The sequence below is a fragment of the Zalophus californianus genome, chromosome 1, assembly GCF_009762305.2.
Source record: "Zalophus californianus isolate mZalCal1 chromosome 1, mZalCal1.pri.v2, whole genome shotgun sequence".
NCBI classification, from domain to species: domain Eukaryota; kingdom Metazoa; phylum Chordata; class Mammalia; order Carnivora; family Otariidae; genus Zalophus; species Zalophus californianus.
In genome coordinates this window covers 94,090,528-94,150,219 of record NC_045595.1, presented here as the reverse complement: position 1 = coordinate 94,150,219, position 59,692 = coordinate 94,090,528, and the positions used below count along the sequence as shown (strand labels likewise).

Below are 59,692 nucleotides of genomic sequence, written 5' to 3'. Positions count from 1 at the left end.
CTGTCAGCCCAGTGGGGGCTGTGGAGCGCAGAGTCCCCCCACTGGGGAGAAAGGGCCCGGCTGTGGTGCCCCCACCCGGTCAGCCTACTTCATTCATCAGAGTTGAACAGCAGTTTCTTGCCTGAAAGGAGGCCCAGGCTTGTGCCTTCAAGCTTCACACATAGAGGAACCCAGGTCCATCTGCCCGTTCGTTGTGCAGCAAAGACAATGACTGAGATTTCGAGGATGCAGCAAGGACAGGGCTTAACCAGGGAGACAGGAGGGCAAGCCTCAAAGCCCTCTTCGCAGGAGGAGGGTCAGGGAAATGTAAAGGCAAACTGAAAGAGGGCAGGTAAGAAGTTGCCACTGTACTTACTAGTCTGCTGCTGCGATGGGTCCCCTCTGGTCACAGGTTTCAGGAATAGTGTGGTAAGTGCACATCCCCAACACCCAGCCTCAGCCATCAGGAGCTCAGCTAACCCCCTGTCTTGCTCCATCTCTCTCCCCGCCAACCTGGGGTCTCTTACCTTCCCCAGCCCTCCATCCAGGCTTCTTTTGACCTCTGGGTCCTGACACCTTGCCGGGCCCAGAAGTTCTGGTGGGAGGAACCAGGGGAAGCAAGGGAGGAAAGGCACTTCAGAGGGCAAAGGGTATCTGGGGGTAGGGTGAGGGGGGGCAGAGGCTTGGGGGACCGTGGTACCAGGCTGTTCAGTGAGGCCAGAGCACAGCTTATGAAGAGCATGATGTGGAACTTGGGGCTGGTGCAGCCCTGGCTGGCTGGGGGGTAAATTCCCTTTGTGTTTCTCACACCTTTGAACAGCTGAGGACCTGTGCATTGATGATCCCAGTGAGTGTGTGAGAAGGGGAAGGAGCAGTGAGTGGGAAGTGTGGTGGGTTCATCCCCCTCCCAGGATTCTCCCAACAAAGTCCTGGTTTCCTGTTTGCTGGGTTTGGGCAAGGGAGCTATAAAAGACTGTGGCACCACATGTGGGTCTCCCCCCCACCCCATCCGGGTCTCCTGCAGCCCTGAGCACATGTTGGATACCGGTCCCCCCACATCACACGTGCACCCTGGGGTCTCTGCTTTTTGGCCCCAGGGTTGTCTCTGATGCTGTGGGAGGCTGCACAGTCTATTTGCAGGTACAACCCCGAGGTGCGGGGGAGCTAACGCTACCAGGGCAGCCGGCAACCCAGGTGGGAGGGGAGTTGTTGAGCAATTGCTCCAGCCTGCCTGTGCATTGGTGGGACAGTTCTGAGGTTTATCCCACAGTTTCTCAGAGAGTCCCCAGTGGGAGTGAATCCCAGTTGCTTGAAGCAGTTACTCCCTATTAGTGCGCCTTTTATTGGCTTTTCTCCCCGCTGTTTCATTTTTTTCACTCTCACTTCCGCTTCTTGGGAGCAACTCTGAAATAAATGAACCTGTTTCCAAATCCTTGCCTCAGGCTTTGCTCTCGGGGAAACCCAAATGAAATAGATGTGTGTGCACATGTGTTTGTATGTGCACACACACACACACGTGATAATTACCAACGAGAATGACTCTGTACCTGAATGTTCACTATGAAGTTACATGTTTCTGAATGTGTTTTTCTATCTACTTTGGAGACTAACATTAGTTTTATATTTCTATGCTGCTTATCCCTCCCCACTTTCAAATACATTTTAGAATGTTTGGTAAAATTTATAAGAACTTTGGAACATATGTGTATTAATCAGGGTTTCTCCAGAGAAACAGAAGCAGTAGGATATAGGTATGGGGATAAGAGGGGATTTATGGTAGGAATTAGCTGATATGGTTATGGAGGCAGAGAAGTCCCAGGATCTGCCATCTATAGGCTGGAGAACAAGGAAAGCTCCTGGTGTCCAAAGGCCCCCCAAACCAGAAGCTCCGATGTCCGAGGGCAGGAGAAGATAAATGTCTCAGCTCAAGGAGAGAGAGCTAACTCATCCTTCTTCTGCCTTTTGGTTCTATTCTGGTCCCCGATGGATTGGATGATGCCCACCCACATTGGGGAGGATGGATCTTCTTCATTAAGTCTACTGATTCAAACGCTCATCTCTTCCAGAGACATCTTGAGAGACACATCCACAAAGAATGTTTTACCAGCTATTTGAGCATCCCTTAGCTCAAATTGACTGAGATTAACCATCACAATATGTAACATATTAAATTATTTAAAAATTATACAAACAATGAGATTGATGTAGAAAAATTGGAAGACACATATAATCAAAAAAGAAAAATAAATTTGAGTAACCCCCAAATCCAGAGGCAACCACCATTAATATCTAGCCATACATGCTCTGATTAAAAAAAACACATATGTCTCCTTCCTAGGGTTCCACTATATTTATTCTTCTGTAGCTTGATTTGTCTTCTCGAAAACAGAATATAAATGTGCTCACATCAGTACATATGTATCAACATAATTATATTTAATGGGCCCGTAGGTATTATAAGGTAAAGATCGCAAAAATTTATTTAACCAGCCATTTCCACTTTTGGCCTTTGCTAAATCATGAAATGATAAACAAATGCATAAATACATCTTTATGCACTTAATTAAGATTTCCTTAGGATAAATACTTAGAAGTGAGGTTGCTGAACCAACATAATAATGAAAGCCATGTTATGTGCCAGGCACTGGTCCAAGGTGCTCATGAATATTCACTGGTTGAGCCTCACAGCAGTGAAAAGTGCAACTCTTACAGTCATTGTACAACTAGTCACTGAGACGTAGAGCAGTTCTCAATAGAAACTTGCTTCAAGTCCTGGCGCCAGCAAGTAGTACAACCGGGATCTGCCCTGGGTCGGCTGGCCCTGGAGCCCTGGTTCCTAACCATGTACTTTTGGGGATTTTTGTTACCAGTGGCCAAATGCTCTCCAGAAAACCTGAACCAGTTTAGCTTAATGCTTGCAGTGCTCGCTCATTTTCGTGTCCCCTTGCCACCAGGGGGTATCATTCATTTTTAAATGTTGTGATATGACAATGTGATGAGTGAAAAAGGAAAGTTCACTTTTAAAAAAAAATGTCAATTTTTTTTTGTGTGTTCTTCTATGCCAAAAAAAATTGACATTTTTTTTGTGTTCTTCTATTAGGATTCCCTTTTTCATTTTCATATCAATTATTTATATTTCTCCTCGTACAAATTGCCTGATAATACTCATTCTTAGTATTTTTTTTTCCTGTTGATGTGATTAACTTTTCCTTTTTGTTGTATACCACAGAAATTATTTGGGCCATATTGGGGGTATCTTTTGAATACTTCTAGGTAGAATGTCCCATTCCTCACAACCCTGAGATCAAACCCTCAGTTGAAATCAAGAGTTGGACGCTTAACTGACTGAGACGCCCAGGCGCTCCATAATTAGTTGTATCTTCTGAAGTAACTTCAAAAGTGTGTTTAACTTAGAGGCACCTGGCTGGCTCAGTGGGAAGAGCATGTGATTCTTGATCTCAGGGTCATGAGTTTGAGCCCATAGAGCTTACTTAAAAAAATGGGCTTAGAGTTTACTTAAAAAAAAAAAAGAGTTTAACTTAGACACATAGGGATGATGTTGATTGGAAGTTAGTAATAAGTTTATGGTTACAACCTGAAACCAACTAAAAATATAAACCCACAATTTAGGGAGCAGAAAATGCTTTGGGCTCATGGCTGGTACTTGGTAGTAGCATATAACTGAGATGAAGATTAAGACCATTTTCAGCTTTGGAAAGTCTAACGTGAAATAACCTAAGTTGATTTACATACTATTTGCATAATCAAACTAAGTTTATAGGGAATTCAAATAAAGCAACCTCTAAAGTCGACAGAACCTCAAGTGGGATTCTGTACTTTTTTCTCTTCCCTTTGCCCCCTCGCCTGCTACCAGTTTCTGAGGGGAGTTATAAAGATCCATCAAGTCCTTTCTAGATTTAGGAGGAAAGGACTGGAAGGAATCATTGTATACCTGCATGGCCTGCTCTATGTCTGTTTTCATGCCTGTTACAAATGGCTACAAGCCTGTCTTCTTGCTGGAGATAATGCTGCAGGCTCCACCTTTAGAATAACAGGCAGAAGATGGAGCTGCTAGGCACTAACACTTGCTAAGTTCTATAGGGAGGAAGATGCGTTGCTGACCCTTGGATCACTTGAATGTGCAGGGAGCAGACACTTGCCGTCTGATATGCTGAGCTGGCCCAGTTCCAAGTCCGTTCCTGTGCCAGGAGTATCTTCATACGTTGTTCTACCTAATGACAAAACAAGACAGTGGAAGTAACCTCAGCAAGGAACCAGAGAGAAAAATATTTCCAAGGGGCACAGGGGGCTTAAAATAAAGGTGAGAGGGTGGTGGGTAGAAGGACCCAATCCAGGGCGAGATAATGATCTGAATTGTCCTGTCACTGCCAATAGCTGGTTGTTGGTAGACTCTTGTAGAAGCTGAAGCTGCATTTCATACTCCACAGAGTCCATCAGCAGACTGGATCACATGGGTGGTCTCAAGAACAGAGAGCCACCTGTTGCTCACTGATTCCACGATTCTGACCACAGCTGACCTTACAGGGGAGATCGGTGAGAACTCGAGCCTGAGACCTGGTCACTAAGGTCTCTTAGCTTCCCTAAGGCTCAACAGCCTTTTCTCTGCATTGGTTCAGCAGAGTAGCCACACAAAAAAAGTGCTTAGTGTTCCCTGACCCAAAGTGATATGTTGATTTAAAGCTTCAGTTATATTTTGTGCAGGATCAGCCAACTGGTGCCTACCACACAGTGGCACTGTGGGCCACAAAGCTATGGCTACACACAGACTAAATGGTATGGGGACTTCTCTGCAAGAGATAACCAGGGTTCTTCCAGCCTGCACCACCTCTCCGGGACAGGTGGGTAGGACTTGGCAAACTGTCTCATTCAGCCAGGCAACTCCCCTGTGATTAAAAAAAACCAAAACCAAAAAGCAAAACCTTAGAGGATTGGGTAGAGAACAGGGACTTGTTTTGCTTTCCTGCTTACCTTGGTGTTGGCAAGGCTTACCTGAGAGTCTTGCGTGGAAAGAGCAATCAGCAGGGCTCTCAAGGAGTCTCACCGTTAGGAGGTGTTCCCCATCCTGGGAATAGCCAACCTGCATGGCAATCCCGCACTGAAAAATCCTTCTGATCTTGTTGCTTCCTCAGGTGCTGTACTATTTCTCTCATTTTGTTTATAGATACATCTAATTGATTTGTCTATACCTGCTGTATCCTGTTCCTTGGTCCATCAGTTTCTTAGATGTACCCCGTTATAACTGAATCTCAGCTTTGGCTGACATGCCCTTGAGTTGCTCTTGAACTGTCCCATCCGCACAGATATATACCAGCAGCACCAGCTCCACAATGACCACTTCCGTCTACAACCACCACCACCATGCATCTGTCCATGTAATTCTGGGGGTCCTTGCCCATTTGGGAACGCAGCTTCTCTTGTAGACTGAGCGGGAAGAACCTGAAGAAGGGAGCCTGGAGCCCTGATTCGAATCCTGACAGCCACAAACTGGTTTGGTGGCCTTGGGAAAGTCATGTCTCCTTTTGACTTCTCACCTGGGGAGCGAGGAGATTGGCAGAGGCCATCTCCTAGACGTATGGTGTTCTAGAATCCCACGAATGCCTTAGGCTTTAGACATTCTCTTTTACCTTTAAAAAGGTTAGTCAATTTACTAATTATAACCTGAAAGTCCTTTTGATATTTAAAAAATCCTCTTGCTTTCTCTTTGTTCTTTGAAAATTTAGAGCTGCCTCATTTCATAATGCCTTAAGCCTATATTTATAATCAGCCTCTATTTCATGGTTCTGAGCTGTTTTTCACATAATTGTCTTTTTTTTTTTTTTTTTTTTTGCTTTAGAATTAGTTCTTTTGTGGTTAATGTATAGCAGAAACAAAATGACTTTTGAAAAACCCTTTAGGGATTACGGGTTCAGGGCTGTATCACTTAGGGGCCCACATGGCTGTGGGAGAGAACTGGGTCTCAGGAGGGGAAGGAGGCCCATTCTGGGCAGAGAGGCAGTTAGTTCTGCTGTGGTGAGACAGTCATTTCAGGGTGGCCCGGAGGAAGTCAGAAAATGTAGTCTGGACTTCATAGAGGAGGGGATGAAGCGCATCTGTGAGACGAGTGGGGCAGCAGGGCACAGGGAGGGGGAAGCTGAGGGAGGGTGCAGGCAAAGTTTCTGTTTTTATGTGGAGTCTCCTGGGCGCTCCAGGAAGGAGCATGACCCTATTTAAGACCCCCAGATAAACAGATTGAAGTACATTTGTGTTTCACATGTGAATTCTGAGAGATCTGAAAAGGTTAGGGAGGGTAATGTGGCAAAAGATGGAATTTCCTATTGTTCAAAGGTAGAGGAGCTTGGAGCCCCAATATTGGAATGTGACTCTGTAAATGATCACAGAATTTTTACTCATCAGCAGCTGTGGCCTAGGTGGCAAATATACTTGGATTTAATAGCCCATAAACTTGTATGTTGTTCTCGTTCCAGAATATGGATTCAGGCATTCTCAATACATTCTTTAGTCATATAGGGGGCTGCCAGTTTCCATAATGACGGGGGTTAGGGGTGACAGTCTGATGGGGCGATAAGGCATGAGAAGACCTGTCTTGAAGTTGCATGGGTTTAGGGACGCACTATGCTTTTATGCTGTGTGCCATTAGAGTAAGTGAAAATGGAAAATAAAAAGATTTCACTCTCATTCTTAAAAGATAGACTATTTAGGTATAGAACACTAGGACGATACTTGCTTTCCGTCACTACACTAAAGACACGATTCTACTGGGTTCTGGAAAAGTCTGTCATCACTCCAAATGCTGTTGCTTTGTAGTCAATCTGTCTTTTTCTTGATTTAAGTTTAAGTTGTTCTTTTAATCTCTGCAATTCTGTAAAAATAACAGTGTTTGTAGGTATTGATTGGTTAGTTTTTGTCTATCCTTACTGGGATACAGGGTGATTTTAAATTGGAAGACTCATATCCTTTTAAAAACATTTCTAAAAATGGAAGTATGCTAAATATAAAGATAAATGAGATAATTAACTGGATTTTATAGAAGCAGATCTGGGATTTTTTTTCTGTATATGGTTGGCCTATTCCCTCTACAAACAAATAATAGTTTACACTAATTGAGCATTTATTGTACAAATAGTATGTCAATGAGAGGTACTTACACAAATAGCATGTCAATGAGGGGAACTATTATTCCCCCATTTTACAGAGCAGAGTACTGAGGGTTCAGACAGGTTCAAGGTCACATGACTATAAATGATAGAGGTGGGGTTTGAGCCCAGGCTAATTGGCTTTAGAAACTACTGTTCTTAATTACTTAATTACTTACTTAATTTCACTTCCTCCTGACATTAGCCTAAAGTGTTCAAACCTTTAATTTTGTTCCATTTTCTATTTTACAATTTATTTTTTCTTATATTTGGGGAGGCTTTTGGGGGGCTAATATTATTTGAAGGGGACAAAAGCCTCCACTCATCCCCAGGTTCTCCTGTTTTCAGGTTTGAATGCACTTTCCCAAGCAGGCTTCTGCCCAGCTCTTCCCCACAAACCCCATTCCCCTGCTCTAAAAGACACATCCCTGACTAGGCAACCTCCAGGGGGTTCATGGCCTTGGGCAAATATTTTTCATGGGGCTATCTGTATAAACAATTTGATTAAAACAAAGAATTACAAAACTCAGGGGCTCATGTGTGATACAGTGATTTATTGAGGGCAGCATAGACAAATCAGTGGAGAAGAGGTACTTACAGATTTGTTTCTTGTCCAGTCAGTGCGTGTGAAGACCCTTGGTAGTGTCCTGGCACCAACTCTTCCTGTTCTTTCTTGTCAAATGCACCGTTCCTGGCTAATTTCATATCCCTCACCATGAGGAAAGGGTAGCAACACCGTTATTACTCCCAAATTTGTGGCTGTGTGTATTCAAACAATACAGATCTACTGGTCTCTGCAATTCCCTGATACCTGTTATTTAATGCTGGTCCCACCATTACTTACAATCACGCCACCTGTGAATACTGCCTTCCAATGACTGTCTCAAATGTCGTTGCAGTGCTTCGTTGTTGATGAGCGCAAATATAAATCTTGCCCAGTGTATATAGGAAAATCAGAATGGTAATTTTCTGGTCTTATTAAATTTACTGTTTAGAATTTTGTAACACAAATGTAGAATAACACATCTTCTGACCATGTCTTCTCTTGAAGTTGTTAGACCTTAATCACTGCCTTTCTAGAATGTGATCCCTTTCAACGTTGACCTTTCCACAGACAGCTGCCTGCAGTGAGGATAGGCAAGGGGCCCGTGGTGGAGGGAGAAGAGCAAGGTGTATCCGTTATGTAAGGCATGTCCCTGTGTTCTCTACCACAGTGTAAGACTGACCCAGGAGAGCAGGATGTCACCACATCAACTGGAGGTAAGGGAGGACATCAACTGGAAGAGCCCATTTGTGTTGCTGAGCAACACTCTTGAAACACCTCAGAGGGTACAGGCGGGACCACACCCAGAGGACTGCCGGAACCAGGGCATGGAGCCTGTGAGCATTTGGAGGACTGTCCTGGGTACCAGCAGTGAGGGACACACAGGGTAAATGACAGTTGCTGCTCTCTGAAGTTGTCAGCTTGCGGCGGTGCAGAGCTAGAATGTGGAAGGGTGAGAGTTGACATCTGGGCGGGTTCATGTGGCAATGGACTTTTGGTAGCTCAGAACCCTGAACTTCCTCTGTGAAAAATGTGTCACCCCAAATTAACATGTTAGTAGCATTTTTGGAGCCCGATTTTGCATGCTCCCACAGGGAAACACTGCACCAGCAAGTAAGAGCGTGTGACTCCCTGGCTGCCACAAGTCCCAGAGCTCCTTTGGACATCTGATTGACTCCTCATTCAGGGCAGAGAGTCAGTGAGCACTGAGAAGGGGAGAAACAGGGACTGAGTTCTCTGCACCCTCATATGGGCTTGAGGAACCCTTTCAGATGGCACCACTGCCGCAGCCATCTGGGCCCTGGGGGGGACTGAAAATTCCAAGGAGGACATGTAAAAGAGTAGAGCCCCTTGAGGCCTGGGCTGCTTGCCTGCCTGTGTCCAAGTGATGTAACTGCTCCTGCCCTTCTCCTCGTTAGATGACCACACTTTTATTCAGAGAGGCAGATGAGAGCCCTAGCCCCTGCACGCTGGGCCCAGGAAGTGAGGCTGCGTGCGATGAGCTCAGGCTTGATGGGTGATGATGGGTGGGAGTCCTCCAAGTTCCGTCTCCTGTTTTGATATGATCACCTCTTTTACCAGTTGATCCATTAAAGTAAGTACTGTTCTGAAGACATTTTGTTCTTGACCCTATAGTCTGAACCCATAACGAAGGAAAGGCATTTCTTCCATCTGCAGAAGTCTGTCCTAACTTTGGCCTTAATGGGTCTCTATGACTGGGTGGAGAAACTTTTCTTTCTTGCTTCACCTTGGAAATCTTTCGTTCCATGTTTGTTCTTTTTTGTTTGTTTGTTTGTTCTTTCCTTACCTCAGTTCTCCTGCCTTGGGTAAGCTTTTTCAAATCTGGAGATACCCTCTAGTGAGTGTGAAGTCTGTATATGTGGTGTTTTGGGGGCTGCTATAGTTGTTGTTCTGTTTTTTGCCAATTAGTCCTGTGACATAAAACGTATTTTTGTTTGGGTGTGTTTCATGTTATAGTAGGTACTAGATTCCTGATTTAACAGAGGATGAAATGGATGTTCTCAGGGACCCGAACATACCAGGGTCCCACAGCAAGGATTCCCACCCTGGCACTTACAGCCTGGGGTCCACACACCGGGATTACGCCCTGGGATCGCAACACTGAATCCACACCCTAGGATCTCATACTGAGGCCACACCTTGGGACTCACACCTTGGGATTATACTGAAGGGGTGCAGGATGAGATACCCCAAAATGTGCTACTTTGACATAAAGATTATTTTGAGTTAAAAGTAATAAAAACCCAGCAGATGCCAGAAATGTGCTCTGCCTCCCTCATAACTGACTAAACTTAATACATTGGAAGGAGAGCCTGCTACCAAGGCCCTCTTTACAGAAGGAACTCATCTACATGATAGAATAATCCTGTTTTTTCCAAACATCTTCTTTCACCTTCTTGCTAATGAGTTTTTTCCCCTTTGTGTCCTTAGGCCTCTCCTTAGCTCATATAAGCTTCATGTTCTCTCATTGTCTCGAGAACTTCATGTCTGTGTGGATTTTTCCATATGTGTGCTATTAAATTTGACTTTCTGCTGCCAATATATCTCATGTCAATTTGATTCTAAGTCCAGCTAGAAGGAGCATAGGGCAGAGGAAGGTCTTCCTCCCTGACAATGCTATGGTATCACACCAGGGCTTTCACACCCTGGGATCACATCCTGGAATCACACCCTGGGATCTACACCCTGGTGTCATACCCTGGGATCATACCTTGGGATCACACACTAGAATCCACACCTGGGATCATATCCTGGGATCACACCCAGGGATTACAACCTAGGATCACACCCTGGGATCATGTCCTGGGATCACACTTTGGGATCCACACCCTGGGATCACACCCAGGGTCCACACCCTGAGATCCATACCCTGAGATCATACCCTGGGATCACATCCTGGGATCACATCCTGGGATCACATCCTGGTAAGTCTGGTTCTCCTCACATGCTTCTCTAGCCCGTAAGTGAGTGGTGCTGCCACAAGGTTCTGAACCCTCCAGGAAACTAAGGTACATCTTCCTGGGGTTTCAATTTTATTTGAAAATGAGGGGCTAAAGGTTGAGCATTTTAACTGGTAAATAACTTTAACCCTCGTTAAAACGATAAAAAACAAGCCCAAATTGAAATCATTTGCCCCCCACAACAGCAAACCAAGACTTACAGTTTTGACCTATCCCAGGAATGTGACATACATTTATTTATTTATTTATTTATTTATTTAGCACATGAGAGAGTTGGAGTGGGGTTGTGGGATAGGGGCAGAGGGAGAAGGAGAGAGAGAATCTTACGCCGACTCCACGGCCAGCGCAGAGCCTGACACAGGGCTAGATTTCATGACCCTGAGATCATGATATGAGCCGAAATCAAGAGTCATACACTTAACCAACCGACTGAACCACCTAGGTGCCCCGAGTACTGTGACCTATTAAAAGTCAACCTGAAATGTCCTGATCAGCACTAGTGAGATAATCTATATGATAAAAACCCTGCAGTTCCACACCCCCAACCCCAAACCACCCCTCCCAAAAAAAGGTCTGGCCTAAAACAATCCTTTCTTTTCTTTTGCTAATAATTTCTTGCCCCACCCTCCTTCCTATAAAAACCTTCCATTTTGTACAGCTCCTAGGAGCATCTCTCTACTTGCTAGATGGGATGCTGCCCGATTCATAAATTGCTTAATAAAACCAATTAGATGACAAACTTACTTGGTCGGATTTTGTTTTTTAACCCCCTTCAAAAGCCCCAGCAAGCAGAGGTATTCTGTGGAGTGGAAGGCAACAAGCACGAGAGAGTCCCTACTTAGAGCCATGGCACTTGAGTCCAGGCCCTTCAGGCCTCCCAGGGTCAAGTTTCCCAAGGCTGTTTCCCTTGCTTTTGTTTTAATGTGTTTTTTATTATTATGGAGATTTAATTTATATAACATAAACGTCATCACTTTAAAATGCACAATTCTGTAGTTTATGGTATATTCACAGTGTTGTGCAGCTACCCCCACCATTACTCTATTTTTAAGGGGTTCTTTGCTGAAAAAGTTTGGGAAGTGCCGCCTGCCTATGCCACTGCCTCCAAAGTAGAATTTGCAGCATCGGTGACAGGAGATAAGAAAACAATTTTATTGGAGGGGGGTGCTTGGGGTGTCATGGGGATGAGTCTTCAATTTCTCTGAAGTCCTTCTCAGGCAACGATCCTTCGCTACTTGGGAAGGCAGCCTGTTCCTTGAGGGTTCATGCTGCACCATGGATGGATTATCTCTAGAAGAAACAAGGATGGAGCCTTCCTGCCATAGAAATTACTGAATCACAAAGGACTAAGCAGCTTAGAAGCTGTGGGGACTCCTGAGAGAATAGAAGGGGGTGGACTTGCTTTCGATCAGGTTTCAATGTAGAGACAGGTGTCCTGTCAGTTCCCTCATTCAAGGACACATTTGTCGTGGCATTAACAAACAAAGTCAGCTCCCCCGCAGAGACCATCAAAAGCCTGATCGGGTGTGCATTTGTGCCTTTCTGTAAAGTTGGGCTGTGGGATTCCGGGTGGTTTAGATAATGGCCTTTCTCTCACCGCGCAGATGCTGTGGCGACTCCAGGGAGACAGACCTGGTGGCTCTGTTGCTTATCACTTTTCATGCAAAATCACGAGCAGGCTCAACAATGGTGAGTCCTCTTGTCATTCCTGGTCAAGGAGGACTTGGGAGGAGGAAAGCAAGTCTTCAAACTTGCCTCTGACTTGGGATTTTCTCTTCTTGCAGACTCTCCTGAGATTCTTGAGATAACCGTATACTTTCTCAAAGCCATATAACAAAATCTTGTTAACTTTGATCCTAGATTTCATAATTTGGACCCAACCTAAGCTCTGAGAGTTCAGTGTGTTGGAAAATGGCTCCTGCCTCTTTAAGAAATGGTAATTTACATGGATGTGAATAACAGTAGCTATTCTTTATAGACTGCTAGGCACAAGGTGCTTTACACATATCATCTTTAATCCTTGCAACAATCCTGTGAGGTAAGTATTAGCCCCTGTTGACTGGGCTGCTGAGGCTAAGAGTGGTTAATAACTGGCCCACTTTCACACAGCTTGCTAGGAAGTACTCTGACTCCAAATTTCCCACAACCCCACCTCCTGCTTTCCTATGAACCATACTTCTAATCTGGTCTTATGTCATGGTGCATTGAAACACCATGTGCTTTGAGTCAGACAGACAGGATTCAAATCTCAGCTCCAGTAATCATCAGCTGAGTGAGTCTGCAAATCATGTAACCTCCCTGAGCCTCAGTTTCCTTGGCCGTGTTTGTGATAATGATGCTTTGGGAGGTTGTTATGGAAATGAAATGAGCTGAAACACTTCAACATCTCTGACAAGGTATTGGCACAATGCATAGCACAGCAGGATCTCAACAAATGATTCTTTCTCTTTCTTCTTTATTCATCTCTGTACCTGCCATGGCCCCTAGTACAAAGTAGGTACTCAAGAAATATTTGTGGAAGTAAATTCAAAGGATTCTGCATGGCCTTGCTTCCCAGGGACATTATGAAGTTGGACCCTCTCCAAAAGCTCCCTGAAAGAACAAAAGAAGTTTTGAAGCATGTCAAATCTACGCATGGTTAAAATCTTTAGCACGAAGCAGGAAGACAAGAATAATCCTAAAAACAACAATAGTACTAAGATTCTGAAGTGAAATTCACTAGGTGGAGTGCTGTTGCTTTTCAAGAAATAGCAATAGTTGAGGATTGTTAAGTGGTCTGAAGCATAAGGGACAATAAATGTGATGAGCATGGCTCTTGGGTTTGGTGGATTGTTCAACAAGGACTGGATTGGCTGGAGACAGTGCACTTTTATAAGTATACCTTTGCTTAAGAGGAGATGAAAAAATAAATACAAGATTTTTGAATGCATGACACAGGATGTTGAAAGAAGCACATCCTCACTGTGATGCAGGGAACAGTTGGCTGAGTTCCACCTCAGAGGGATTCAGGAGGGTGCGTGTGTGGCATGTGTGCTGCCATTCCCCAGCCACTTCCATGACAGACATTGCTCATTGATCATGACATTCTCTCATGCCTGAGTCCTTCTAACCACAGTTCATTGGAATCAGTTTGAGTTGGCATTTAAGATCCGACCATTTATTGTCCTTGGCTCCAAAAAGGAGACTTAAGGCCAGCTCAGTACCCAAGATTCAGAGACCACTCCTCCTTCCCAGGAAACTTCAGTCCTGTCTCCTGATATAGCCAGGTCATGGTACCAAAGCTACTAGTATCTCTCAAAGTATGTCATGGAGATTTAGTGAAGTAGTTGTCACTATTTTTCACTTTTTTTAATAGTGCACTTGCCCTAGAATTCAGATACAACTCTCTGCACAGTAGATTAGAGGACAATCAAAATGAAACCATCGGACTGCATCCAGAATCATCTCTACTCATCCTTGAAGGAAACTTGTTCTTTCCCACTTTTCTTCCCTTGAGATGAGATGTCCTAGGCCATGCTTCGGTTTTCACTCTCCTCATGTTCACCAAACCTGTGTGGCACAGTGGATATTTCTGTAGGACCTGTACCCACCCATGGTCTTTGATAAAAGCCTGGCTTGGGTGTCCATGTGTGTTTTGATTAGGAGGCATTGGCTTTAAGTAATAGTAAATCCCAACTGAAATTAGGTTAAGCAATAAAGAAGGTAATTATCATACATTACGAAGAGTTCAGAGATGGGGTACCTGCAGGTGAGGAATATAATTTCAAACTGTTAAAGAACAGACATTCAGCTGTGCAAATTTGAAGATCTAATTAGCTTTATTCAATAATTGATAGTGAACTTATCTTTAGTGAAAGAAGTTTTTGTGTGGGAAGCTCGAGTATGTCCTGGAATATGGGTGCACCCCTATTAGAGTACGTACTGTGAAGCCTTACGGTTTCACTTATTTCAATTTGTTTCATTCTTTCTTTGATGATTAAAAAGATATTTTGCTACATGATTCATAAATATTGTATTTTAACAGCAATTTTTTTCTGTTGGTGTATAAAAGACATTAAATACATATTTATTCATTAAGTGAGTACAGTGAAACTTGAAAGTATATTATGTGCATGAAACTCAATGTGGAAAACAATAAATTCGGTGCCAATACTCAGGTTCAGATAAAGGGGAGCTAGGCTCCCTGTAGAAAAGAGGATGTTAATGGGTTGCACCTAGTGGAGGAGTTCCACGTTCAGCTTCTTTTTAGAGTTTCCATTCCATGGCAACATGAATCAGAGCAGGGGAGCGGGAGGGCAGCCAGCTGTGGGGCTCGCAGTAGTGTCTTTACTCCTTGTCTGACATGCCCTCCTCTGCAAACCACAGCCCTCAGCAGCTATCTGAAACTAAGCTGTCCACTGCAGGAGCCCAGTCATTCCCTTGAGAGAGTCTGGCCTGAGGACCCTCGCTTCAGAAAGGCTTTTCTTTCACATCCAGGAGGGAAATATGCTTGAAGGGAGGGGAGAGTTGAACTATTTGCCATTAATGGTGATGACTAATTGACACTCTGTAATCCTTTTGTGAAGTAGTTTCTTGGTGATTAAAAGCAGAGTGAAATTAGTTTCATTTCTTTTGAAATCCTATCTCCCTACAGCTTTCATATATGCACATGATTCTCCCACTATCACACTTGTGTGAAGAAGTTATTTTAGCAGGTATTTTCAATCAATTCAATGTGCTAGGCATAAAATTACTTTTTTTTTTTTTGCTATTATTCTTCCAGAAGTTGAGATGTCTCCCATTCCTTAGCACATTGTGGTTGAGAACCAAAGACTATGGAATTGACTTTGTTCTAACTGATACCTGCTTTATCCATAAACACAAAACAAAGAAAGTCATGTGTTACACAAAATATTCAATGTTAACACACAGTAAAGATTAAAATGTAAGAAGAGATGCTTAACAAACTTATAGCTTGGTGAGAAATATGAAATGAAAAAAGATTTTTTTTTTTTAAAGCTGACATTACCTCCTAATATGGGACAAGACATGCAGAGAATGACCACTGATTATTTCTTTGTCTTTTGTACTGGCTTTTTTGATCATCTAGAGACTTCTTAGGAGATGCCTTTGAGATATGGGGATCATGAGGAAATTTGCATCCTGGAAACTTCTACTTCTATATCAAATGTCTATAGAATAACATTTTTACAATTGGCTTCCAAAGTTAAGAATTTCCTGGTTTAGGGGCATCTGGGTGGCTCAGTCAGTTAAGCGGACGACTCTTGATTTTGGTTCAGGTCATGATCTCAGGGTCCTGGGATCAAGCCCCATGTTGGGCTCTGTGCTCAGCAGGGAGTGTGCTTGAGGATTCTCTCTTCCTCTCCCTCTGCCCCTCCCCCCACTCATGCTCACTTGCTCGCTCACTCTCTCTCTCAAATAAAGAAATAAATCTTTAAACCAACAATCAAAAATAATTTCCTGGTTTAGTACGGGGTATAGGGACTGTCAAGATTTGCCCATTACTATTATACATAAATAGATATTTGCTTCTTAACGTGGCTCCATTGATATGCCCAGTTATGTGGGGGAGTGTGGAACACTGACAGCTGCCCAGAACTGCTGTGGTGGTTATAGTGGAAAGCCAGATGCAGTGCACGGACTGCTCAAATTCTCAGGCTTTGAACCTGGTATAATACCTAGTGATATACAATGTCCTATTTAATAAGGTCTGTTTCTGATGCTCTTCATTTTTTCCTGAAGATCCTAGTTTCCATCTGCCATCATTCCCCTTCAGTTTGAAGAACTTTCTTTAGCATTTTTTTGTAGTTGGATCTGCTGGCAATAAATTCTCATGGTTTCCTTTTATCGGAAAACTGTGTATTGCTTTCATTCTGGAAGGATATTTGAGCTGGATATAGAATTTTAGGTTGACAGTTTTTCTTTCAGTACCTTAATATTATCACACCACTCTCCTATGGTTGTGCTTGTTTCTTTTTGATATTATATTATAAGTCCCTGAGGTTTTGTTCATGATGTACTATATGTTGGCTAATTGAATTTAAATGAAAACAACAACAACAACAACAAAACCACCTTCTTTATCTTTGTTCCTGGATAATTTCTATTGATCTGTCTTCAAGTTAACTGATGATTTCCTGTCATCTCCATTTTGCTTTTAAATTCATATAATATATTTAAAAACATTTCAGACTTAGTATTTTCAGTTCTAGAGTTCCTGTTTTAAAAGAATAATTTCTACTTCTCTGCTGAGATTTTCTATCATACTGAAAATTCATTATGAGCATGTTTTCTTTTGTATGTTTGAACATAGTTACAATAGCTGCTTTAAAATCCTTATCTGCTAATTCCACACTGGAGTTATTTTGAAGTTATTCTCCTTGATTGCATAAAAAATGGGTCATGTCATGTGCATGTCAAATAATTTTTATTGGGCACCTGGGTGGCTCAGTTGGTTAAGCGACTGCCTTCGGCTCAGGTCATGATCTTGGAGTCCCGGGATCGAGTCCCACATTGGGCTCCCTGCTCAGCAGGGAGTCTGCTTCTCCCTCTGACCCTCTTCCTTCTCGTGCTCTCTATCTCTCATTCTCTCTCTCTCAAATAAATAAATAAAATCTTAAAAAAAATTTTTTATTCTATTCTGGATGTTGTGAATGTTATGTTTTAGGAGACTCTGGATTCCATTATGTTCTTCCAAAAAGTGTTGACTTTATTTGTTAGTGTAAACAGTTAACTTGCTTATACTCTTACCACAAACTCTGTGTCTTGGGGGCATCTCAAATCCCCATTCATTTTTTTATCCTAAGCCAGCTGTTTATAAGTCATTCCTGTCCTTTTATAGTTCAGAATTTAATCAGAGATTTAGGGAAAAGTTTACAAACAAAATTTGGACTTTATCTCTCTGGGTCTGTTTATTCCAAGATGCCCTTCTCAATTTATGGTGTCTATGGTTGCCCCGAACCCTGTTCTTTGATTCCTCAGGCCATAAAGAATGCAGTTTTTCTAACAGTTTTAGCAGCTCCAGCTCCATGCTGCCTGACTTTGACCATCATTTGGGCCAGAAGCGACCAAAATGGGAAACTGTCTTATGCCTTTCCTTTTTCCAAGTGTCATCTATCCTCCAGAACATGCCTGTCTTTGCTTGCTCTTTGGTGGCTTCAGGTAGTTGTTTTTTGTATTTTTTTTAAACCGAGTTTATATTTGTTATATGCAGGAGCATTAGTCTGGCAGGAACTTTCTAAGTCATACTGGAAACTAGCTGCCCCAGATGAGTTTTGATAATAAGTTCTGTGGCATGCAAAACCCCCAAGCCAGGAAAAACTGGGAGAATCACAGATGGTAGACCATGAGGTCTTATGTACAGCATGGAATGTGGGTTCATTTTCCTCACAGGTGATTCCTTTTCCATCCTTGGTGCACAATCCATGGCACATTCTGTTCAGTATTTGTGGGCTAGTGAAGGCAGTATTTCTATTTCCTTTATGTAGGGAGCTCAGTTCAAATATCTACAGGCATGGCCTCTGATGCTTCCCAAAGGAGCTTCAAATACAAACCTCATGATGCATATCTAGTGGAAACCCCCTATGGGCCATGTGGCATCAGCTCCCACTCATCACTTTGGCTTTGAGTTCTTTCTTCATTTCCAGCACTTGTGGTTGCCATACTTTAGTTTGGCTGAAGATTTACAAAAATTTTTGTTCAGTTTTATCCAGCATTCCTATGTGTTTGAACTGGCTGTGGGGTGGGGGTAGCCTTCTCATATCAGCTCAGCTTGCTACCTTCACTGGCAGGGAATGCCTGGGACTCCTGATGATCCCAGTGTCAGTTTGCTTAGCTGCTTCTGTCCGAGGTTGTGGGGAGGGGAGGCTCTCATCTAAGAGGAACATCACCCATCCCGTTCCAGACCCCACCCAAAATCTTGTCATAAGCTCCCAGGGGCTGAGACAAGAGGCAGTTGAGGAATAGCCACCCTGTGTTTGATTTTTAAGATGTTCTATACCGAATATGCTGAACCAGTGTTCCAGGACCACATTGGGGCACCTTGCCTCTCCTGCTTCAGACTGGCTTTCTTCTGTCCAAATAGAGCCCTTCCCTTTTTAATTTTGGAGACAGACTTTGTTCTTTTTTTTTTTTTTAAAGATTTTATTTATTTATTTGTCAGAGAGAGTGAGCACAAGCAGGGGGAGCAGCAGGCAGAGAGAGAAGCAGGTTCCCTGCCTAGCAGGGAGCCCGATGCAGATCTCGATCCTAGCACGCTGGAATCATGACTTGAGCCGAAGGCAGATGCTTAACGAACTGAGCCACCAGGCATCCCAAGTTTTTTTTTTTCTTTTAGATTTTATTTATTTATTTGTGTGTGAGAGAGAACACAAGCAGGGGGAATGGCAGAGGCAGAGGGAGAAGCAGACTCCCCACTGAGCAGGGAGCCTGATGCAGGACTCGATCCCAGCACCCTGGGATCATGACCTGAGCCAAAGGCAGACGATTAACCAACTGAGCCACCAGGCGTCCCAAGTCTTTTTTTTTTTTTTTAAGATTTTATTTATTTGAGAGACAGAGAAAGAGAGAGAGAGCACAAGCAGAGAGGGGGGCAGAGGGAGAGGGAGAAGCAGGTTCCCCACTGAGCAGGGAGCCTGACGTGGGGCTTGAACCCAGGATCCTGGGATCATGACCTGAACCGAAAGCAGACGCTTAACGGACTGAGCCACTCAGGTGCTCCCTCTTATTGCTAAAGCCTAAATCTTGTGTGCCATGATCCAAGAGTCAGTTGCACAGATATCTGCAATCTTCCTCCCAGATCTTCCTGCAAACAGATCTCCCTTGTGGTGGTATGTTCTATTGTGTTGGAATTCCCGAGGTGGGCATATAGGCTCCACTTCTCCCACCTCCCCTCCCCCCTCCCTGTCCCTTCATTTCTCCTAAGGCCCTATTTTCTTCTCTAGACACACAAAATGTGGTAATTAATTTTTTCCCTTCAAAGTTGTCTGAAATTTTACATCCCTAAAGAATTTGCTGTGGGATCGGCACATTTGCTGTAGCAAAAAGGTTAAAAGAAGGAATTTAATTTGCTCCTTTTCCCATTCCTTTTGGCTGGCAGGCAGAGTATTCACCTGGGATGGTCATGCCAATGGGGAGAGAGCTGAGAGGGCGCCGGGTCCCAGTCCCAGCCTGGGGAGGGGAAGGGAGAGAAAGCCCGCTGATTACATAGGCAGGCACATCCTCCCTGCTGTTCACCACAGCCTTAGTACAGCCTTGCCTCTCTCTGCTCATTCTTCCTCCCTGTCCCCACCTTTTTTAACAGCAAAAGAGGAACCAAAAGGCGAATGTGTTAGAGAGAGAACCACTGCTTTAACATAGTTAATTCTAGCTACTTCTGATGGCAGGGCTTCCCAAATTTCAAGAACATACAAATTACTTGAGGATCTTGTTAAAATGCAGTTTCTGATTCAATAGGTCTGGGATGGCGTGGAGATTCTACATTTCTTTTTTTGGTTTTAAAGTTTTTAAAAAATTTTTTTAAAGATTTTATTTATTTATTTGACAGAGGGAGAGAGAGTGCGAGAGAGTGAGAGCACACAAGCAGGGGGAGATTCAGAGGGAGAGGGAGAAGCAGGCTCCCCGCTGAGCAAGGAGCGGACTCAACCCCAGGACCCTAGGATCATGACCTGAGCCGAAGGCAGATGCTTAACCAACTGAGCCACCCAGGCACCCTGAGATTCTGCATTTCTAACAAGCTCCCTGGTAATACCCAACCCACTGGTCCTTGAGGAGCAAGGTCCTATGGTTTAGAGGCATAGCCAGGTACTAACATCAAGAGGAGGGCATCTGGGGCTGGGGACAGAAGGCCATTTGAGATTTTTGTGATACTTCATGGTCTCTGCCATAGTGGGACAATACCAGCGGAGGCATAGATGGAATGAGCGGGCATGAGGTCTTAAGTTCGGGATCTCTATCTTGGCAAAAAACTGTACTTTTATATACTTTCATAAATCTGGTCTTTACTTGGGTGTGATTTCAAAGGGGGAAAAGTCTATACTGAGAAACAGAAATATCTATGTGACCAGTATGTGCTATGGAATTTTATGTTTCAAGCTCATATATGTACACACTCAGGCCAGTCTTAAGAAACAGTACAATTGCACCAGTTAGGAATATATCCAACTTCCAGTAACAGAAAATCCAGTAACAGTGGGCTTGATTGGTTTCACATAATGGGAAGTCTGAATCATTGGGTAGTGTGGTATTACCTCTGACCTCTTTTTCTATATGCCTCCAGAACTGGGTTCTCAACCCTGGCCAAACCAGCTGGGGAACTTTTAAAAATCCTAATGCCCAGGTGACCACCTAGACCAATTAAATCAAAAATTTCCAGGAGTAGGACCTGGGCATCAGTATTGACAAAACCTGTCCACATGATGGTCACGGTTGAGAACCTCTGCTCTTGGCCTTGCTGCCACACAGCTTTCTCCACTACTTTTCATCAGGGTCTTAATAACCTCAGCCAGTGGTGTTAGTTTAGGGACTGACAGTGTTACCCCGGCATGTGATTCTCTTGGCCTTTCCGGCTTGGTTCCCAGATGGCTGCTAAAGCCCCACTTGCTCACTGCGTCCGCATTCTAGGCAGGAAGAAGGAAAAAGGGCAAAGACAGGGCTCAGACTTCCGCTCACATCTCACGGCTGGAACTGTGCTGTGTGGCTTCTGCTAGGACAAATGTGGTTGGAAAAGTGACTATTAGAGCTTTTCCAGCTGCTACAGCAAAAGCAGGCAAGAGCCAAGAGAGTGAGGAATGCTATGAGGTAAGAGAACATGTGTAGGTCTTTCAAAAGGTTTATTGTCATTGCAAACGTAAAAACTACATGCCCCTTATAGAAAATTAAGAAAAACGGAATAGAAGAAAATAAACTTACCTGTCTCAGCACTTAAAGACCAGAACTGTGAATAGTTTGATGCATTTCCTTTCAGATTCTTGTCTGTTTCCCCCATGATTCAGATCATAGTGTATTTACAATGATGAATTTTACTCTTTCTTGTAACATGAAAGGATGAGAATTTCTCCATTACAATGATTTCTTAAACACAATTTTTATCTTCTGCATTATATTTCATTATGCTAGTGTGCTATAGTTTGACTTTTCTCCTGCTGTTAGGATTGTTTTTTTCCTTTTTCTGGTTTTACAATATTAAAAACAACCCTGCTCTGAACTTCTTAATGCCTTCAACCTTTTGTTTCCTTTGTTCTATGTATATCTTTTTTTGTTGTTGTTGGGGGAGGGGAAAGGTAAAAAAAAAGTTTGGTGTTTGCTTCAAAGAGCTTTCCCAAACAGTGGTGATTCATTTCTATTACACATCATCGTGGATGAACACTGTACCCCAGGCTTTCATGACAGTTTGAATTCAAGATAATGTGTGTAATATGTGTTTTTCTGAAATCCGCTGTATTCATTTGCACCTATGAAGCGTGTTGCTTGTGTTCTTGTTCTCAGATGAAAGGTATTGGCATTTTGGTTTCAAGAAAAAATAAAATCACAAATACAACCTGTTTTTGACTTGGGTCTGGACTAATTACTAAGGAAGCATTCAGCAATAATACTCTAAAATATTTAAATATTTAGTGAAACTGCAATGGATTGAGGGACTGCTGGTTCTAAGAACTAGGCAACCAACAGGAACTGAGAGAAGAATTTTAAGTCTGGACACCAAATTCAGAGCCAAATGTCAATAATCTCCTCATTTTTTTTTGCAATAACTATAAATAAAGTAGAGGGAGAGGATAACAAGAATTTTCTGAACAATGTTAAGTAATAAGTACATACAGAACAGGGAAATTTTTTTTTCCATTAAATTTGCCACTCATTCCACTTCAATAAAATGCTTGTAAGGAGAATAACAATTTAAGGCAGAAGACTATATCACTGCTGTTCAGAACTTCTTGAGAGCAAAAGAATGACTACTGATCAACCTTCCTGGTTTAAACTTAAATATTTATTTATTTATTCATTTATTTAAAAAATTTTATTTATTTATTTGTCAGAGAGAGAGAGAGAGAGAGAGCATAAGCAGAGGGAGAAGCAGGCTCCCCACTGAGCAAGGAGCCCGACCCCAAGACCCTGGAATCATGACCTGAGCCAAAGGCAGACGCTTAACCAACTGAGCCACCCGGGTATCCCTAAACTTAACTTTATTTGTTTTAAAACATGTTATTTTGTGACTTGAACCTCTATACTATGCCTTCAAAATTCCAAGAAGAAAGTAAAATCATATAGAAAGCCAAAAACTTCACCAATACATCTAGACAGACATTTGTGGTAGTTTTTGGTATCTGAAATCTTTTCCCCCCACATCACACTGATGCCCCTTTTGTAGGCGCAGCCCTGGCAAGAATGGGAACCCAGGTGGTGCACTGAACTTTTACAAGTTCTCCAAGTGGGGAACTTATTCTTTCCATGTGGATTGACTCCTGCTTTTTTGAAGTCAAGACTTTATTTTTGTTCAGCTTTCTTCTACCACTTTCTGTGGTATTTCTTGGACATGCAAAGACATGTGTCTGGAGTGATAGCAGTATCAAGGTTCTTTCCACATTCTCTGCACCCCAGTCTTCCGCCGATGGCTCCCTCAGCAGCAGCACCACAGTCAGGCTGACTTCCTCTGAGCAGATTCCCGGGAATGGAACTACTGGGTCCCAGAGAATGAGCTGGGCTGAGTCTTGTGCGTATGTTGCCAGAGAGGCTGTGAGGATCATTCTGACGCCAGTTTCCCGCGAGCCTTCATGGGGTTCTCTCTGTTCTCTTGACTGTGCCCTGCTGCAGCAGGATGGGACAGTCTGTCTGCACAAAAGCTACTGGCAGGAGGGCTCTGCCAGTCCTCGTGAGGAGACAGTCACACGCACTGTCATTCAAAATATCTTCGCCCCCATCCTGACCTCCGGCTCCCGCCCTTCAACATGTTTGTTTGCAGCTGGACATTTTTGTTTCTCTCTCTCCAAATTATGACTTAACTCCTAAGACTTGGGCAAACACTCCCAGCGTCATAAAGGGCTGCCTGGCCGGGCAGCCTGTGCCCCTTTATGGCATTTTATTCACCCTTCAGCCTCACTCCATCGTCCTTACCAGAGCCATTGCCATGGCAACTGTCCTCCTTCGGCCATTAAGTATGGGTGGCAAAGTCCTATGTGCTTAACTTGTTTGATATTTCATCTTTCAAAAAATTCTTTGGGGAAATTCAAGGTGGCTTGTCGAATAAAACAAATAAGCTTTTGATAGTCAACAAGGACTGAGGGCGGCAGCTTTGATAACAGGGAAAGACTGGACTGGTCAAAAACCCAGGCCAGTCACATCCAACTCCACTTGAGACAAGAAAGGAATGGGAAGTCTCTAGAAGGTTGGGGGAGGCTGACTCAGACCCAGTGCTGGGGGCTTCAACCTAACAGTAGGGCTGAGATGACGCGGATCTTGGCCCAAACCCAAACTCAAGGACCTTTAGGTGGCTTCAGCTGCCACCCCTGGAGGAGTTCACCTGCAGACAGTGCGCTTCGGGGGCCTGCGGGTTTCCCTGCCCTTCGCACGGCATCACACCACACTGCTCTCCAGCCTGGGAGCCCTTAAAAGTGCACACATGTCACATAGCACCCTGAGAGCGTTGCTCAGGTGATTGTGTCAGCTCGGAAGAGACCGGTTAGCCTGATGGTCTCCTCCCTTCCCATCATCTGTCCACCATTTACATTTGCTCTTGTCTGACATTTTTTTAAACTTGAGAATTAAAAACTGAATTTACAGTATGTTAAGTATTATGCTTTTTGGATTCATAGGCAAATACCTTCTTCTTTAACGTAGATTTGTTTCTCCCTCCCTCCCTTCTTCCCTTCCTCCCTTCTTCCCTTCTTCCCTCCTTTCCTTCCTTCCTTTCTTCCTTCCTTCCTTCCCTCCTTCCTTTCCTTCCTTCCTATGTATGTATTTTGCTTGTTTAGTGGGATTCACTCTGGCATAGTAGAAAGAGAGTGAGATGTAGAGCCAGACAGACCCTGGTTGGAATCCATGCTTTTCTATTAGCTACGTAGCCCTGGCATAGGGTGACCAGCTGTCCTGGTTTGTTGGGGGCTGAGGGGTTTCCTGGAATGCAGGACTTTGAGTCTAAAACTAGGACCATCTTGAATAAACCAGGACAGTTGATGACCTTACTTGGGCAAGACACAGCCTCACTGAGCCCTGGTTTCTTTCTTTATCTATGAAACGGGCATAATGGTACCTGTCTCCTGGGTAATTTTGAGGACTGGGGGGGCTAAGTGTACAAAAAGTGCCAGAAGCTATATCTGAGATCTCCTAGATTTAAACAGATGATAATTGGGGCGCCTGGGTGGCTCAGTCGTTAAGCGTCTGCCTTCGGCTCAGGTCATGATCCCAAGGTCCTGGGATGGAGCCCTGCATCAGGCTCCTTGCTCTGCGGGAAGGCTGCTTCTCCCTCTCCTGCTCCCCTTGCTTGTGTTCCCTCTCTCACTGTGTTTCTGTCAAAAAAAAAATCTTAAAAAAAATAAACAGATGATAATTATAATAATATTAACATTCATAATTATCTATTTTTTAGGCTCAAACTGATCTTTCACCATCATTCAATGCCTTTTCTTAATTTCTAATGTCTGTTCAGGAAAGGGGAGTTTATTCTGGGTATGGGTATAAAATGAAGATATTCTTGGAAAGTACTGAAAAGTATAAAGAAAAAGTATCCTTATTATATCCCCAACCAGAAGCAACCACTTTAAAAATACTTTGGATCCAGGTTTACTATTCTAAACCATTGATATATATCTTTGGGCATAAATATTTACGATTATTTCCTTAGGGGAAATTCAAAAAAGAGGGATTGCCCAATTAAAAGACATATTTTTAGCCTTCTTTTATATTAGATATAACATTATCTTTACATTCCTCCAAAAATCTAAGTTGACAGAACAAAATATGATGTTTTCTATGAAGGGAGTTGTGTGTTCCTTGTCTCCACACAGGACCCAGCTCTCCCTGAAAGGCTCTCTAAGGAAAAAGTCTGATTTCTTTCAGCAATCCCTATGGTAGTGGTGGCTAAAAGATTTCATCTTATTTGGTCATTTGGTAGTAGTTGCTTTTACTATTGAGTATTGTGGTGGTATGCACACTAAAAACCATCGCTGTTAGAACCTTTTTTTTGGTACCTAAATTAAATACTTTAGTAACATTTTGTCTCCATGATACAGTATCTTGCACTCGATATTAAACCAAAAGGAAATTGTTCATCTTCAACTCTTAATACATTTTAATGCTCCTTTCATATTAATTTGAGCTATTACAAAGAGAATAATCTCTTTCCTTTCTAACTGTGGATTGGTAGGTATGAAAAATCAGCCTGGCTTCAGCTTGAGGAATGGAATAGCTCAAAAGCAGTTCTGAGGCAACTGCAAATGCCTAAGAGTTGAAAAATCAAAGAAATTATGGTCCTTGCTGAGGTTCCAGAGATATTACTGGGTGTTTGAGTGTGTGTATCTGTGAGTGTGCATTTATGTATGTGAGTGTGCCTGTGTATGTATGTGTGTGTGGTTGCTGACCAGTGTCCACAAGTTTCGGGCTGCTCACTTAGACTGGTCATAGGTTGGAGGTTAGTGGGGTGAGATCAAGATTGTTGGAGAACTAGAGATGAGGTAGGTAAAGCCCTAAATGCAGTACTGGTGATTACAAGGAATCAATAAAAAAATAATGAAAACATGTTGGTGAATTATTGTAAGTGATCCTTCAAGTTCGCATAGCTGGTTGGTAGTGGAGTCAGGACAAGAAGTTCCGGTTTCTGATTCTGAGTCCAGTGTTCCCACCAGCAGAAAGCATCAGTTCTGAGATGCCAGGTGCTTTGGCAAAAACTGGGGCCATTGCAGTGGTTGACCCTATGTAATGTCCTGTGGAGGCAGGGCAGGGCTGACTATTACCCTAGAAAAAGCTAAAAGAATTGGCCATCCCATAGAGACCTTGATTAAACCTCCTTTGTTTTGGACCTCAAGGTGGTGACAGGAATACTCAGTAGTCAGCAGCTTGGGATTCCCCAGGGATTTTTATGGATAATGGCAATGAGTCATATTTTGAGCACATATGGTATGATTTGATTCCTTCATTTATGTCTTTGCATGGGAGTTTTCAAAATGCCCCTAATCTTAGGAAATCTAATTTGAATAGCTCAAAATTATATAACTGAGGACAGTTTTCTACTAACCAGTTTTGTCATCCCATTTGTTTAAAATTTGATGTAAAGTTTGGGTCATTTTTAATTATCCATTTTCTGTGAGAACCAGAGTAATGGAGCCCGATGTGAGACTCGATCCCAGGACCCCAGGATCATGACCTGAGCCAAAGGCAGATGCTTAACTGACTGAGCCACCCAGGCGTCCCACTTACGTTGTTTCCATAGCTTGATTCAGCCTCAGTGAGTACAGCTAATTGAGCTGGTAAAGTCAGCCTTTGACAGCATTAAGAGGACAGGTATTGGCTCTCCTGTTTTACTAGCTCTCGGGCAGGCCAATGATATTAGACACTTTAGGCTGGTGCATTGAGGGTCAGACAGGCTAAACGTGGTCCCTGGATCCCATGCCACATACGTGCCTGCTCTGGAAATTCCTTTTGATTCAGGCTTCTCAACTTGCGGGAACCACTGAGTGGGTGGGATCAGACCTCACTGGCCTCCAGGCAGCCAGGCTACTGCTGAGCAGACAGATTCTGCAAGCAGAAACACTCCAGAAGACGCCCTCAGCTTTGAGGTGCTGAGACTCCCCCCGCCGCCACATCCCGAAGCTTAGGACAAAAGAGCAGGAGCTGTTCAAATGTGAGATAATAGTAATTTTAATATTTAGTTCACAAAACATACAGGTCAATAGTCAATGCATATACAATAGGACAGAGCAACAACAAAAAAATTACAAAGCCCAATCTAACTACATGGAGGCTTTCAAACAATGAAGTGTTGGATAGAGACTGTGCTAATGAAAAACCCAGCTGAGACACACCTCAGTGCCTCAGACCTGACCAAGGAATTTCTGGTGGTAGGAAAAAGAGCTCATTGTGCCCATGGCCTTCAAGTCAAATCCTGAGAAACTTCACAATCTCCATGCCCTGGACTGCTCAGTTTTGTCTTCCCCCCATCCCTGCTTTTTTTTTTCTTTCTTTCTTTTTTTTTTTTTTTCTCTTCTTCGATTATCTATCCAACCTTTACCCCATCTCAGACAATGAGTTCCATGAATACTCTGGTGTAGCCTAGAACCATTGCTATCTCAGTGAGAAGGGTCTCTGAGTTTGCTTTGGCTGTTGGTGAACAAAATTCCTCTCTGTTTAATGGGCTGTGATCTGGTTTTCCCCAGACATAATCTGTTGAGCCTGAAGACCCCTATGAATAGTCACCCATCTCCCTGGAGGCCACTTTCATAAGAACTATTGGTACTAAGGACTTTTTTCCCCAATAATAACCCAATGGTGAGATTTCCCCAGTGTCAATGCTGCTCCCTGATTTGGTAGTTTTGAGAGACTGCCCTTATTTTAGTTCCCAGGGGACCTATTCTGGCTCTGGTGCTGAGATGGAATTCTGGTGGCCTCGAAGGAGTTTAGGCTTTCTGCAGCAGGGATGTGACACAGGGAAGGTGTGTGGCTGCCAAGAGCTTTCACTTCTTGAACATCCAATGGTCCAACATCTGTAGGTGAAGTTAGTGAAGGGAAGAGCTCTCCCAGTAACAAAGCTGACCACAGTGCCTAGAAAGTGCTCCTGTCAACTGACAGTGACCTTCTAGTGTGCACAGGCATCACTTGCCATAACATTACCTCCAGGCTCATCACTTTGTTGTTGCTGTTGTCTTTTGAAAGAACTGGTTTTAACCCCCTCAGTTTCAACATTTGGTTTTTACAGGGTTACACTGTATCTGTCCTGTGTAGTCACAGTCTCACAGAGTTCAAAGGGAAACAATTAGGATCAGTGAACATTTCATGGAACTCAAACTTAAGTGTGATTTTACAAAGTCAATATAGACAATATCAAAGCAATTATATTTTCATTTTCTTCTATTCACTTGCAGGGGTCAGGCTAACTCAGAGACAGTGTATCATTTCACTAACATATTATTTATTCTAACTATATTGAGAATAGCATATATATTCAGATTACCCACAAATATCCTTTTCTCATCCTTCCAGGGACATTTTCTGGCCTATGACAGAAAGAGGACTTGCAGTGGGGAGCCCAGGAGACCCCTGGGGGTGTCTTGCTGGAATTAGCAGATGCAAACAAAAGCAGAAAGCTTTCCTTAAACTGAAATCGCTTTGGTCCAGGTAATGTCAAGATCACAGTGTAAGAAAACTCAGATAATGAGCTGGAAACATTACAAATATCTTTCCCCATCACCTCTTCTTCAATCAGTGTTTATTAGTAGCCAGGTTGGCGGGGGAGGTTAAAATCAAATAGCAGGAAATGATGTCTTTTGATGGACTCTCCTTTTTTCTTTGCAGAATTGTTCTGGGGGACGAGTTGGGAAATAGATCATCGATGCGCTATTGTCTGATAGGAATTCAAACCACAATCTATCATCAGATTAGAAAGGTTAAATTAAAAAAAAAAGAAATAGAAGATTGAAAACTGTGAACTGTTGCCTCGAATTCATATCTGATAACTCAGCTGTTTTTGTGATGGAACATTAGAGACATAGAGACATGTGGCCCAGACCATCTGGCCCCCTAGCGGGTAAAATCAAAGTTTTTCTAACTTCCAACTGTGAGTCAAAAGCAATCAGGAGTCAAGGTAAAATTTCCTTGTTTTTCAAGTGAGCTCTAATTGGGGGGTTCTTCTGCCCATGCTGAGGTGTCTTGGAGCGCTACACATAGTCGTACTTGGAAGGATGAGATTGTACCTCGTCCTCTGTGTGGACACCCCCTTCGTATATCTTCTTGTTTTTGCTATTGGGCCCAAAGCCAGTGCTGGTCTTGAAGCCTCCGGGCTTGTAGGCGACATTGTGGCCCGAGGCATGATAGGACACGGCTTTGTAGCTGAGAGAAAAAAGAAACATTCCATGACCACAGATGTATTTAGTAAGAGGACAACCCACTCCGTTTACCCTGGGATGTTTCGGTTTTAGCACTGAAAGTGCAGCATCCCAGGAAACCCTCAGTCCTGGGCAAACTGAAATGGTTGATCGCCCCAGGCTTTGAGACACTGGTTCCAGGGGAACATGGTTATGCCAGAAAAATCACAGAATTTGTGAGCTGGAAGGCACATACACGGAGCCCATCTCCTCTAATCTGCTCGGATTATGGATAAACTAACAGAGGCCCAGAGAAGGCAAATGATTTACTAGAAGTCACAGGACTAGTTAGCAGTAGATCCGGCCCAGGATCCAGGTCTCCCAGCTCCAGGTCCATGTAGTGGGGTACAGTGGGGTTTCTCTGCAGCGGGACTTCGGCATTTTGGAACAGATGCCTCTTTGTCATGAGGGCCTCTCCTGTGCATCATGGAAGGTTTAGCAGCATCCCTGGTCCCCACCCACTAGATCCCAGTATCACCCCCACCCCACCCCAAAGCTGCAACAATCAAGAGTCTTCAGCTGTTGCCAAATATCCCCTGGTAGGCAGAATTGCTTTCAGCTGAGAACCACTGAGTTACAGAATCCTGAAGTCAGAGGGAACCTAGGGCGATAATTTTTTCTCTCAAACAGGATCATTCCTAAATCTGCTCAGCTGAAATGTTCCTATTCTGTTCTTTAGGTTCCCCATAAAAGAGAAAGTTCAGGATCATTTAGTTAATAAGTTCTTCCATAAACCTAGACTGATCATTCTGTCTGCAAATTATACTTTAAAATGGACTCAGATTAAATGTCTGATTGCACTGGGATGGGGAGACTCACTTGGTTTCCTCAGGCACCAGGCCCCGGCAGGCGATGCACATCATCACACCCCCAATTAGTGTGAGGCCCCCGGCGACCCAGCCCACGAACAGAGCCGAACCAAAGGTGTACCTGAAGGGGAAAATGAGAGGATGAATGTGGGCAACTCAACTCTCCAGGCTCCACCCACTGCACTTGGCCACGCCCATCCTCTCTGTCAGCTCTTTTGGGTTCCACACCCATCCCCGCCCATGCCGCTGAACACACTCTCCTTTGGGTCACGGCCAAGTGAATGAAGTACCCTAGAGAACAGAATTGGGACTGAAGCTAGTCAGCAAAACAGCAATGGGATTCTCGGGCCCCTAGCATCCCTCAGGCATGGAATTAATTATAAGTCTCTAATCTCAGAGAAACATCTCTGGAAATCCACCTCCCTCCCTATTGTCATTGGGAGTGTCTTAAAGGTTTAGCAAGAGGAATTCGAGAGCTGTGGAATCAGTCTGAAGTTATTATTTCTGAAGGAATTTTGGCCCTTTGAGTTCTTCTTGTGGGCCAATAAGCTTTCATCTTACCTAATTCAAGTACCCCGGTAGCCGTCCATGCAGAACGAGCCGACCATTCATTCTTTCATTCCTCGTTTACGCATCTGTTCAACAAGTATTTATTGAGCTCCTACTATGTGCCTGACACGGCCCAGGCACTGGGACACAGGGGTGAACAAGATTGACACAGACTCCACTTTCCCGGTGGTTCTGTTCTAGCCCACACTGGAGCTTAAAACTGTGGTCATCTGACTCTAAAGTTGGTATTCTTCCCCTAGGAGGGATGCCTCCATGGGACTCATTACCTCTGAGCAGGATTGTCTGAGAACAAAGTGTCCTGAGAATAAAATAATTCTGATTCCAAATGGACCTTTGCGGGTGGTGAAGACTGTGACCAAAAACTGTTAGGAAGTTAATGGGTATTTTAGTGTTAGCTGGTAACTTTCCCTTCCCTAAGCTGGTGTCTCCTAGAGCCCTGCAGAAAAGGAGAGCTCAGCACAGTGGATACCTGCCCATGGAGGTTTTCCCCTTGGGCTCATCAAGGAGCATGGGACTGTTTGTGGAACACCATGAATCACTGGTATGTTTAAAAATCACAAACTAAGAACATTATACCGTAGTTGGAAGACAGAAATATGTGTGCAGACCTCTGCAACGTAAGAAAATAAGATATTTTAGATGTGCTTAAAAAGTACACACATTTTAGCAGGATCAAAGTAAGCCATATAAGCAATATAAGCCTGATGACCAAGTGTAATGTAATGTAAAAGTTAGTGATTAATTCAGGTTATAAAATGAAATGTTTAGGCTAATACAAAAACACCTCACAAGCTGCATATAGCTTGAAGGCAAGCAGTTTGTAGCTCAGGTACACTCAATGCAGCAATAGCAGAGGATGGGATACCAGAAAGCCAAATGGGGTACCAGAAAGCCCCTTCAACTGATTGCCAAGATCTCTCTTGGAAGCTGTGCTGTCTTGTGTGATTTCTGGGTAGAGAGGATGAGGAGACAGAAAGAAGGGAAAACCTGAGCCCATCCATGGAAGAAGGCATTCAGGAGGCCTCTCATAATCCTATAGTCTCGATCTCAGGACTGAATTTGGCTGCCCAAGGGACGGGGCAGGTTCTAGGGAGATGGTGTGGGAGAATGATGGAAGGCATTAGTCTAGGTGCCAGGTGGGTGGGTGACTCCTCTGGGCAGAGGCAGTGACCCTAGGCACCCAGATACTCCAGATAAGGTGGGATCTTCTAAGTAGGCTGACCAACCATCCTGATTTGCCCATGAAAGTAGAGTTTCCCAGGATGTGGGACTTCCAGTACTAAAACTGGTAAAGTCCCAGGAAACCCAAAATGAGCTGGTCAGCATACTTCTCAGTTGTCCTTGTAACCAAGAGATGATGGAAAGAGGAGGATGGGGGGAGCTTATAGGGATCATTTCCTCTTCTCCTGAAACAAAGCAGGAACATGGATTGGGACTAGAGTTCCAGGGAGCCAGAGAGTAATGGATTCATCACATCTTCATCCCCTGTTTGTATCCCACGATGGTGTGGCTGGAGAAATACCAAGTGTATCCACTCCAGAGATGATGGGTCACTTAGATGTGATATTTACATCACTCTCTCAGAACCAGATCTTTCTTCCGCAAGAATTTGCTGCTGCTTCTTGCTTTGAAATACATCCCTTTGAAGTGGCTAAATGAATGAGTGTTGGAATTGCTCTTCCATCATTTAAAAGTTTTACCCTCCTTCAGACACTATCTCCCTCAGCTAGACCATAACCTCCATGAGGATGGGGACCTTGTCTTATCCTCAGCACTCAGAACAGTTCCTGGCCCACAGCAGGTACTCCATACATTTGTAGAATGAATGCATGTGTGAATGAGAGGAAGACACATCTGTACAAGGAAGACACATAACATTACTCTTCTCACCTGTACTGCACCTTGCTCAATTCTACTCAAGCTTTCACCTGTCCCTAGCCAGGTTCCCATCATGACCTGGACATGCGGGTTGAGGCTCATTTACATGCCTGGGCTAATAGTGCCTGTTTCATTGCCACCACAATGGGGCCTGTGTAAGCATAAATACTGTTAGATTTATGTTGTTAGATAAATACTGTGAACTCTCACTGTATTTCAATGCAAACGTCAGCTCAGCCTCAAGTCATAGCACCAAGGATAGTTCACTGAAATGAAGTTTATGAATTTACAGATCATAGTTGATTTATGATATGGCATGGTTGCCTCTGATAAATTTTTGCTCTTTCAGGCACTGACAGTCACATTAGGCATATGTGTTTAATAGGATTTTTACAACAATATTCACCACAGAATACTAAGACTAGATTAGGAGGTTACCTGGTCTGAACGGTCTGGACCATCCCACCCATGCCGGTGTACATGTTAGCTGTAGACATCCAGAAGTTAGTAACCAGCATGTTGGCAAATACAGATACTCCAGTGATTGCACAGAGACCTGCGGGCCAAGAATGAGAAAGCTCTAGAGTCAGCTTTAAAGGGATCACAATGTTTCTGAGGCAATGTGTGCTTAAATGAGTTTAGATGAGCAGGCTGGAGAATATTCCATTCCTGTAACAGAATGGTTAATCCAAGCATTGATTACTGAATTCCCACTATGTGCTAGACATTGTGTGAGGTGCTTAGACTCTCTTATCTCTCTAATTGTGGAAGGATTTGTATGTGTGCAGAAAGAGATTTTCCATGCATCTTGGGACAAGAGATTAATAATACAAATATGTTGGACCTGATGATGTCAAGTGCTCTTCCTTTAAAATGATTTTTCTAGAGTCTTACCAAAATAATGCCTTTAGGGACTGAGTCACATGACTACCTTAGGATTGAGAATCTCTTCTAATAAAGTGGGGTGGCAGCTAAGGGGGACCTTAACACTCATGACAATTCTGTAGCGCATAATTGGGTCCTAATCTTAGATCTTGAATCCCAGTGTGCAAAGCTCTGATCCATGTTCAAACCATGCTCAGTAGGGAGAAGCCATGTTTCCTCTGCCAGAATGATTTTGCTTTGACACTCCCAGAAGCCCATTTGAGAGAGGGAACCTCAGCTCCTTGTTCACCTGAGATGATGAACATGATCCCAGAGGTCAGTGTCATGTTGGCTTTGGCGGAGTCCTCCATGCTGCCAATGCGGATGCACTTCAGGGCAAAGATGGACACCAGGAGGCTGATGGCACCCAGGACGATGCCCACAATCATCAGGGCTCGCACTGCCTGTAGCATGGCTGTGGGACAAGGGACAAGACACAAGCTGACAAATAAGACCACCTCCACATGATTGATTAGGCTTTGGTTCAATAAAATAAAGCAACCACAATGAACAAGCACCAAACTCCTGAGAAATAGCAAGTCCATAAACAGTGAACTTTGTCATCGCCAGGGGATGTGGAATTGTGAGAAATGCAAAACTACATGTATAATCCTCTGATTGTTGAAGGACCTGCACACAGTTGTCTGTAGAATGAGAACATTGTGGAGCTGGGACAGCCAATGGAATTTAGCTATTTCATTTCCTCATTTTAAAGCTTGATAATCTGCAGTCTATGTAGAGGAAATGGCTTGACCAAGGTGACATGAAAAATTATTGACGGAGCTTACAGTACAACTGTGTGGCTTTGACTTCTAACCCAAACATTTTTTTCCTCTAGTCTTTTCATATGGGCTCAAAGCTTCATATTGTCGTGTCTACTTTAGGAAAACCCAATATTCATTTATAGCATGTAATGAGCAAGGTTATTAGGTGGTATGTCAAGGACACCATATTTTTGTCTCTTTCCAAAGGGACTACTACCATCAGGATGAGCTGTAGGTTTTAGGTGTATATGTAAAGACTGCTATATCAATCACAGGCCTTTCAACACAACCAGTTTATCAGCAGTCCCTTCTCAGGAAGCAACGGAAACTGTAGGTCCTGCTGGGACTCTCCAGCAGTGACCTCTCTGCCAGATATATCCACAGTGGTTTCTACTGTGTCCTTAATATGCAGTGACTCATCTCAACAGTTTTTTCTAAGCCCCTATGACTAGGCACAGGGATGACAGTAATTAATAGGTCAGAAATGGTCTCTGCACTCATAGATCTTATGCCAAAGTGGGGAAAGGCAGTCATTAAACATGCCCACTACAAGCATAATGCATTTTACAAAAGAAAGACAAATGAGTCCTTGGTGTTCTCCAGAGGGAAAGGCCCCAAACATGGGTATTTCTGATAGAGCAGAACTGAAGAATTGTGTGACACAAAGCAGAAAGCTCTGTCCTACCCTAGTTATCATAGCCAATTGTTAACTTTTTGATTGAAAGCTATTAGTGGCTTTTTGGATATTAAAAAATTTAATCCACAGTAAAAAAAAAACAAAACCTGCAATGCAGATGATATGATTACCTCCATTTTATAGTTGAAGAAACTGAGATTCAGAGGTTAAGGAACTTGCCCAAGGACACATATCAAGGGACAAGCAAGAGCCGGGGTTCAAACCCAGAACTATCTCAAAATGGTTACTTTCCCCATCACAGTACATCGCTTTGAGGCACCTAATCCTGGAAAAGCAGGCTGCCATCGAGGTAAGGGGCTCCATAAGCACCTAAGAGAATGTATCCTCCAGGCTTGGAGACTCAGCCATGAAATATCATCCCTTCAAATGGATGCTAAAAATGTATAAAGAGATATTCTCTAAAAATCATCTCAGGGAATAACCTGTGCCAGCAGATTATTTCTAAATGTGACTCTCCAGACAAGGAATTTCCTGGGAGGAATTTCTCTCTAATCTCTTCAGGGAGATTTCCATCTCAAATATGGCTAATGTCACTGGAGCTGCCAGCTTATTCACTCTAAGGTGTGTATCACAAAGCAACTGGTTATGATGGAAGAATCGACAATCAATTCAGTGTATTGAAAAAGGAGAGGTAGATCATGCAGAACTCAAGAGCCTTCTGTATTCAAGAAGAATGGAGGCCTGGGCAACTTTCTCACCAGGTGTCTCTCTGTGTGGAGATGGTAGTATCCAGCCACTCTAGTTCTACGCCACTTGATTCTGATTCTCTTCTCCCTGAAGAAACTTCTGATTTTAACTTTGCTTCTCTACTGAGAAGAGAAATCTACACACAGTCATCATCAGTCTTGGTCCTATTGGCAACTATATTAGCAGGGTAAATATGCTGGTTTATGGTGCGGGTTGATTCTGCAGGATCTGACCATTCTTTCCTGGGAGAACTGAACTGATTAACATTGGCATCTTGAGATTACAGCTGAGTTCTCATGCCAGAGCCACGGTGACCCTAGTAGGGCAAAGAGAACTCAGGAGGGCCTTGGAGTGGCCCTTGGATCTACTCCTAATATAGGAGGGCTCTAGAGTGTCACCGGTGTTCTCTAAAGCCTTGCTCAATGGCTTTGCTGGCCCTACAGGATACTGGGAACGAACACCCTACCCTGTTCATTCCCTAATTAACAAATGCAAGTGTGTGTCATCTACTTGTGTATTCATTTACATTTTTGTGTTTGCATCCAGCACATGTTGGTATATGCTCATAGTCATATGTTACATAATCATACAACTCATCCATGAATTCATTCATTCATCGAGTATTTTAAAGCTCAAACTCTCTACAAAACCCTTTGTCAGATACCGTAGGAGGTATGAAGTTTCATGGAAAATAATCACTGCCTTCAAGCAGTTTAAGACCTGGGAAGATCATATTTTTACTGGAAATCCTGAACCTCAAATTTCTTTTCACTTTGGGGATACCTTGGCTAAGTAATAATAGACCCACTTTCTCATAGTTGCTCATGATATGGTTCTAGTTCTCTTTAACATATATAATTACACCACAAGCCTGGTTCAGGACAGCTATGGAGAGGACATCTCAGCGGCAGCCCCAGACTTCAGGAAATATCCTCCAGGCTATACTAATATGTATGTTACTACCAGAAAACTGGACACATGGGAAGAGAAAGGGACTTGACTTTCTCTTCATCTTATCCCCATGGGCCTCTTGTGGGCTTCAAATCCACCCAGAAACCCATTGGAGGTTTTAAACACTGCTCTCATTCTGACATTTTAAGCCTTAAACTAGTCAGAGAACAAAATCACTTATCCTTTTTGAGAACCACCTGGCAAGGCATCTGGTTAAAACAACCAAAAACCAATCAACCAACCCACCAACCAAATAAACAATATTAATGAGGCAAGATAAAGGGTGTCCCTCATTCTACAAAAACATTACATTTCTCCCGGACTCTTGGTGCGGGTGGAGTCATCAACTCTTTTGACTGAGTAGTTTTAATGTTTGTTCTTGAAAACATATCACCAGGTGGCTGTGGCTGAGGCACAGGGTCTTGCCTGACATTGCTGGATTAGAAGGTGAGACGGGCAAGTGGGAGGTGAAAGCACGGTGGGCCTGCCTCCTGTGGAGAGTTGCTGCTGCTATGCCATGGGAGCCCTTGGGTACGGGAGCCCTGGCCAGCCTGTCCTGGTCAGCCTTGGCCTCAGGATCTCAGAGGACCTCTTGCCTCTGCTGGGTCATGTTTGCCTGACAAGGCCTTATTTCTTTCCTGCTCTTTCTTGATCTTGGATGAATTCTGGCACCTGCTTTGAACCAATGGTCAACCTTCACCCTGAGCACCTTTTTATTTCTTAGACTCTGTTTCTAGCTTACTCCTACCCCTTTCTTTGCTAACTGTGGTCAGAAAAGACACAACATTGTTTTATATCTTGTGGGGCCACGTCCAGAGTCCCAACAGCGGGCCTGGATGGACGCACCAAGGTCTGCCTTGCTTTGGAGATTCCTGGAGGCGTTCTTCTGAGAGTGGGAGCTGTGATGGGGGCAGCTTCCAGGAAGTGGGAGGAAATGTTCTCCACCACTCATTGCTAGAAATCCCTTATGTCTAGTAATGACCATGGAGATGCATGCGGGTGACCTCAACTTCCTTTCCTGCTGGAAGATTCTACCATATGGAGTTCTAATCCTTCATAGATAGGTAACCAGAGAAACTGCTCCCAAAGGAGGTGTAAGTTTCTCTTTTAGCCACTCTGTCTCTTATTTGCTATTCCAAGCAAGAGGCATATAGGCTTATCAGCTGATAACAGGTGAGTCAATGGCTCTATAGACTGATTCCCTGCACCAAAGGTGTGACTACAGCTTTCTTTCCAATGAACAATGAGGCATTATCGGGCTTGAAGGGTGGATGGGATTCAGGGCTGACAGAAGCAAACAGAAAAAATGGGAACTTGGTGTTCCCTCCCTGTTGCAAAATATCTAATTCCCCCAAACCAGCTATGGACTGACAGGCAAGGTGCCTTTGGGTGTGGTTCCCAACACTGGTTGTACCTTAGCATCCCCTGGGGGAATTTCTAAAGAAATGTTAAATGTTTTATCTCCACCCCTAGAGATTTTCATTTAATTGTTCAATAACATAAAATTTCAAGGAATAATCTGGGAAAACAGCCCTCCAGAGGGCTCAGGAAGAGGTGCTCAGAGTGGCTGGCGAGTTGAGAGGAAATAGCTCCTAATGGTTGACATCCCTGATCTAGATGGGAATGGGCTTACGAGACAAAGGCCTGATCTGGGGCTTTTGTTAGTGGTGGTTAGAGAGGACCCACGCTTCAGGCACAGAGTGGCTTCAGATTGGAGGCAGGGAGGGCTGATGGAGGATTCCAAAGAAGGGGAGCCCAGAGGAGGGAAGTCTGAGGCCAGACCTCGGAGAATAGGTCCTTCAGAACAAGGTGGGAGGGGCCTAGATTCTCCTGAGATCTCAGGGAACCAATATGGAAGTCCTTTGTATCTTGTGAAATCCTACAGAACAATGTGAGCCAGGTAAGTGTCGTTAGGCAAATCTTTTAATCTCACTGAAGCCAAGTTTCCTCAGCCCTGGAGTGGGACAGAGCTATCTCTTGCATAGAGATGCCATGAGCACCAGATGCTACTTGGCACCAGCATAGAACTAAGCCAGGCTCAGCAAATATCAGAAAAGAGAAAAGAAGAGAATAGAAGTTCTTTCTCTCTTCAGCCCCACATGGCTTTGGCTGGTACTAACTGCATAAACCTGAATCTTCTCACATGATGATAAAATATGGTTGAGGATCTGAGAAAGCCATGCATGAGGGAATATGAGGGGCCAGAGGGGAAGAAGATTTGACGAGAGTAGGAACGGTAAGGTCTGGACCAAGACAGGTGGGAAGATCAGGAAAAATGGGCTCAAGATCTGGCTGGCAATGAGGAGGGGAGCAGGTGAGGGGTGAGGCTGGGGCGGTGGTGTCTGCCTTCATTGCTCTTCCTTTTCAACTCTCAGGTGGGGTCCAACTATGTGACTCTGGCCACGTGCGTCTCCACCAAGAAATGGTGCCCACCACTGACCAGCCCATGCTAGAGCATGATACTTTGTGTGGGGCTGCCCCTGCTATCGAAGCAACAGCCTCCACAATCACAAGCTGTGGAGGCCTTCTGATTCCTGGGTCTGCATCGGGCAAGCAGCCTCACTTCATGCCTGAGGCACAGATCCTCCCTGGCTTGTAGATGTGTGCTCAGTTCTCTGTGGGATCTCCTTTAGACACACATTAGTGTGTACACGTTTAGATGTTTGTCCACGTATTTAAAAAGGCATGTTTGGGCTAAAATATGTTTCTTTTCGAAGAAAGGGAAAGCAGCTTGAGCAAAATCCAAGAGGCTCCCCCAGATTTCATTTCAAGTTTGTAACCAGTCTCCCTCTTAGGGCCAGTTTCTTCCACCAAGACATTGGGGAACGACAAGCTGGTTTCACAGGATCCTGCACACTGGACTTAATGTGAAACAGTCAGCCGATAGTAAGGAGAAATAAAGCAGGTGGCTCCTTTAGAAAGGATGCTGAAAAGCAGTTTCATATTTTTTCCTTTATGGATTTTTGCTTTAGGTTTTGTAGAATTGTTTCTTGGGTTAAATGTGATATCGTGAAAACTGCCATTCCTGTGCGTGTAAATATGATTGACAGGTTGATGGGAAACTCCCTAGCTCTCCACTAGCCGTTGTTTTTTCACATTGCAGTAGAAAGGGGCAAATGTAGCCAGTTGTATGTAAAAAGAGAAAACAAGACCCTCAGTGCCTGCAAAGGGGCTGGAAACCAGTGATGTGCCCAGAACACAGGTGGAATGGGAGATTGAGAGGAGAAAAACAGGATGCTAAATAATCTCTACTTTGGGTATTTGGATTCATAAAAGATGCTTGATTTTGGAGAAGAAAGAAACCCTGGAAGATCAAATGTCCTAACTCTTTGAGAGCTTTGGGTTATGTAGACAAGGCAGTAATGATTTTTTGACGCCAAGAGCCAGATCTTGTAAATGGGTCGCAGAGCACTTTCATACAGATGCCTTATTGTGAGGCATTCCACAGATGGGGGAAGCAAGGTCAAGAGATGTAGCTGGTCAAACTATGCTCTTAATCCCAACTCACTTGTCTCTAACTGTAGGGCCCTGCCATGGCACCAAATTCAATCCAAATATTTGCAAACACATTAGAAAAAACATTACTTGGGGCGCCTGGGTGACTCAGTTGGTTGAGCATTTGACTCTTGATTTTGGCTCAGGTCATGATCTTGGGGTTGTGGGACCAAGCCCCATCTTGGGCTCTGTGCTCAGTGGGGAGTCTGCTTGAGATTCTCTCTCTCCTTCTTCCTCTGCTCCTCCTCCTGCTCTCTGTCTCTCTCAAATAAATAAATAGATCTTAAAAAAAAGAAAACATTACTTGACCATGATGTCATCATGGGACCAGGGACATGGTCTTTGCCTTCTCTTCACCGTGCTCTTTTACGGCCCTCCCCGCCCCCCCCCCCCCCCCGCCCCGTCTCCAGGGTGGGGGATAGGGAATGACACACAGGTCATCCATTCTTTAAATTTGGTACTCCTAATTGTGCATTTGTGATGATATGGTGATAAATGGGTCAAGGTGCTGGTGTACCCTCTGTTCTTATTGTGCTCAAGTGCATACCAATCTTTTCAATGTGCTAAAGGCGGCTCCTCCTACCTGGAATGCGAAGCAGGGCCTGAGCATGGGCAGGGTAAAAAATGCAGACTTGAAGCTTTACGGCCTCATGTTCATTTCCCACTTCTGCCATCTTCTGTCCATGGGAGCTTGGGCACCTTACTTTGTCTCTGTATCTGAGCCTCAGTTTCCACTTTTGTAAAAACAAAGCTAATACACATTTCCTTGTATTGCTGTGAAGATTAAACTAGAGGGTCTATGTGCAGTCCAATAAATGGAAGCTGTTTTTATTTCTGGGCACTGTCCTTGGAGAACTACATGCTGCATTAACTGTTTGGAATCCAATGAGAGGGAATCTTGGGCTATTCATTATACAGAGCTGGTCATATACAGGTAAACAGTCCTGCTACTACCACCACTTATGTCATTAATCTGTCTGTAGGTTACATAATACAGTTGAATGGAATTAAATTATTCTATGGCTAGAAATTCCAACTAAATGTGATACATTTTTATCAGATGAATGAAGGGTTATGTGAGATTTTGCAAGAAAAGAGCTTATCCTTAGGAAGAATTGAATAATTGGTAGTGATATTATGATTGTTAACTAAAGTATTACAATGGTATCTGCCTCATGCTTTTACAGTACTTTAAGGCTTACTTCTCTGCTCAAGGGTGGTACTCCCCTGAGATCTAGGTCAAAATTAAACTCTCTGCAACCTTCCATTTCTGTTTTTAGGCATTTCGCCCAGGTCTTCTGCTTCAAGTCTCTCTTCCCTATGCCCCTTGTCATGCTCAAGAAAATGTTTTCAGCAGTTGTTCTTGATGGCCAAGTCCCCTGTGGGTGCTAGGTCTTGGGTGGTTAATATTATCTCTTTCTGCTTCCTCAAGAGCCCCACAAATGTCCACCAGCCACCCACTGGACTCCTCTCTGGCTGCTCCATCTTCTTATATTTCAGCCTTTAGTTTTGGAGTGTCTTTTAACCTTTTCCTTCTGGCAATCTTCCTGTCCATCCCTTACTTTTGTCAGCCAAATATTTTATTTTATTTTATTTTATTTTATTTTTGAGAGAGAGAGTGCATGTGGTGGGCAGGGGAGGGGCAGAGGGAGAGAGAGACTCTTAAGCAGACTCCACATCCAGCATGGAGCCCAACGCTGTGTTCTCGATCTCAGGACCTTGAGATCATGACCTGAGCTGAAATCAAGAGTCAGCCTGGGGGCAGAGGAATAGTAAGAGATAAGTCAGGCAAGGTGAGGGATATAGGAGGGCATGGGTGTCAGACTGTCATGTCTGCACCTAATTAAGCTGTGAATGGGGGAACCATGGGAAGGTTTGGGTTTTAAAATGTCTAGGGAGATAAGAACTAGGAACTGGAAGCTGGTGATTGGAAGGTTCTACCCCACCATCTGCCACAGTCAAAGGAGTAAACACTCTAAAGAGAGGAAGGATGGAAAGCAGACTGAGAAAGACTAAGAGTGAGAGGGGGTAGTACAATTTATTCTTTTAATTTGGTTGTCAGTGACCCAGGGAGAGACAGAATTTGACAATGATCAGAATCATGAGATTTTCTAGGAAGGAGAACATAAGCCTAAGTGAGGAGGAGAGATGAAAGAGGCAAGAAGGACAGGGGCTGATCGGCGGGGATGACCAGACTGGATGGCGTGGGGTCCCATGTGTGGAAAGAAACAGAATGAGTGAGAGACTGGCAATGTGTGGTGGGGCCCTCGGCGAAGGTTACTGGGTATGAAGTCATGGAATGTCATTCCTTAATTTTGAGTAGGAGGTCAATCCTTTTCCTTCACTTAATAGTTAAAATGAGGTGGGGCTAACAGCTCAACCACCCATGTTTGCACCTTCTGCCTTCTGACCTCTCCCCTCACACCAGAGCATAATCCCTCCTCCGTGGCTGTCTTCCCTGCGTCCAGGTCCTACTTGCTGTGTTTCCCTAAGCAGGTCTCAGTCAGTGATCCTGCTGGGCCTGCAATACAAGTGGCTTCCAGGGGCGCCTGAGTAGCTCAGGCAGTTAAGCGTCTGCTTTCAGCTCAGGTCATGATCTCAGGGTCCTGGGATCAAGCCCTGCCTCCAACTGGCTCCCTGCTCAGCGGGGAGTCTGCTTCTCCCTCTCCCACTCCCCCTGCTTGTACTGTCTCTTTCTCTCTCTGTCAAATAAATAAATAAAATCTTAAAAAAAAACAACAACCAAAAAACAAGTGGCTTCCAAAAATGCAGTAATTACCCCGATTCTACTCTGTCACCCATATTCTGTTTCTTTCCAAAAATGAAGATATATTGGTTGAATTGCTTTTCGTAATTCAATTTCAAGTGCTGCACAGGCTCTTAACAGTGTCGTGCAAATTTATTTCCACCTACCTGCTCACAAGGTGCTTGTTTCAGAGTGGCAAACCTAACACTGTTCCCTGCCTCAACAAACTCATATCTTGGCCACTTCTCAGGGCCACTGATTAGACTGGCTTTTTATTTTCTTTTTGCCCATCCTCTTTCTTTAAATACAAGTACCTTCCAGAATATCTGGAATGCAAAGTTCCTATGTGCATGTTTGAAATAATAATCTGTATTAAAAGCAGGGGTTTAACGTACTTCATCTTCAGGGGTGAAATTATGTCACATTTATAATTATATTTATATTGCGAGATTATTATAACTTTATAATATTCTGGTATACATTGTTTTTTTAGGAGTGCATACTAGAACTTCTCAATGCAAAGCAAGAAAAAGGATATTTATAATTGAATGGCAATATATATTTTCTGGCGCCTACAGAGACTCCAACTTTTCAAAGAAAAATTGAATTGAATTGAAAATGAAAGGAAATGAGCTCTCAATCAACGTTTTTGGCTAGAAAAAAATATTTTCCACCCTACTTCCTTCCTGCCACGTATGTGCAGGCAAGAGCAAGTCACATGCACATACATAACACACGATTTTCTCCTTTGAGGAACATTAGTCTATTCTAGTATCCTGAGCAGAGCATGCACGCCCTAACAATAGATACCCCCCTTTTTTTAACGCCCCCATACTTCCTTTGATTTGAGTATGAATTCTCCGATGTTCTCCTGTATGACTAGAGTCCTCTTTGTCACGGGGCCAACTTCTCTTATTCACACCTTTTATTCTGAGCCAACGCTGTGACGGTCACACCCAGACGTGGGGAGCGCTGCTCAGTCCCTGGTGCTGCAGGGAGCGCGGGCCATCCCCTCCCCGGCCCTCACCTGCTCGGTCCCCCCGCACGGCCTACCTGGAAGGCCCAGGATGGTGAAGTAGGGCCGGCACTCCGTGAACCCTGAGCTCTGCCTCACGCAGCTCCGCCAGAGCCCCTCGTACTGGAACACGGAGGTGACGGGGTTGTCGTACAGGTCCTGAGTGCTCCACATGTCCATCCCCGTGGCGGCGATGCAGCCCGCCAGGCCCAGGAGGGACAGGAGGAAGCCCACCACTTGGCACGTGGTGGTGGACATGGCCTTAGCCCGCGCGCCCTCCGACCGCGGGCTCAGGACCTGCTGCGCCTTCCTCCTGTGCCGGGTGTGGGTGGGCGGGCTGTGCTCCTGAGCCTGGCTGCCCTAATCAGATGGTTTCCCTCAGCTCTTGGTGTTTGCTCACAGTGTTTTCCTTAGATAGTTCAGTTTCACTCTTGGTTCAAGGGCATTATTTTTTCATTTGTTAGGGTAGCCGCCCCAAGAAGCACTTGTCCTACCGAGCTGCGCAGGCCCAGCTGGTTTGAGAGCAGAGCCGTCCAAATGGATACCCTGCCCAAAGGCCGAGCAGCCTCTCCCGGGGCCCTGGCTCTGGCTCTGCCCCCTGAGCTCGCCTGCCACCACCTGGGGAGAAAGCTGACCAGTCCAGCGCCCCAACAAGCTTTTCCTTTAGGCTCTGCTCATCACAGGAGGCCCCAGGAGTCTGCGTCTTAAACCAGACTCCATATTTTCTCCTCACAACTCATAAACTACTTTTCATATACATCTTTCCATTTTGCCCTTACAGAAATGGGTAGAGTAGCTTTCATTATCCCACACCCATATGTATTTTGAGGCAAGTGAGGTAGATTAAGGAACTTGTCCAAAGTGCCTTGAACCACAGATGCATTCAAGTCAGCAAAGATGGAGCTCCAGTCCCCACTTTTCGTCTGGTGCTCTTTCTCTATTTCCATGTGGAGTGGCAGAGGTAGGCAAGGTGTCCCCGAGAACGGGAAGTCAAATCCTAGAGATTTGTTTTTGTTTTACAGGTATTGAAAGTAGGAGGAGAAGAAGTGAGACATCCTGCTGAACTCCATGTCACCCTATCACTCACACCATGAGAACCACATGAAGACCACATGGCAGACACAGAAGGTTCTAAAAAGGCCAGAGAAGGGCTCAGGGCTGGCTGGGCCCAAGCCCCTGTTCTGGTTGCTGAGAGCCCTGGGATCTGCTCCTGACACGGTCACTAACACGCTGTATGCTAGATGATTTTGGGTAAACTGATCAGCCCCTGCAGGTCACAGTTTCTTCATCTGTAACATTTGCATACTAAAGTAGAATACTTCATCGCTCTTTCAGATCTCATACACTGTCTTCCACATTTTGCAGAAAAGTTTTCACTACAGTTGGTCAAAATATCAGGAATTATATAATCACGAAAAAGAGAGACCTGACCAGAAATTAGCTGTTGCATTTTGCTCACCCAGTTCGATTTTGTAAGAGAATTGATTGACCTGCTACTTCCTGGGGGTCCTGTGTGTCTTGCCTCTGAATTCAGAACCATCTTTTTTTTTTTTTTTTTTTAAGGTCGGTTCCACGCCCGGCATGGAGCCTAACATGGGGCTTGAACTCATGACCCTGAGATCAAAACCTGAGCTGAAATCAAGAGTCGGACACTTAACTGACCGAGCCACCCAGGCACCCCCAGAACCATTTTAATTATAGCTTCCCCAACTTTGGATCTCCAGGCCTGGAAACACACCCAACATACCAATCTCTAACCTGTACCGGTTCTCCAGGAAACAAACCTTTGCATCTGGACATTTCAGTGTTATCTTGAGTGCACCCAGCCACTGCTCCCATTCCTTTTTTTTCCCAGCAAACACAGAAAGCAAATATGGAAGGTCTCCCCCTAGTCTGAATGGACACCACACTCCCCTGAGGTGCTTATCTTGCTTTAGGTTCTGTGATCAGTGTAGAGAGTGAATCATGAGCCAGAGAGCAGGGGTTGTATCACTTTCGTTGAAACAGCGTTGGTGTCTGTTTTCCTTGAACTGAGCTACAAGGCCAAGTCCAAAAGGTGAGGAGGGAGCAACTAGAAGTGACTGTGGTCTCTGCTGCTGGATGGCGATTGACCAATTAGATTGGAAAATATTGGAAGGGTTCAAGAATGATTCTGCCACTGTTTCTGTGGACAGAGTCATTTTGCTCTTGTTTCAACCAAGATTCAGGGTTTTTATTCATAAAGAGTTTGGTTTCCAGTTGTTCATTTTATGACATTTGTCTAACATCCACCCCATACCTATAATACCACTGAAATAGTAGATGGAAAATGGAAAAAATAAAAGAAATAGGTTATTACAAGTTATCTATTCTCACTCATGGCAGTTTCCCCTCCCCCTTCCCTATGCAAATGCTTTATGCAAAATTTCAAGACCAGGGCAAAACAGTTATTCAGGTAATAATGATTTAGCTTTCTTTCTTGTTTGAAGTGACAGTGACTTTATTTTTTGGGAGAAGGAAAAGTTAATTTTATTTAATTTTATTTATTTATGTTTTAAAGATTTTACTTATTTATTTGACAGAGAGAGACCCAGCGAGAGAGGGAACACAAGCAGGGGGAGTGGGAGAGGGAGAAGCAGGCTTCCCGCGGAGCAGGGACCCCGACGCGGAGCTCGATCCCAGGACCCTGGGATCATGACCTGAGCCGAAGGCAGACGCTTAATGACTGAGCCACCCAGGCGCCCCGGAAAAGTTAATTTTAAAGGATAAACTAAAGCTACCTCTACCTAGTAGAATACTGAATGAATAGAGAGAAAATGTAAGTCTACACATTTGTTAAAAAATTTAAGTCTACCTACTTTTTAAATGTGCAATAGATATTGATAGGTTTTAAAACAACTGGAAGATGGAATCTGTCACTTCCTAGTGGGTTTTCTGTGCTATAAAACGAACGGACCACTGCTTCACGGGTCACTGCCAAAGAGTGAATGGGGGTCCACAGAGGAAAATCTGGCTTCCATGTTCCTGCCAAGAGGGGCATTTGTCCAAACCCGATCAGCCCAAGACAGGGTTGGCTGTCAGTTACGGGCCTAGTGAAATGATTTTATCTAGGAAGGCTGACTGCCAGTCTTATGCCTAGAGTTTCTCTGGAAGGTTTGGCTGTGCCTGACTTCTTCCCTCTGAGCCTGAGAGTCTGTTCTTGCATTTTGGGGCGTGTGTAGCTTCTCAGTGGAAATTTAAATATTCTGTACTTTCATCTCAGTGACAATGGAAAGGAAATTAAAACAAGAATGTTCCAGATCCTCAGGCTGGCCCCTTATGGTTCATGTTTGTGTTGGTGTTAATGATTATGTTTATACCAGAGGACAGTTAAGTATTCTCAACTGGTATGTGAACAAAGGGTTCATTCTTGCTCAAACAGAAAGTGCAGTCAGGGGAACTTCTCCCCACTTTGAGGTACTGACACTCTAAGCTAGGGCACCTGTACCTTGGGGTCAACACCCCACTAGCTTCACCGGCAAGCGTTGCACTGTCCTGTCTTTGCACATACCTGACTGCAACAATCAGTGGCAGTAAATATACCGCAGAGAACTTTCCCTCCCCAATTCCAGAAATAACTGGGTTGATAATCTTAGAGCCATATTTCAATACAACCTTACTTCAAATGAACAAGACCACTGCAAAGAGCTATCGAGCCACAGAAACCTCATTACCACAGGAATGACGGGGTTGTACCTGAGTGTGAGATGTTGAGTACCTCAAACTTATTAACACCATTTTGTAAAACAAACCTACACAAGTAGAGAACCTGTGTTAATGATACTGAAGTCAAAACACTGAAACAGGTAAAATGCAAAATTGGCCTTGAGGCTATATCTTTGTTAAACTCCAAATGCAAATGAACACTATCCCTAACACCAAACCAATTTGGAAATTTGGATTGATTAGATTTTCAGTGTTATTTATATTACATTTGCAAATGTGCCTTTTGGCTTGTAGAAGACATGCATTAGGAATTTAAATCTATTGTTATACTTGAAGACGTTAAAATAACATCAAAATAAGTATAACTTAAGTGAACATTGAGGGTCTGTAAGAATTTTTTTCCTTTAAAAGGGATTCCTATAAAATTTTTTTTAAAAAAATAGTTCTCTAAACTATCTAGTGACAGGATTTATACACGCTCGTGCGCACATGCACACACAAAGCACTCGAAGGTTCTGAGAGAAGGCCTAACAGGCAGTTTCGGTCTGGCCCAATTCTAACTCCGTGAGCTTGGGCAAGTTGCTCTGCCCCTCTCAGCCTCCATCTGTAAAATATGTATGGGGCATGTTGACAGCTATTGTTAGTCCACGATAGCTGCCCAAGGAGAAGTCTGTGTGGGACTGGGACACCAGGCTCTGGCGAGACGTGAGGCTAGGAAGGCCCCTCCACATTGGGGGCTTTTGCTTTGGGTCAGGAAAGATTTCTGTTTGGAGCCTGAGAGTCTCAGGACTCCATATTAGGGCAACCCATTGAGGCTTAGGTGAAGGCAGAACAGGGTCTGAGCCCTGGCTCCATCTGTATATGACCTTGGGCAAGTCACTCAGACTTATTTTCCTTGTTTCTAAAAGGGTGATAATAATAGCACCAAGCTCACAGGGTGGTTTGCCAAGGTTACACAAAACGCTGCAAGCCAATTGTTTACTCAAGTCCTAGTACGTTGTTATCCTCCCTTTGTGGAGCAGTATGGACTCCTGAGATGGGTGCTCTGTGTGGCCGGAGGTCAGCTCCAGGCTGATTCCCTCCACCAAGGCCTCTAGCTCTGCATGGACCCAGGTCCTGGTCTCTGGAGAGATCATGAGCTTTTGCATTTGAGGTGAGGGAGACTCAGAGCTAAGGCTGGGTCAGCAGGGTACAATGATGTGGGAGAGGCTCATCTTTGCTCCCCTCCTTAGTGGAGACAGACCTCACTGAATCCGCAGCTGGTCACCCACTGATCTGACTCATGTCCTCTTGTTTATACCCAGTCCCCACCTCTCTAAGAGGGTATTCACTGCCCTCCATAACTGTGCCCACACAAACTTTCTCCTCCAGCCAAGGTCACTCTTTGATTTTCTTCCAAGTAAGACTCCGGTGGTAGCACCCTCATGCCTTTGCTCATGGTGCTTTTCCTTCTGTATCTCTGCCCTTTCCAAACCCTACCTGCCTTTTAAGGCTCACTTGTTGTATTTCCTCCTCAGTGGAGCCTTTCCTGAGCACTTCCATACTCTTCTCATCTCTGCAGCACTAGCTCTCCGGCCTCACTTGGCACCTTGTCATACCCAGCCTGGGGCACACTTTCATAATTTTGAGGGTGCTAGCCCCAAGAATCCTGAGGTTGCAGTGAGCTCTCCATCAGTAGGTGTGGAGTGTATAAAACAATGATTCACTGTGTGACTTAAGTCTTTACTTGTTACCTTCTGTGTGTTTCTAAGTCTTGACCCTATAGTCAGATGGCAAGTTCCTGGAGGGGAAAGCCCCGTTTTCTATTTCTGGTGCTCCCTCCGATGCCCTTCTTGGATCAGTGTCCCTCTCAAGACTTTGATGTATATTTATGGAAGGAAAAAAAGAGCTAAGAAATAAAAATGACAAGTTTATTCACTGTCTTACTCTGTTACATAAGTGAAAGACACTTTTAACATTTCCTCTTCTTTTTTTTTTTTACACTTTTACCACCTATTCTTGAGACTTGAATTTTTCTTCGAGTGAAAATGACCAATCTACAAAGCCAACAAACACACAATCCTTCTGTGTTTAATACCAGTCTGGGGAAGTGGACATCACAGCCCACACACCTTGCCTGCATGGCAGAGATCTCTTGCTGCCGAAGCCCTCTGTGCAGAGAGAGAGCACCCTGAATCTGATTCCATGTGGCCAATTATTTTCTGGAGGTCAGGAGCCTCGAGCCACACAGAAGGGGCTCATCCGGCACACCTCAGAGAAACACAGCACTCAGTTCTTTTTCTGTATGTATCTTTTCCCTCTGCCCCTTTCTGTTGCTTCTGCGGTCTTAGGCTTCCCTGAAAGCCGGGCCCAGGAACAAAAGGGTCTGGAGATGAACCTCCGTTTATGAGATCCACAGTCCCCATTTCAGGGAGGCAGAATCTTGGGGCTAAAGGAAAGAGGGGGCTAAAGTTGGGCCTCTTGAGTCCTGTTCCTATGTGTGACTGAGTCTCAATGCCATTGCTCACATAGGAGTTGTTTAAACGATGTACCCCTTGGGAAAAACTGGGCACCAACCAGTGAGGGGAACAGGAGCCCCGGTAGCTCAGAAAGCTCCTCTCCCTAAGGTTCCTGCACTCCTGTTCTGACTGTGGTGGTGGTAGTTGCTGCTCCTGATTCCCCACGGTCCCTCTATGGGGCCCCAGGCAGGGGCCTCCATCCCCCTGCCAGCGCGCTGGCACTGGTCCTTACCTGGCAGCCCCAGCAGGGTGAAGTAGCCCCGGCACTCGGTGAAGCCAGAACTCTCTCGGACACAGGAGCGCCACAGCCCTTGGTAGTTGAATACAGCCGTCACCGGGTTGTTGTACAAGTCCTGGGTGCTCCACTGGTCCATGCAGGTGGCAGCAATGATGCCCGCAATTCCGATCAGTGAAACTATGAACCCTAAGCCCTGGCAGGCGGTCACGGCCATGGTGGGGTGCAGCGTTGACACAGAGTGCCACACGACAGAGGGACGGCCCAGTTCTGAGCGTGCAGGGTGTAGGGATGGCGCTTTCTCGGGGAGGCTGGTGCACACGTCACAAACGGGCCATGCAATGGAGGAGGGGACTCAAGAGTGCCACCTGAGCTTGTCCTCCTCCTTTATCTAGCCAAGCCAGATAATTCCCACAACATGGTACCAAGAGCCATTTGTTTTCTACCATATGTACACTCTACTCACTGTTTACCTTTGGAGGGAGTTTCTTTCCTGATTAGCCAGGTTCCCCTCCGCAGAGGGTAAAGCAGGGGTAGAGGGTGCTGCCTGGAAGGGCCTGCAGGTTGGTCATGCCTCAAAAATACTTGGAGATGAAAGGGCTTCATCTGTGAGGCTCTCCCAGAGTATCACTGCTGCTCTAGTTCAGTGAATTAAATAGAACTAAAACATAGAACTGAGAAAATGATGCAAAACATAGAAATAAAGGGATAGAAAACAGGAAACAGCAGTAAGAAGCTTGGAAGATAGAATGAGAAGCTCCAACATATATCTAATAGGAGTTCCAGAATAAGAGAGTAAAGAGACTGAAAGACACTATTTGGTAAGTGACTGCTTATGAATTTTCCAGAATGGATGAAAAGTATTATTTCCACATTAAGGATGTCCAATAGTTCCACAAAAGGTAAATAAAAATAAATCAACATCTGGGTGCATTGTAGTATTGCAAAGTACAAAAGATAAAGGGAAAAACCTTTAAAAAACCCGAAAGAAAGGAACTATAGTCAGTATATCAATTGCAGCAATAGAAACCAGAAGATGACAGAATTATATCTCTAAAGATTGAGAATAAAAGTAACTATCAACCTCAAAACAATGAGAAGAAAAGCCACAGATAGAGAGAAAATATTTGCAAAAGGAAAATATTTTCAAAGAAGCATTTTATATCCAAAAAACATACTTGGATAAAGGACTCTTATCCAAAATCTACTAAGACCTTAAAACTCAACAATAAGAAAATGAAGAACGTGATTAAAAAATAAGCAAAATATCTGAACAGTGCCTCATCAAAGAAGATATACAGAGGATAAATAAGCATAGGAAAAAATGTCATTAGGGAATTACAAATTAAAACTACAAGATACTAATCCATACCTATTAGAATGACTAAAATCCAAAACACTAACACCAAATTCTGACGAGGATGTGGAGCAACAGGAACTCTCACTCATTGCTGGTGCAAATGCAAAGGAACAGCCACTTTAAAAGACAGTATGACAGTTTCTTACTGAAATACATACTCTTAGCATAAGATCCAGCAGTTGTGCTCCTTGGTATTTACCCAAATGAGTTGAAAACTTACATCCACACAAAAACCTGCATCAGATATTTATAAAAGCTTTATTCATAATTGCCCAAACTTGACAGTAACAAGATGTTTTCCAGTAGGTGAATAGATAAATAAACTGGTATATCCAGACAATGGAATATTATCCAATGCTCAAAGAAATGATCTATCAAGCCATGAAAAGACATTGGGGAATCTTAAATGCATATTAGTAAGTGAAATAAGCCAATCTGAAAAGGCTTCTGTATGGTTCCAACTCTATGACATTCTGGAAAAGGCAAAACTATGGGGGCAATAAAAAAGATCAGTGATTGCAAGGAGCTCAGGGCTCTGGGAGGATTAATCAAAGGAGCATAGAAGATTTTTAAGGCAAGCTATTTTGTATGAAACTACAATGGGTGGACACATGTCATTATATACTTACCAAAATCCATAAACCTACAGCACCAAGAGTGTATGCTAATGTAAACCGTGAACTTTGGGTGATAATGACGTAGTGTTAGTTCACTGATTGTGACGGATGTAGCACTCTGGTGCTGGACATTGATAGTGGGGGAGGCGATGCATGTGTGGGTGCAGGGAGTATGTTGAACCCTCTGTGCTTTCCATTCAATATTGCTGTGAACTTGAAACTGCTCTAACAAATAACATCTGAGAGCTGAGCTCTATATCTGGGGGGATACTTGAGTGCAGAGGGAAGAACAGCTCTGGAAGGGCAGAGAACAAGGCTTCAGTATGACCAGGGAGTTGGAGTCAGCAGTGGGTGTGAAAATGTAAAATTCTGTGAAATCTTGGGGTGGGCAGTAGACGTCCCCAAAGTGGAATGAGGGCTCAAAACAATCTCATTTAGATCTTCAGGGAGAGGGAAACTGCCTAGGAGAAATCTGTTACGTGACTAGCAGAAAAAGCAGGGATCCTATTTTGGTGATGTGCTCCATAACTGGGCAATTGTGAGACCTCAACTGGGAAGAGAGCGTTCTGACCCAAAATGCCCTTCAGTTGACTGTGTGGCTTGTTCCTTATAGCTCTGCCCTTCTGGCTGCTGGATGTAAACCTTAGCCCTGCAGTCAAGACAACACTTCTTATATCTAACCTTCTCTCCAGATGGTCAGTTGTCAAGGATTCTTGGAAACTTGTAGGAATTTTTTTTTTTTAAACCAAATCTGGGCATCAGAGGCAAAGCTACCTTGGTATGAATGATAACATGTGAAGAAGTTTATGTTTTAACTCTCACATGGTTTTACCATTTCACCAAAACTGGGCCTCTGTTTCCCAGAGAAATAAAGAATGCTTTTTTTAATCTACTGTATAGGAATATTTTGAAAACACAGGCTGCATACCACTATGTCCAGAAGTCCTTAGCACTGAGTGCGGGCTCCAAAAAAATGAATTAAAATTTCCAGAAGTGAGAGAACCAGCCTGCTCTTTCCAGGTGAAATGTCCATTCCAGAACCTGTAGAAGAAACTCGGCATGTTCTTGTCATGAGTTCATGCTGCCGAGTCAGATATGACTCAGAAAAATGACCACTGAACCCTGAGTTTCAGCCTAATATGGGTGTTCTGAGGATGGGATTCAGCCACTTAGTGACTCATTTCCATTTGGTTTGGTTTGTGGGAGTAACAAGATAAAACTCCCCTGACTGTGGACAGAGGGTTTAAATACCCCAAGTGCCCTATGCCACTTCAGTCTTGAGATTTAATTCTAAAGTCTATAATAAGCATGGCTATCCGATACTGCCCAGTGTTTGTTGGTTCTCTAGATCTGGCCATTTTTTGAGTCTCAGTTTGAGTGACTAATAGTATATGGATTTTTAATAAAAATATACCTAGCATTATGCATATGCATCCTCTCAGGCAAGACAAGAATTACGTCCCTATTTGTTTGCTAAACAAGAGTTTCAGTTGGGAAACCCAAACACTGCCCCCCTTGGTGATAAAGCAAGATGCGGCAGGAATACGGACACGATCCACAATGTCCAGGTTTTTCCTGTTGCCAGCACATGTCAATATCAAGGACTACCCTGAAATACAGGAGGCCCCTTTAGGGCAAATGTTTTAAGACAGAATCAGCCCTTGGCACTAGTGTGGTGACATCACAGATGAGCCTGACTGCCCTGCCCTGCCCTCACCTGTCTGTCTGTGAGAGCATCCCTTCCTCACTGCTGCTCAGTGTTCCAGGCACCTCATGCTCTCCGATCTCCCAGCTCTAAACTCTGCTATTAGAAAAGAGGTGTGCTAAAACCTGATGATTGAATGGCATGGCTTAGTTTGTAACCTCTTCTGAACTATTTCCATTTCACCCCTTGAATCAATTTCCTTTCTCTCCACCTGAAAAACAAGTCAAACAAAACCTTTTCTGTTGGCTGATGGTTTGGTAATCCCCAGAATTTTGAATTGTATGATGGGAAAATTTTCATACAAAAGATTCCAGGACTCAAAGAGGACACCGGATTTTGATTTTGCCCAGTAAGGCAAAAACTAATGATAACAATCACGCTCATTTACAAGAAAAATAATATTTTACTATAAAACCACCAACTGAGAATAAAGCATAGTCATGGATAGCTAGGACATAGATATTTGTATTTATGTTTCACATTATCCTCATCTTTTCCCTTATTTATTTTCAGATGGGAAAACCATTGCCATGGACCAGCACAGGTACAGAAGCCCAGAGCTGGAGGACTAGGAGTTGTCTTATAGCCAGCAAGATGCTGGCCACTAAGATTGTGAAGGGGAGCAATGCCAGGGTATAGGGGCAGAGACGTGGCTCTTGAGCTGAAGGTGACAGTGGGAATTTTGGTGATCTTGAGGGCAGGTGCTGACTTTGGGAAGAGATGCAGATGGACAAAGATAGGAGATCTCGAGGACTCAGGATGGTCTTGCTGAGAAGACAGGGACTGAGGTGGGTGGAAGGGGGAGTGGTGTGTTTGGTCAAAAACCATTTGCTTCAAACTTGGAAGATCAATGAAGAGTCCCTAAAGACAGTGACTATGAACTTACAAAACACTCATCTAGAATGTTTTGGGGACAGAGACTAAGAAACATCATTGATTGATTTGATTCATTCACGGATGCATTTGTCTAAAAAGCAGTTGTTGAGTCAGGCAGTATACCGAGCACTGGGAATATGGAAACGAATAAGGTACCATCCTGGTCCCCAGATCTGCATAATCATGAATGATATATATGTGCTACTATATTTACGTACTGCATTGTAAAACATAGCCTAACATGGAAATGAAAGGAAGATAATACAAAAGTGATTATAAATAGAAGTTCTGAAATTATCTTTCTGTACCCCAGTGGATTGTTTGGTCCATCCCTGGGCTATGTACATTCCCTGTTTGGAAATTATTGGCCAAGGCAGTTGTAAATAAGTTGAGAGAAACTGGCAAGTATGAGTGATGAGGGAGGAACATTACCATAAGGCTGAGGAATAGACATGGGCTCAAAGAGAGAGTGGCCCTTGTTCTTTAGGATCAAAGAGAAAAGAGGGAAAGTGAAGAGAAGTGAAATGAAGCAAGAGAAGAGAGAGGAAGGTGGACATGGGCCTGAGGGAAGTACAGTGATCAAGAAACCTAGTGAGTGACCTTCAAGGCAGAGCTTACCAACAGAAAGGGCACTTGAAACTCTGGTTGGAGTGGATCAGGCTCATTTGGATCTAGCTAAGTGAGGAGCATGAGACTGAGTCTGCAGTTTATCTGTCTATCCTTCATTGTAATACAGTGGAGACTAACAGTGTATGCTTAACCACAGAGGAGAGGCCAGGAAGGGCTTACATGAGACCTGAAAGAGGGAGAAGCCATACATTTTGTGGGAGAATCTTATACTGCTTCAGATACATAGGTCACAGGGCACTGTAGCTCAGTGTGGCTCAGTGTTAGCTTTTTGAATCATTTGATACCAGCATTAGGGTGACCAGACATCCTGGTTTGCTTGAGACCATCACACTTTTATCACTGAAAGTCACAGGACCTGGGAAACCCCCTCAGTTTTAGGCAAACTGGGATAGGTGTCACCTAAGTTATAGCACCTTGCCTGCTCTTTTGAGGAACAACCCTGTATCCTTCTCAATCCACCAGTTTCCAGTGGATTGGTTTCCTCTCTGGAGGCAGACATGTGACTGGGTGCTGGCTAACCAGTGTCTTTCACCTCCTTTGTCACAGTGGTTGGATCACAGATGGGCACATGAGGCAAACCAGGTCAGTGAGACTCAATTTTGAACGTTTTGTCGGGACTGTTGGGAAAGAAGAGGGGCTTGTTTGCTGGGACTTCTGGCATCAAGTCTGGTGAATGCTTGGAGATGCTGGAGCCTCCTATTAGAATCTGGAATAAAGCCAATTTTTGGGAAAAATAGGAAGGAGAGATGAAGAGATACTAATTCTTGGTGATGTCTGAGTCCCTTTACTAGACCATGCCTGAAGAGAGCTTTACTCTTACATTTTTTCAGTTATGTGAGCCAAGAAATCTCCTTCCAGCTCCACTGTCCAACTTTACCCTTTGCTCAGGCCGGTTTGAATTGGGTTTTTCTACCTTTAACTGATGGAATCCTGACAAATGGAGCTTGTGCTGATCAGATAGAGGGAAAGAAATGCATGTTATCCTACCCAGAAGCCATCTTTCATAGATGCACCTTTCTGCATCTTGATGACTGGGGACAGTCTTCCCTAAGATAAAGGAGATAATCAGTAGTTGTATGGAGTTTAATGGTCAGGAATAAAAGTGGAGAACTGATGTCTGATGGGTCTTGGTTATTATTTCAGAAAGTGGTAAGGAGTGGTAATGCAGAACTAATGCTATAAGAGGGTTGGAAAATTTCAGATTTTTGTTCATTGTATTTATTCCTTTATTTTCATTTATTCCCTTGCCTAGAGTGATTAACAGCAAAATTTTGAAAAACTACATTAAAAGTGGGTTTGTGAGTGTCTTTTGGGGAGCACCTAAGCTAGGGGAAGACAAAATCAAGGAACATCCAGGCAGACTAATAATTGAGAGCCCTCTGTCCAACCTAAAGTCTTTAAATATTTTTCAACATTTATTTAGAAGTGGCAAGGACAACTTATTTTTATGAATAATTCACTTCCATTGATTAAAGCTGCCCTAAAAATATTCCATAAAATGTTCTTCACTTTTTTGTAGTTTTCATTCTCTCCCATAATTTTATTATTTTCTGAAGCAGACATTTCCTTGGTAGGCTTATTAAAAGTTTAAAAATTTAAAAATAAATCTCAGGAAATGGCCCTATGCCATGCATGATTCATTTTTATAATTTCAATTCTCTGTAACAGAGAGCTTCAGCAACCATTAGCAGGCTGGCTCTGGGTTGGAGAAGTTCAGAGAAAAATATAGGTGCTGAAGAGATGTGTTTTAAAATTTTTTACCACAGGGCATATTCTGCTTTGGAGGGAGTGGGTCTATTTAACTTTTCACCCACAAAGTAAGGAGTTGTATAAGGAAACCTCAGTTAATTGATATCGTATTTCCAATGTATTCAGTGATGGTTTAATATCCCATATGGACTGTCACACTATCAGTTGCCTGGTTGGCCTGGCCCTACTCCAGCTGTGGAGAGAAAAAGTGAGAAACTGAGAATCACTGAACCGGAAAAGAAGCTGGATCTCTGAATCTTCAGGAAAGGATGCTTTGAAAAGTATAAGGAAAACTGGTCTATTATATTTAGGATGGGCAGTATAAATGATAGAAATGACAGCCAGGTGGGGAGGTTTCCTATTTTTAGGAATGGTGGGCTAGGTAATTTGATCAAACCTTCTACTAGAACCTATTTATTATTATTATTATTTTATTTTTATTTATTTATTTGACAGAGAGCGAGACAGGGAGAGAGGGAACACAAGCAGGGGGAGCAGCAGAGGAAGAAGCAGGCTTCCCGCCAAGCAGGGAGCCCGATGCAGTGCTCAATCCCAGGACCCTGGGATCATGACCTGAGCTGAAGGCAGATGCTTAACGACAGAGCCACCCAGGCACCACCTACTAGGAACTATTTAAAAAGCTGAAAAATATTAAGAAAAAGCTTCTTGAAAACATAATAAAGTGACAAGATAACAAAGAATTACCAGACCAAAAGTGAAGGAAAAACAGAACCCTGAGATGTAAATGAGCATGGAAATCACTTTTAACTGTGGACATTTGCTGATGCTTCAAAATTAGGATCTTTGGTTTGACAACTTGGTAGGATATGTGCAGAAGAAAAAAAAATCAAAGTTCCATGAGAACTAGATGTGGACAGACAAGACACTACCCCACATTAAACTGGGACCCCGAAAGTGTAAATGCTCAAGATAAGGATGATTCAGAAGTCCAGAATTGCAGCTTTAAAAAATCCCTAGTATTACAGATAATTTGGTTTAAGGTAGTTTCATACTAGCAATAACCCCGAGCACTTGGCAGGAAGTGAAATTCAAATTCTCCCTTGAGCACTGTCTCTTTATTGTGAGCCTCAAATTATTCCTTTAAATAATTTTTAAAATGTAATATACAACATATAGCCAAAGAAAACCAGGCATACACATAAATCAGACTCCATGAGAAAAAGCCAGCAAAAATAAAACCCAACACAATAGCAGCTTAGACATACTCAAAGAAAGAATTGATGGACTGACAGATCCATCTGAAGAAATTATCCAAAATACAGTATGGGGATAAATGAGAGAGGGGTGGGAGGAAGAAAGGAAGGAAGGAAGGGAGGGAGGGAGGGAGAGAGAAAGAAAGAACAGAAGAAAGAAAAAGAAAGAAAGAAAGAAAGAAAGAAAGAAAGAAAGAAAGAAAGAAAGAAAGAAAGAAAGAAAGAAAGAAAGAAAGAAAGAAAGAAAGGAAGGAAGGAAGGAAGGAAGGAAGGAAGGAAGGAAAGAAAGAAAGAAAGAAAGAAAGAAAGAAAAGAAAGAAAGAAAGAAAGAAAGAAAGAAAAGGAGGTAAGAGTCATAGAAGATACAGTGATAAGATACAAACATATGTTTAATGCAATCCACAAAGGAGGAGTGGGGAAGAGTGCAGCAGATGCTGTATTTGAAGAGATAATCACTGGGAATTTTTCAGAATCAATGAAAAACATCAATGCACAGATTTAAGAGGCCCCAAATTCCCAAGCAAGATAAATCAAAAGAAATATACTCCTAGACACATCATGACATTGCTGAAAATCAAAGATAAGGAGAATTTTTAATAGCGGCCAGTGCAAAAGAGATGACTTTCAAAAGAGCGGCAGTTGGACTCTCAGCAAGAGCGGAAGGCAGAAGACAGTGGGATGATATCTTCAAGGTGCAATAAGGAAATGGCTGCTGACCTACAATTTTATATATATTTGGCAAATGCATTTTCAAGAATAAAGATAAAGAAAAAAAATCAAAAAAGATGAGTGAGTTCTCCATTGGCAGAAGTGTAACGAAGAAAATTCTAAAGGAATATTTTTGGAAATAAAAATATGACTCCAAA

The 59,692-nt window shown here is 43.6% G+C and overlaps 1 protein-coding gene and 1 pseudogene across 2 annotated transcripts; both read right to left on the bottom strand.

The window, feature by feature from the left end:
• Positions 1-22,889: 22,889 nt before the first annotated feature.
• LOC113915992 lies at positions 22,890-23,756 on the bottom strand (annotated as a pseudogene).
• Positions 23,757-27,485: 3,729 nt separating this feature from the next.
• CLDN18 (claudin 18) lies at positions 27,486-50,892 on the bottom strand. 2 transcript variants are annotated; one of them, XM_027582268.2, is made up of 5 exons: positions 50,673-50,892; positions 34,154-34,318; positions 33,418-33,535; positions 30,542-30,652; positions 27,486-29,687 (listed from the first exon to the last, which is right to left on the bottom strand). In XM_027582268.2, exons 1-5 carry the CDS (start codon positions 50,890-50,892, stop codon positions 29,516-29,518), a joined length of 786 nt encoding a protein of 261 aa, XP_027438069.1. In that variant the 3' UTR covers positions 27,486-29,515. The 2 variants fall into 2 exon arrangements, with proteins under 2 accessions (XP_027438069.1, XP_027438068.1); XM_027582267.2 differs by lacking the exon at positions 50,673-50,892 and adding an exon at positions 44,297-44,651.
• Between the last annotated feature and the right edge of the window lie 8,800 nt (positions 50,893-59,692).

Coding starts and splice junctions, on each gene's coding strand:
- CLDN18 (XM_027582268.2), bottom strand. CDS start 50,892: ATGGCCGTGACCGCCTGCCAGGGCTTAGGGTTCATAGTTTCACTGATC. Junction 33,536..34,153: donor GATCATGTTCATCATCTCAG/GTGAACAAGGAG, acceptor CTTGGCCCGCAG/GTCTCTGTGCAATCACTGGA. Junction 29,688..30,541: donor CTGGTGCCTGAGGAAACCAA/GTGAGTCTCCCC, acceptor TTTTTCTCTCAG/CTACAAAGCCGTGTCCTATC.